Source organism: Heteronotia binoei, chromosome 5 (assembly GCF_032191835.1).
Source record: "Heteronotia binoei isolate CCM8104 ecotype False Entrance Well chromosome 5, APGP_CSIRO_Hbin_v1, whole genome shotgun sequence".
Classification (NCBI taxonomy): domain Eukaryota; kingdom Metazoa; phylum Chordata; class Lepidosauria; order Squamata; family Gekkonidae; genus Heteronotia; species Heteronotia binoei.
Window position 1 is genome coordinate 136,081,805 of NC_083227.1, and position 72,089 is coordinate 136,153,893.

The 72,089-nt window shown below is 41.8% G+C and overlaps 2 protein-coding genes across 2 annotated transcripts; both read left to right on the plus strand.

Moving 5' to 3' along the window:
* Window positions 1-9,600: 9,600 nt before the first annotated feature.
* On the plus strand, window positions 9,601-38,054 carry VDAC1 (voltage dependent anion channel 1). The gene is made up of 9 exons (XM_060240473.1): window positions 9,601-9,862; window positions 19,343-19,412; window positions 20,777-20,826; window positions 22,289-22,441; window positions 22,533-22,585; window positions 30,610-30,837; window positions 32,433-32,583; window positions 36,039-36,096; window positions 37,108-38,054. The coding sequence occupies exons 1-9, from the start codon at window positions 9,749-9,751 to the stop codon at window positions 37,197-37,199; spliced, it is 969 nt and encodes a 322-aa protein (XP_060096456.1). The 5' UTR covers window positions 9,601-9,748; the 3' UTR covers window positions 37,200-38,054.
* Window positions 38,055-41,253: 3,199 nt separating this feature from the next.
* On the plus strand, window positions 41,254-47,951 carry C5H5orf15 (chromosome 5 C5orf15 homolog). The gene is made up of 3 exons (XM_060240475.1): window positions 41,254-41,544; window positions 42,703-43,253; window positions 46,541-47,951. Exons 1-3 carry the CDS (start codon window positions 41,352-41,354, stop codon window positions 46,670-46,672), a joined length of 876 nt encoding a protein of 291 aa, XP_060096458.1. The 5' UTR covers window positions 41,254-41,351; the 3' UTR covers window positions 46,673-47,951.
* The last annotated feature ends 24,138 nt before the right edge of the window (window positions 47,952-72,089 follow it).

The following is a 72,089-nucleotide window of genomic DNA, read 5'->3' on the forward strand; positions in this document are numbered from 1 at the left end:
AGTGCATTGACATTTCACTAGGGGTGTTGTGCTGTGAGAAATCTTAAGACCTCTTGTTTTGACAAGCAACATTTTGAAATATATTGTACAACAATATTTACAACTTCTCACCGTAAAAATCAGTGACCTAGAGCCTTGACCTTTTAGGTCAAATACTTTTCTCTCACAAGTAGCAATAAATAAAATAAATGGAAAAAGCTATTTAAATCACAGACCATTTTGCCTCAGTTCCCATAGGAAACATCTTGCATTTATTTGTGGAGGTGGGGGCTGCTGTGGGGGGCGGGGCACCTGTCACTTTTTGATTTCTGTTTAATGAGGAAAGTGTGGTCTGGGGCAGCTGTCACTTTTTGATTTCTGTTTGATGATGCGATGTACGCACCTAATTCTTCTGCTGGCTTAGGTCCAATTCCACTGCTATAAATATTTGGAATTGGAGATTTTCTCTTGTCTTCTGTTTTCACCCCTCCACAGAAGCTAAACTTTTAACATTGAAAACAACAAATTTTTAAATAACGTATTACCATTAAATATATCATAGCATATTGATTGGTACCAAAATTGTTTACATTTAAACAAAAATGTGCCCCCCCCCCAATTTCACAATTTTTCCATTGAAAAAAGTAAGAAAATCCATAGACTGCACATTTGAAATGAATGAATTTTTTGAAGGTTTTTCATTGGGGTTTTTTTCCAGACCTCCCCCAAATTTGTCATCTTTTCCATCAGAAAAACTGAAGAAGGTCCTCAAAAACAGACAAAATAAGCTTTCCCAAAAATGTTTCTTTCCTCCCCAGCTTTCATATCACTAGCTGTGACCACCAAATAAAAATTATATAACTAAGTAGTAGTAGCATTAAAAATTCTGCTTGGATTTGTTTACTTTTGTGTATCATGCCTTTCTTCCCAATAGGGTCCCAAAGTAACCTATATGATTCTCCACTCCACTATTTTATCCTTACAACAATCCTGTGGTAGGTTAGGCTGAGAGTGTGTGATTGACTCTCCTATATCTTAGTCTGATACTCCAACTGATTTTGCACTCACCCTACGCTGCTCTGACATTCCTCTTTTCAGCGCTGCGTCCTTCTGGGGCCATTTTTGCGAGGCAAAGAGATACCACTAAAAACCAGTTTCTTTTTGCTGCACAAAAATGGCAACGCAAGCTGAAGCCTGGGGGCAGATAGTGGGAAATCGGAAGGACACCGCGTTGAAAAGGGGAATGTCAGGGTGGTGTAGGGTGAGTGCAAAATCGGTCTACTAAGCTATCCTGGATACTTCTGTGTATTGTCAAACCCAGCAAAATATACCCCTCTCTGAGTTCAGATCTGGAATCACACTGGACATATTTATTTCCTTCCCTGTTGTAATATTTACTGGTATCTGAAGATTTCTGGGCACCTGTAAAAATCTCCCACTCTGATTATATCGTGCCCATATTCTTCTCAGTAGTTATGTATGCTTACTGAGCTCCCTGCAAGGATACCAATAGTATCTTTTTCTCTTTCTATAGAAACAGCAGCTCTCCATATCCTGCTTCTAATGTCTCTAGCAGTAACTCAGGTCATGAACTTTGAAAGCCTGCCTCCAGTGCTGTAGGGATGTTCTACAATGAATATCCTAGTTGTATTCAAGCTATCTTTGAAGAATGAGCATGGGATTACAGAATCCACAGGAATCTTTGCTTCTCTAAGGTTTCATTCAAAGTAGACTAGTGGTCCAGCGTTTGTAAGAGATGAAATATTGCAACCTTTACAACTTAAGTTCAGGGTGAAAAATAAAATATAAAGGGACAGAAACTGACTTTGATTGCTGCCAAGCAGAAAGTCAGCACATAAATAAATGGATGGGAAGGGAATCGAATAATGCCAGTTGGGATTCTCTGTAATTTTTCTTAATCAAATGTACACATATATCACTTCTGTTACATAGCTTGTTTGCTTTTTTAAATTTTGACTTTCCTCCAGAAAAGTAGTTTAAAAGGTAGCAATGCTAATTTTTCCTTTAAACTTTGAGGAATCATATTTTATGTATGTAGACATGTATGCTCTACTTTCCTTCTCATTGGGGACCCATAAAAAGTAACAAGTGCATTTTCCTCTCCTCTATTTTATCCTCCCAAGAACAACCCTGTGAGATGTGGACTGCACTGAGACAGAGTAACTGACTCAAGGTTAGCAAGCAAGCTTCCTTGAAAGAGGAGAGATATGAACCCGGTCCTCCTATATTCAAAGAAGCTAAACCCTATCCCCCAAACCTTTCTTGTATTCTGTCATACTTCCTTCTCTTTGCCTCCTCCTACAATAAGGGGGCTGGTTCTGTGGCACCAATGAAGACAGGATGATGGTCAAATGATCCTGTGAAGTCACTCAAGCTGGTTCACACAGATCTTACAAACACACACACATGCACAGAGAGAGAGTGAGTGAGAGAGTGTGAGACAAACACACACACATGCACAGAGAGAGAGTGAGTGAGTGAGAGTGTGAGAGAATGCAGTTCCTCCCCTGGATCAGCAGAATCTGTGGGTGACAGGTCAGGGGGAACAATGCCCAGGCACACAGTTTCCACAGCACTGCACACAGTACATTTTGTTATGTAATGAAACTCCTTGCAGAGAAGAAGGACCCTACCTAATTGCATCCCTGTTATGTGCTGTTTTGCATGCAGATATCAATTTACCAGAACAATTCATGGCATATTTTAGATCCAGGTGGGTAGCCATGTTGGTCTGAAGCAATAGAACAAAATTAAAGGTGCCATTGGACTCTGTGCTAGGGCATATTTTGTTTATTTCAGCAGACAAAGTTATGCCGTTACAGCCCTCACCTGGATAGCCCAGGCTAGCCCAATCTTGCCCAGGCTAGCTCAATCTTACAAAGCAGGGTCGGCCCTGGTTAGTGTTTGGATGAGCAACCACCAAGGAAAACCAGGGTTGCGACACAGGGGCAGACAATGGCAAACCACCTCTGAACATCTCTTGCCTTGAAAACGCTACAGAATTGTCATAAGTCTGCTACACCTTTATAGGGGAAAAAAGCAATTAAAATACCAAGAGATTTGCTGCCACCACCTGGCAGATACCTATAATAACAAAATCAATTTCCAAACTGGTTTGTACTTATCGTTTTGCTCACACAAAACATCTTCAATAATACTGTACCAGGCATGTGGCACATATTTTGAGAGATGACCGGGAAATGCACATCTCCAATACTGTGATTTAGACAATTCTGTGTTTCAGTAGAAGAAAACCTGCTTTGAAAGTTAGCATTGGGGGTTTACAGTTGTGTAAACTTGTGGCAATTCTATGCAAGACTTCGTTTGTAGAAAAAGCCCAGCAGGAACTCATTTGCATATTACGCCACACTCCCGATGCCAAGCCAGCCAGAAATGTGTCCCTGTGCATTCCTGCTAAACACACACGTACACAAAAAAAACCCTGACCCTATGAATTAATGACATCTAAAATGCCATGTCATTAATAGCCTTCTCAGGTCTCACAAAGTGAAGGCCATGCTGAGCGTTCCTCTTTTCCTGCCATTATCTTTTCTGGTGTCTTCTTCTGATGTGACCAAAATACAGTAGCCTTGGTTTAGTCACATTGGCTTCTAGGCAGAATTCAGACTTGATTTGATCTAGAACTCACTTATTTGTCTTTTGGGTGGTCCATAGCAGGGGTCATTTTGTAGAAATATAGGTAGTGGCACTCATCCAGGGATTGTTATGCAGCTGCACCTACTATTCAATGGACAAGGTGGGGAGGAGGAGGGGGGCATCAGAATGGTTCAGGAGCTGTGTTCCTGTTGAATTCAAGGCCTGGTCCATAGAATTTGTAAAACTTTCTTCAACTTTCATCCTGTCAGCTTTCATCATTGTCCAACTTTTACACCCATACATAGTAATCTTTTCTAGCACTTTCATAGCCGCCCATCCCAGTCTCAATCTCCTGATTTCTTGGTTGTAGTCCCTTTTTGTTGGTGATCTTTGCTTTCCCAGGTCCATCACCTCTAGAAACTAAAACAACTAAACTGAGGCCACCATACTTTGATCACATCATGAGACGACCAGGCTCATGGGAAAAGACAATAATGCTACGAAATATTGGAGCAGCAGGAAAAGAAGAAGCCCCACCATGAGAGGGATTGACTCAATCAAGGAAGCCATGGCCCTCAGCCTTTAAGACCTGAGCAAGGCTGTTAATGATAGGATGTTTTGGAGAGCATTCATTCATAGGGTTGCTGTAGGTCAGAAGCAACTTGACGGCACTTAACATGCACAAGTCTTTTCACTTCTTTACTTAGTGTACTTTCGAGGATCCACTTGAAAAATAACTCCATACTCCTTTTCCCCTGCCCAACATAAAACAAAGGAAATCAATTAATAGTGAGCAAGTTTATGTTTCATTTTTCATGATTAATATTTGTAGGCTTATACCATTACTGAACAACTAAGCCATAATTCATGACCATTTTGCACATTATGCAGCGGCAAATCCAAATCTGCCATCAAACCATTCAAGATCCTCCTCCCAGTGTTCTCTTTTCCTCTTTCTCCCTCCTGGTCTTGCAAGCCTCCTGCAAAAGGGTCTTGATTTACTGTTTGAGAAGTGCTTTTCCGCATTCTTTCTCTCTCTCCTCTGATCTACAGGTTACTGCTGTACATTGTCTCTGCATGATCTCATGGCTTTCAGTACCACCTATACATCAGTGACATCCAGCTTTAACTTTCTATCCCCAAACATCTCCTTGTCTGCAAAATCCTACTTCTCCAAGTGCCTGACACCTTTTCCTTTAGCTATTGCATCCTTGTCTTAAAATCCATCAAATCCAGGCCTGAACTTCTCACAACCCTTCTTTCTCATGTGTTCTCTCTGCATCCACTGATATAATTGTCCACCCTCTTTATCTGCCTCTGACCCTCAAATTCAGTCCATCCATGGACAAGTAATGTCACTTTTCTCTGTACAATGCTGTGAAAGTATGATTCTTCACCCTTGCCCCCATGACAAAAAAACTCCTATTCACGTTCTGTTCATTTCCTGCACTGATTATCTCTAGGCATTTGTTGTTGCGTTTCAACCCACTCATCTCTATCCAGCACTCTGCTGCCAAAATAATCCCCTTGTGATTCACACTATGTGATGCCCTTCTTTGGCTTCCAGTCTGCTTCTATAATCCAACCCAAACTCCCCCATGTCTGCACAGTCCTCCATGGCCTGTCTCCCCTTGATCACTCTGTCCTCATATCCTGTTATATTATTGTCTGTGATTTTTGCTCCTGCTGATCCACCATCCCAGCCATCCAAAAGTCTTTTGCTCCTTTAAACAACTCTGCCCTTTCTTCTCTACCACCTTTTAAGGCTGTGGCTAGCATCCAAAAAAATCACAGGAGCCCTTGCCCCTTTCCCTTCAAATCTCTGCTCAAAACTCACCTCTTCTATGAAGGCTTTGGCATACTTCGCTACAAAGATTAATCCTAAGAGTATATAATTGAAAACCAAACTAGATGTTATGCAAAGTTGTCAGTTTTTTTAAAAAAACCTAAATATATCTACAAATGAGGAAATAGTGCACAAGCTCTGTAAACACTGTAAAGAACAACTGTCACTGCGGATTTTCCCACTGCCATAAATAGTATGCCAACTGCATTGATATAGTCACATCCCACACTCTATAAAACCACTCCTGCAATGTAGACAGCTTCTCTCCTCCAATCATAAAAACTTGTAGATGTAGTTCCACTCCGAAGAGTCTCAGAGCGGCTCACAATCTCCTTTACCTTCCTCCCCCACAACAGACACCCTGTGAGGTGGGTGGGGCTGGAGAGGGCTCTCATAGCAGCTGCCCTTTCAAGGACAACCTCTGCCAGAACTATGGCGGACCCAAGGCCATTCCAGCAGGCGCAAGTGGAGGAGTGGGGAATCAAACCCGGTTCTCCCAGATAAGAGTCCGCACACTTCACCACTACACCAAACTGACTCTCTCATGCTGAATTGCTGGTTCTGATGAGTATCTGCTGAATCTATTCTCAATAGTATGTAGTTTCCAAATGGACCAATATCAGGAAGTGAAAGGGTTAAGCTAGGGGTGTTGAACTCATTTGTTATGAGGGCCAGATCTCTGATATAAATGAGACCTTGTTGGGCCAGGCCATGCGTGTCATAAAATGCAACGCCAGGTAGCAGACATATAAACTTTATAAAGGACACAGACAAACACAATTTTTTTTTAAAAAAACCCTAAAATAAAGCATGCTTAAAGTATTAGCACTCTTGCAATATTGTGGTCAGTATCAAAGCAAGCTCTCCCTCTCCCTCCCTTTCCTCCCCAAGAGATGACCCTCAGCCAATGGAGAAAATAGAGACTGCATAGCTTCAGTGCAATTGAGAAATCCTGGCAAAACAAGCTGTGATGCAGAAGGAAGCAAGAGAGAAGCAGACTTGCAGGCCTGAGAGGAGCCCTCTGGGGGGCTGATCCAGCCCACAGGCTGCACGTTTGACACCCCTGGGTTAAGCAGTCCCTCCTCCTGCCTGTTTCCTGGTCTTAATTACAATCTCCAAGGCTACTTTTCAGTACACACTTCTTGGTGTTACATCTAGGTTGGTCTATAACTGAACACATCAATTTCCTCTGATGAAGGGAGGTTTGACCCATAAAAGTTTATATGTACTCATGTAATGATCAAGTCATGACATACTTATGGCAACCCTAACAAGGAGCTTTCAAGGCAAGTGAGAAGCAGAGGTGGTTTGCCATTTGCTTCTTCTGAAGAGTCTTCCTTAGTGGTTCCCCATTCAAGTACTAACCCTGCTTGGGGTCCCACACTGTCTTCCCTCCTGTGAAAGCTTATACCCTGGGAAATTTTCTTGGCCTTTAAGGTGCTACTGGAATCAAATTTTGTTCTACTACTATAGACTAGCATAGCTAACCATATGAAAAAAAAAAATTCTTGTTATTCTTACCATTTTCTTCCACCTCCTCTGTGAGTTTTTATATTTTGAATTCCTAGGATCTGGAATCAGCCATTATTTTTTCCTCTGCAAATACAGCATTCTCTAAAGAATGTATTGAACCCTAAATGGAAAGCTGCTGTGTACAAGGGCTTGGGTCTTTGGGTCAGGAGGACTTAAAGAGTACCATCCTCCACCAGGTAAGGAGTAGCAACAAGGAATATGCATCTGCACCTTCACACCCACCCACACACCCACCAGTTCTGCCAACTCCCCAGTTGCTAAATAGGGAAAGGCATTCATGTGTCAAACTGGTGCTATGATGGAGATGCTGACACAAAGGCAAAGTCCACTTTTGGCCAGCCAATGAACAGATCAGCAGCAATGTGCATTTGGTGAGCCAGGGCCAGCACTAGGGGTTCTGCTGTCCCAGACAAGATAGCGGTGAGTGGTGCATACGTGCTGCCCTGGCTGCTACTTTTCCCTGCCTCTTTTGGCTGCCCGGGTCTACATATGAACATATATATGAACATATGAAGCTGCCTTATACTGAATCAGACCTTTGGTCCATCAAAGTCAGTATTGTCTTCTCAGACTGGCAGCGGCTCTCCAGGGTCTCAAGCTGAGGTTTTTCACACCTATTTGCCTGGACCCTTTTTTGGAGATGCCAGGGATTGAACCTGGGATCTTCTGCTTCCCAAGCAGATGCTCTGCCACTGAGCCACCGTCCCTACAGATCTGGGAAGATGACAGGAGTGATGGGGTGCCTCTGCACTGCTTGGAAGTTGCCTTCCTTTGCAAGGGAAAGACGCCTCCAAATGGTGCAGAGAACCTGGAAGGGGCTGGGCAGGGGAGCATGGCATATTTTCTTGGCTCTGAGGCATTCTGAGCAGCTCTGAATGCCTCAGAGCTGAGAAAACAGATTGTGCTGTGCACCCCGCGCAGCCCTCTTCGGATCTGGAAGGGGTTGGGTGGGGGGAGTGGTGTTTGCTTGGCTCCAAGGCATTTGGAAGTGCTCTGAAAACCTCTGAAGTGAGTGGGATGGTGCAGCAGTCTACAACAAGCAAGCTCTACAACAGGGAATGGCATAGTGCAATATACAGACACAAGTACAGTATTTTCAAAGTCACTGTTTTAGGTCTCATGTGCCTAGACACAGTTGAGACACTGATACAACCACATAAGATAGGCTGCTCACACTGATTGGCTGCCTGACACAGTCATCTCTCTGCTGTAGTCCAGGGGCTCATTGCCACTACTTGCTCTACTCACCCCATCAAGATTTATGCTTAATTTATCCCTACTTCCCTGTACAAACGGCATGGAATCAGATGCCAGGCTCCCTAGCTATTTCAGTGACCTTCAGAAGCTGCATGTGCTGGGAGGCTGTGTGGGCTGTTGATGGGGCTGCAGAAGTCTGTTGCTGGGGGCGACTGCGATGCCTTTTGTGAGGCCGCAGTAGAACGGCAGGCCTTTCTGAGGCAAGTTGACAGAGAAAAGCATCAGAGATGCCTCTCTCTGAGATTAGACTGTTTTGGCAGTTTGTTCAATATTCCTGGGCCTGCAGTGGGCAGGGCAGGGGAGTCAGGCAATGGGAGGCCAGAGGTGACAGATGGGAGGTGACAGATGCTTCATTAGCTAATAGTTGATACCCTGCATCCAACCAATGAGGGAGTTGGTATTTGCCACCGTGAAAGGGTAATTATATATAATATATAAAAGATGCCTGGGTTCTTGGTGCTGACATCAAGGCTGTTAAAGGCTAAAAAAGCTAACTACTAGTCTGAGCATCCTGAGTGTTGCCCTTCAGTACTCCACAAGGAAAAGGGCTACAGACCTACTTTGAAAAATGAACAGGTACTGGTAGAACATTAAAATCAATAGTTATAATGCTGTAGTGATCTAGCAATTCTATAGATATCTCTCTATCGCTCTCTAATAATGATAAGATAACATTCGATGGATGCTTCTGGAAACTGTGCTGCTGAAAGAATACCAAGGAAGAGCAAATGTGGAAGCAGCCCTACATTTACACTGTTGTCCAGTTCCAGAGCTGTCATTCCAGACCACAGCATTAATTCCACACCCAGGGGCCTAGAGCTCATATGCAATACACAGGAATCTTATTCTTTTGATGTTTCCTCGATTCATTTGCGCTTTTGCAATACTTCAACGGCGCCCTATCATGTCAAATGGCTTTCGTGTTTCTCATTATTATACTCAATGGGCATTCTCGCCATTCGTTACAGTACAGCCCCCCTTTAAAGAGACGTTGTGCAACGGTGTAATAGGCCACAGATAACCAGAATCAATACACTTCGCACCGCAGGCGTTCTCTAGCACCTCAGCGCTAGGCCTATTTACTCGGAAGCCAAGAAAATCGATTTGCATTGGCCTGGCTTCCAAGTAAACTATGGATCCGTGCTGGATAGAAGGCAGCCACGACCCCTCTGTGACTGCAGCATCCCGGTATTAACCGTGCGATGCGTAACCGTGAATCATTCGGAGACTGCCGCCTGAAGCTCCAGGCGCGCTTAGCATCCTCTATTCCCCTCCCCGGTGCAAAGGCGACGCCAGAGACGACGCTTCGGGATTGGCGGAGCCGCTCCCTTTGCGCGGCGAAAAACCCGTCCTGGCCTGCGCCTCTCTCCCTGGTGCTCACTATGCGCAGCCGCTGGGTGGGGGGAGCGGGCGGGGAGGGAGGCAAGCGAGCGAGCGCTCGACGGCAGCTCAGTCACGTCCCTGTGACCGCCGGGGAGGATCCCGTCTGCCTGACTGCGCTTCCTTGCTCTCGCTATGCTGCCCTCCGCGCAGGCAAGATCCGCCCCGTTCCAGTCCTCCCCTGCCGCCTCGCCAGCTGTCACTCATCAGAAGCCTTGCTGCAGCCACGGCAAGAACCGGGAGAGCGAGGTAAGGCGCGGCGGGCAGCTGCTTCCAGGGACGAGCCTGCGGCCTTGTGAGGCGGCTGCTGCAGCCGCAGGCATCGGAAGGGAGCGGAGGCCCTTGCAAGGATGCCAGGCAGTAGGGGGCGGTCATGGAGCGCAGCTAGCGTCCCCTGCGTCATGAAACGGCTGCGGCAGCAAGGAGGGGATGCCGGCCAGAGGCCGGGGTGATCGCCCTGAGCCTGGATTGCGGTGAGGAGAAGCAGATTTGCCCTCCAGGGGCGACCTTTGGACCCGACCGGTTCTGTTTCAAGGCCGCGCCTGGTGCTTGAGCGGCCGACCAGGCCCACCGTCCTTCATCAGCGGGAGAATGAAAGGCGCTCCTTCGAACGTAGCCCCATCGGGCCGCTGCTTCCTGAAGCCTGGGTGGCATGCAACCTTCCCTCCGGGAGGGACTCCCTTCCTCGCGGGCCAGTAGGCACCTATTTTTAGCAGCGCCATCTGTTTGCCTGCCCATCCCCGCAGCGAATGGGGGAGGGCTCCTGCCGGTGGGCCTGTCACTTCCTCTCCCCGGAGCTAGTCTAGGTGACCTTTCCTGGGGGCAAAGCGCGCTTCTTACCACCCTCCTTGGGCGCCATGTGCTCCCTCACCGAGGAGGCTTCACGCCGAATATCTACTCCGCTTACGGATAGCAGGCAAGAGCAGGCGGCACAAGGTCGTGCAACCGTGTAGAAACTGGAAGTAGGCGGCAGAAAAAGCATGCCTGGCAGGCGAGATCTAGTGTCGGTGTGTTGCTTGCTTCGCTACTACAGTCACTGGTTACATGTTAGGCTGTAACAGTTTCCCTCAGCTTTTCCCTTCAGCTTCCTTTGCCCTCCAAATGCCCTTGTTTGTCATATGTCTTGGAAAGAGACTAGAGGTTGAAACCTTGGGAAACTTTCCCACCTGCTCTCTGTAGCTTTGTGCATGCTTCGCTTGATCTAGAGAATTCTGTGGCAGAGGGGCTTTAAAAGTGGTTTGGAAGCAACATATGTTTTTTTTTTTCTATTAAAAATCTAAGGGTATAATCCAGGAAATTGTCTCCTTAATTGAAATGGGAGAGTTAAAACACCTCCTTAAATTTCCCACTGAAACCATTGGAATGTAGAAGTGCTTGGTTTGCTTTGATTTATGCCCTGTTGGTGGTGGACAGGCCTGTCAAGTCACAGCTGATTTAGATGTACAGTGACCGCATAGGATTTTTAAGGCAAGAAATGAACAGAGGTGGTTTGCCATAGCATCTGGAACCCTGGACTTTGTTGGTGTTCTCCCATCCAGCTATCAGGGCTGACCATTAAGATAGATCCAGGTGGGCAGCTGAGTTGGTCTGAAGCAGTAGAACAGATTTTGAGTCCAGTGGCACCTTTAAGACCAACAAAAATTTATTCAGGGTATGAGCTTTTGTATGCAGGCATTCTTCCTCAGATACCATGCTTAGCTTCCAACATCTGACAAGACTGGGCTAGCCAGAGCCATCTAGCTCAGTCCCTTTCAGCTAGTTTTTTTTTTAAAAAAAATAGCAGTGGTTCTTCAGGATGCAAGCCAGACCTATGCTATGTTCACAGTGATTTTAAGCGTGCCCTTGCCTTTCTCATTGATTTCAGTGGGATGTAAAACTTTGGCTGGATCACACACCTAACATTCTCTGCTCATAAATAAATGTTGGGCTTACTGGGTGTGATGAGCGGTGCATTAAAATTGTGTGAACAAGAGAACTGTAGCTGGGACAGTTCAGATGGGGGTGAGGGAATCTTCCAACTTTCCCCAGAAATATGTCCAATTGATTTTCCAGGTTAATGGCAAACAAACCATAGTCTGTCATTGCATTCAAACTACAAAGGATAGGTTGCTGTCTGTCCTGCAAACCATGATTCCAATCCATGGCTTAATTATACAATAAGAGAATATAAAGCAGTAATGAATAAATATTTGCAAATGATTGTGTTGGTTCTCAATACAAATGTTGATTTCTAGATACTTCTCAGAACCCAAATAAACTCATGCAACTAATTATATATGGCATGAGTGGCCAAGCTGTGGCTCAGGAGCCACATGTGGCTCTTTCACATATATTGTGTGGCTCTTGAAGCCTCCACTGTGCCATTGGCTGGCTTGGAGAAGGCATTTGTCTCTTTATATGCATTCTCCAAGCCAGTTGATGGCTCAGAGAACACATTTAAAATTTGTTGCTTTCCTTCCACCCTTCTCCATCCCTCCATCTATTTGCCTTTCTTCCTGACATTTATTCTATGTGGCTCTTACCTTAAACAGGTTTAGCCACCCCTGATATATGGTTTTCAAGACATAGCTATTGATTTCAAGTGAAGTGGCTCTGAGGCATTTGCTTCTTTCAGTAGGTTTTGTGCTGCTGGTGGTGGCAATGTGCTTTCGGTGCAGTCCTTTTAGTAGAACCTGGTCTTTGTTAATGCAGATGGTCTTTAAAAAGGCAATCAAGGTCTAGAATCATAGCATTGGAAGACTTCTGATAGGTCATCTAGAGCAAGCCTCAAAAGGTGAGCCTAAAGGAAGCTATAGGGTTTATAAACTCTAGAAACAAATTAGGAATATTCTAATATAATCTGATTTTAAAAACTCTTTAAAAGCATGTATTTGGAAGAAGAGCCATTCCTTGTGTCCTTCTAATAGGGACCATTTGTAAAAGTAAATTCTAGGTGCTTTGTAGAATGTGATAGTGTCAAGATTCTTAACCAGTGGAAAAGGCAATTTAGGGGATGATAGGAATGGCCGTTCAAGAGGAATGCTGGGGACATGGAAAGAGGCTTGAAAGATATGCTCCAGGCTTAAAACACAATGCAGTTGAATGATGTCTCTGTATTTCATATGGCTGAACAAAACCCATATATTTGAGGAGACAATTTGAGCCACTGCATAAATTGCTGTCTTTGGACAGCTTTTGCATATTATCATGTTCACTTATATATGTGCTTTCAAAAAAGAGACAGGATCACTTTGGGTGGGGAGAAATCCAGCAAACTTTTAAAGTTTATCTTGTCATGCTGAGCATTAGAAAGTACCAGTCAGCATATGGATATAATTAGTCAGCATATATTAAGTCAACATATGGAAATCATATTCCTGATTGGGACTTATGTAATTTCGGAGTTGCAAAAATGATTTTAGCAGAAGTCCTTCTTCATGCACGTTATTCTGTGTGGGCATGTCTTACACTATGCAAAACATTGCTTTAGTCATTATGATTGACCTGACTGTGTGCATATCAATTCCAAAGCTCCAGTGGAGCAGAAAATCAGTTTTTAGTCTCTTGGATCCCATTTGTCTTCATAGATTTTAACTAATATTCATGTACAAAGCAGACTGTACTGTGATCATGTGCACTCTGTGGGATGAAGAGCTTAATCTGCATTTCTTTCTACACCTGTTCATTGTAAATACAACTGAATAAGGAACTATTTAAGCTGCATACACTTCCTATAAAAGGAGCTGATAATAAAAATTGCAATGTCCTGTACTTTTCAGTGGCTGATTTTTAACAGGCATGACCTCTCTTGTTATGGAAGATTTGCAATTAATTCTTTTGGTGGTGGAAAGTGCCCTCAAGTAACATCTGACTTACAACAACTACCCAGTGTTTTCAAGCCAGGAAACATTCAGAGGAGGATTGTCATTACCCTTGGAATTCCTTGGTGGTCTTCCATCCAAATACTAACCAGGTACTTCCATCCAAATACTAACCTCCTTAGCAGTCAAGATCTGATGAGATCAGCTAGCCTGAACCATCTAGGTCAGGTCCTTAATTCTTTTAGACTAGGGGCATCAAACTCATTTGTTATGAGGGCCAGATTTGACATAGATGAGATCGTGTTGGGCTGGGCCATGTGTGTCATAAAATGTAATACCAGGTAGCAGAGATACACACTTTATAAAGGACGCAGACAAACACTATTAAAGATTTTTTAAAAATTAAAACATGCTTAAACTTTAGCAGTTGTTGGTTTCTATACAAAGGATCCGTACAATCCAGGGAACTGGGCAAAGGAAGCTCTGACTCTTTCCTTCCTTCCCCAGGGGACCAGGAGGGAGGGAGCCTCAGCCAATAGAAGGAAGAGAGGCTTGGCTCAGTAGCATTGCTGTGCGATTGAGAAAGTCTGGCAAAGCATGTTCTCCCCCCTTTCTCCGCAAGGGAGGAGTCTTAGCCAACAGAGAAAATAGAGGTTTTGCTCTGTAGTTCCTGTGCAGTTGAGCAAGCCTGGCAAAGCAAGCTGTGATGTAGAAGGAAGCAAGAGAGAGGGAAAAGGAAGCAGACAAGAGCCATTTGCTCGGGGGCCTCAGAGGAGCCCCCCCAGGGGCCTGATTTGACTGCCAGGCCACATGCTTGATACCCCTGTTTTAGACAGTTGTATATGGGTGTTGATGACCATATGGGAAAAGATTGTGATTAGGCAGTTGGTAGGCATGAACTAGCTTCTTGCTAGCTTTGTGATAAAAGACTTCCAAGTCTCTAAAGACAAATACTAAATTCTGTGAAGAAAGTCTGGGAAAAGTAGTTGTATGAATTCCCTAACATCTCATAATCCTACCTGCTATATTTCATCTGTTGTAAAATAACATTGTTTATAGTAAGCAAGTTTGGCAGTGGCAAGTGTCAGTTAGCTGGAGAAAAAGGTATTTCCCTTTAATGAGGATTAGTGTGTGTAGATAGGCAGGTGAAACTGGTCATGGCATGGAAGGAAGGAAGTAACATTGCCTAGTCAATAACATCCTATGAAGCCTCTGTTAAAGGGACAGGACACTTTTCTTCTAGACTCCATGTGGTAAAGATGGTCAGAATGAGCTTTTATGTTCTTTGCCTGGTATACACATGGTATACACCCACCATAATTATTCCACATTTTTTCCACAATTTCCCCACATTTTTCTATTGCGTTACTTGTTTTAAAAAATTGCTTAAACATAAAACATTGTCAAATTTTGTAATATTTACATTTGTTGGTTACTTGTAATTATAATTTGCATTATCAGACTTATGAGTTCTGTGTACTTGTTGTTCTTAACTTCTGAATTTATATGATATAGGACAAAGGACCTTCAGTTGCATAATGTTCCATATCTTTATGTTAAAATGAGATATCTTTATGTTAACTACATTGAACTTCTAAAAACCACTTTGTATATTTTCCTTTACAGTGAGGGGGATGTACAAACTCATTTTTATACGTCTAAATTGCCTTTTTATTTAAAAGTTAAAATATTCTGGGTCCAAGATTCCAGCTTCAAGAATGCCTCTGTAGCTATGCAGGTTCATCTTTATTTTAAAGGAAAAGTTAATTTGTGACCAGATTAATAGGTCAGAATTCCTTCAGTTGAGATTACATTGTGTATTCTGTCACCCGCTTTGACAAGACTTATACTTAGATGGTCTGCGATAGGCTTAGACTTTGATTTAGATAACTGTGAAGCTACACATTTTCTGAAATAAATTTCAAGCTAAATCCCTCCTCTGACCTCCTCCTCTGGACTTGTGTGAAACAGTTCTTAAATTAAGCCTTTAGACATTGTCTGCATAGGGGTTTATATTTTTATTCTAACAGTTCCATCTTTACAAACAGTATTCATTGTAACCTAGAAAAAATGTAGCAGTTGCTGAAGTGGGTGGTGGTGAGAGATCCTTGTAAGTTAGTATTCTTTTTAGTGTCAACATTTATGTTCCAGGGTACAGTTACATTAAGTTTCACATGTTATCTATGGGGAAACCTAAGTTTCCCTGCAAGAGTATACTCAAGGCAGAGACATAGCCAATTCTGGCTCCTTACCCATAACACATGTCTTTGTATGGCGTTGATCTATGTACCTATTACATTTTACCTGTACACTTGAGTCTTCTTAAATTCATACCAAAGCTGATTATGTTGTGAAGGAGTCTTATGTATGTTTTTATTATTGGACTAAAGGTTTGTCCAAAGTGTTAGCGATAAGAAGCTGTCATACCGACGATTCTATGAACTAAAAACTGCAGCAATGATAATAGAGAAGTGTCTGGACCCAAATTTGGATGCTTCACCCCCATGAGTAATGCCATTTAAAATCCTTACATGGATTTCAGAATCATGAGAATATACAAGACTCAGTGAAGCTCTCCATCAAAATTTACTGTTGCTATGGCACGAGCTTTTAGCCCTCACGAACATTTTTGTCCTTCTATTTCATTCTCGGTCATTGTTGAACAGGGATTGAGTCACATGATAGCTTTATCATCTACAAGGTTCGGACAGTGCATTAACATTCAGTTTCACATCCTGAGTTCACAGAGTACTTGCTTAGACTCTTCACTTCTTCCCTAAGAACTATTACACATATTGGTCTTGCAGGTTGCAAAGGGCAGTAGATTTTAATTTGAGTCCTTTGGGGGCTAATAGGCGATTGATCAATTTATACAAATGGATTCACACATTTTCTGAATAATTGTATCAACTAAAGAAAATCACATTTTGCACTGTGTTTTTGATCTCAAGAATTTGGTCTTGGATGATGATAGGAGAGTTTCCTTTGAACTCTATTCCTGTTGGACAGTGGCGTGACTTTTTTCCTAGTAATTGACATTGCAGAAGATATGAGATTTAGACATCTGTAATTGTCCAGTACTGCTTATAGTTCAGACTCCTGCATTTAGGTGGCATGTCGTGGTTGGTTCATCATTCTTCTGCAGCTGAAGTTTCCATGCCATGACGGTTTGCTTACAAAGTGTCTGTATTGATACTGGGGATTTGGCTTGCTTCAGTTCTGTGTGATTTTAGACAGGTTTTGCAGTTGACTGAATATAACACAGAGTGACTGACTAGCCATAGCAACAGAGGGGCAGAGAAGCATTATTAACAGTGTAAAACATCTGAATAGGTGGCTGACATATAATGCTGGCTTTGAAAACCTATAGTCTGGTTTATATAATACTTTCTCCAGCTCACAGAAAGGGTCTTAAAGGATGTAAAATTGGCAGAGTGGCTGTTCTCTAGTCAGCATGTATGAACTAGAACTTCTGGTTTCAAAGCATGCTCAGTTTATGGAATCTGAACAGTAGTGTTCTGAGTATTCTTTTAACAAAGGGTTATTACAGTATACTTACAGGAAGCTTGCTCATGTGCTTAACTGTTCTGTTTCGCACTTTTAATATATAAAGTCAATTTTAGTTTTTCAGTTGGATATGTATTACTCCTGCAGTTGCAGACTGTAAGATTCTTGGAAAGTCAAAGATAATCCCCCTAGAATTGATGAATGGGTTTACCTGACTCTTGAGGCAACCCCTTGCCCAGTCTCTCCCTTTCCAAAGAACTGATTTTAACCTTACAAAAAGGAATGAAGCTGATCAGCCTGAACTCTGTGAAAGAGGTGCTCTTTGGAGATCTGTGTCTGTCATCTACTCTAGCCTCAGGAGCCTTAACTTTGACAGTGTCCTTATTATGCTTTCTTGTAATGTGGTTTATGTGCCTGCTAGAAGTAAACTTTTGGCCCAAGCCAGAACAGGCTCTTTACTTAACTCAAAAGCTTGTACCTTGTTTTGTGTCACTGGGTTGATCCTTATAAAAGGCATTATGTGTATTGTGTTATAATTTTCTGATCTTATCTAACAGTCACATCTAGTTTAGTATGCAGCTTCTTCAGATTGGAAGTAGATGTTACAGTACCTGTATGACATCCATGCGCTGCTGTCTTTAGCGTAAGAATAAATTGTGTTCCAGCCTGCAGCCAAAACAACCAGCAATTTAAGCACTGATGCTCTCTCCAAAGAGTTTCAGTGTTTCTAACCACTGAGATACTGCTATCTGGGATGCATTTGTTGTGTGAATTAGATTTACTTACTTTTCATTTATGCTGTTCTTTATAGTAAGTAATATCATGAATCCAAAAGCTTCTGGCATCCTCAGCATTTGTTGTGCAGATAGGAGAACTTTGGCACAAGAAGGCGTTGTATAAAATGTCTGGCTCACATGATTAGAGTTGGTGGACCAACTAATGGATTTCATGGTCCATTATATAAATTAGGGTAAAATGTTCAGTACTGATCAGTTATCTTGAATTCTGTATAATGAATGAGATACACTGATAAGGGTTATTTCATATTAATTTATCTAAGAAGGGGAGTCTGTACGGGAATCTGAGTTGGTCTTTCTCTGCTAAAGCATTTTAGAACTCATGCCTGAGGCAAGCCCACCTGAAACCTATATTTTAGACTTTTAGGAAAGGGGGAAAAGTGCTCTGGACCACTGCAGCCACTTGGTTTTCTATTTCAAGAGGCTGACAAGACTTTTAAGTGTGGTCATAGACTCAGTTGCTAGGGATAGAATTGAAAATCCTATTCCTATGGCATGATGGCTTTTCAAACGACTTTTATGTACTGATGGCTAGATCCAACCTCCAAATGGAATATTGATGAGTTTTCCTTTTATGGGTTTCCTTTTTTTCTTTGGGGCTTCTCTTTCAATATTGGGATAATAAGATTTAAATAAACAATATAGGAAGATTTGGAATATGTACTGAGGGACAAGTACTAATTCAGTTGATAATACCATATCAGGAGATGGAGAAATAAAACCTCAGACTTTTTTTGGGGGGGGGGGGGGCATATGTATGCAATACTAATTTTCTTATCAAACCTGATAAAATGAATCACTTATAAGTTAGCATAGATAATAGTACTGATTTACATGGTTATGGGTTTTAAATGTAGGATCCTGATGCTCATGCATCACCCTTACACTGGTGGAGATGGCATCATTCATGGGATTGCTTTGAACATACGTTCATTGAACATATCCTTTAAAACGTGTTGTGTCAATATGCATCATATATACTACAGTATATAGAGTACTTGTTATTAAGGTTGCATATTTTCTTACGTAAGAGAGCCACAGCTGTACAGTAGTTAGAGTGCCATACTACGATCTGAGAGACCTATGCTTTTGAACCCTTTCTGCTGTGGAAGTTTGCTGGGTGACATTGAGCCACTCGCTCACTCTCAGCCTAACCTGTCTCACAGCATTGTTGCAAGAATAAAGTGGAGGAGGGGAAAATGTTATAATCTACATTGGGGAACCTCAAAAGCTGTTCCTCCCCCACCATTCTGTTCTTTTTTTCCTGGGTCTTCCCATTTCTAACTGTGCCTATATTTTGTACATGACATCTTGATTCTTGTGGAAGAGCTGATAATATTAGGATATTGCCATAAATCAAAGCCACAGAACATTTTATCTCATTTTCGTTTCCCTCAGTATCTTCTAGTTATTGCTTTTGATCCAATGTTACAAATAATGCTTTTGGCCACAATCCAGCTTGAGGCCATTGATTTCAGGTGATTTAAGCAAGGTGAACTCTGTTACTGATACAAAGTGAAAATATTTTTGTATCCTACTCTGAAGTTAATTGATGGCTGGATTTATGATTTCTGGTGTTAGATTTATTGGCAAAAGAAATAATTCAAATGTCTTTCTTTTTACAGAAAATGGCTGTTCCCCCTGCTTATGCTGACCTAGGAAAATCTGCCCGAGACATCTTCACCAAAGGATATGGTAATTATTGCCAAAGGGAAAGGTATATCTTGCACCTGAGTCTTTGAGTTCTAGGATATAAATAGATGTCACTTTAGTTCTTTGTTTGCTACATGCTATCAGTATCCATAAATTCAAACTGTGCCCTCAGAAATAGGCCTTTCTCTTGTCTGTTGGGCAACATGCTGCTGCCAGCATCTTGCCGAATCTGTATTCAGGACTATAGTTAATATTCACAGTGGTAGTTGTCAGGTTCTGAAAACCAGAGCCCAAGTCTGCCTCCAGAAATATATCTAATGTCATGACATAATCATGTAGTAGTTTTAGGAAGCAATTAATCAGTGTATATATTATTACACCATATTAAGAGATCCCAATTAAATTATCAGTTTATTTCAAGCTGACAGCCTGAATAATCAAACCAGTAACTCACTCATCATCCTGTGACACAGAAGAGATGTAGGCTACAATCCAGCAAGCTGTAACTTGTGTACTATTGGCTGTGCTAAGAGTTTGGGATTTTCTTTTTGGATTATCACTTCAGCACTGTATTTCCTGCTTCCATCATGAAAATATTCTTTGATCTCTCTTTCTCTGTTGCATTTATTTAGAATGGGATTCAGTTCATGCCCATTCAGGGAAGGTGGACTTGGTCCTGCTAATGTGACAGATCTTATCCCAGTTCTACCATTCCACTAAGAAAAGTTTATTCATTCATTTATTAAAATACTAACCTTAGTTTTGGCTCAAGTTTGAAGTCTTCTTACAGTCTAAGGAGTCTTCCACTAACAGAAGTAGCCTTTCCATTGGAGGAAGAACCACTGAAGTTGGAGGAAGGCTACTTAAAGAATGGTTGGATCTACCCCAGTGACTGCAGACAATTCAATTCATGGGAAGCTTTGTACACAACTTCCTTGTTTTAGCCATACAAATCTTGCGTTTAAAAATAATAAAAGATTTCCACCCTTTCCTCTCCACTCCTAATTCATTAAGGATATAATCCTTAGGAGTACATGTTCTTGGGAGGAAATCCCACTGAATAAACTGGGGCTCCTGTTTAGGATTGCTCCCTTAGTTCCAGAAACTAGTTCTGGTGCCTCTTCTCTGTAAGCTTTCTGTACCGAGTCATAACTACCTGCCAGAATTTCACTGCTGTCTGTTCTTAAGCTTAAACTGTGCAGCAATGAAATTCTCAAACAAGCTGTCATCCTATGTGAACAAAGGGAGATGATATAGTAGAAATGGATGTTTTCCTAAGTACAGTCACTATTATTTCTTGAATATTCACAGACCACAGTTTTATAAAAAAGAAATCAGCAACAGTGTTTTGTGTCTCCCCCGCCCACTTTGATACTAACCATTCAGTCTTTGTTTTAATTTCTTAGGATTTGGTTTAGTAAAGTTGGATTTGAAAACAAAATCTGAAAATGGACTGGTAGGTAGACAACGAATGAGCATGGTTTTTCAGCAGTCGTTTTTATTATCTTTTCTAATAACATTTTGTCTTACTGTTTTGAATTGGAACTATACAAACTTGCTTTCCCCTCTGCTTTTAGTGTCCCCCCAACAGCATACATGGGATCTTTAGGCTTTGCGGAGTATCATCTCAGATACTCAGATGTGAAAACTGTTTGGCTGACAACTTTCCTTATCCCAAATGTGTCCCCTACTCTTCCATTTGTGCAGAGCTAGGTTTACACCTTCTAGAAACCAGAGCCTGGATTATGGCTTTTAAGTTCTGGTTAAAAATTCATTTCAGAATGGATTCAGGAAGTTTATTATAGTACCTGATGAAAGACAGGCATAGCATTACTTGGCTTTCTACATTTACCCACAAACTACAAAAACTTGGTATTGAGGTGGACACTCTTTTCTTATGTGACAAATTATATATTTTAAGAACAATCCAGCTAAGGCTTATGGATCACAAATACCAAAAAGTGTTCTCCTCACATTTCCTTGTTTGCTCTGTAGCCAATCTAGGTATATCCCAAAGACATGGGAAGATACCCCATTTTTTTTTTAAATTTTAGACTCCCCATTCTATTGTTAGACTTTTGCTTTGGCTCATTTAAATGCCTTCTCATCAACAGTTCTCTATGGTAGGTTTAGACAGATACCTCTCCAAAACAGATTATGCCCATGTGAATTAGGAGTCCTTGATTCTATATCCCATATTATTTTAGAATGTCCTCTCCTGGCCTCACAACGTAGACAATTTTTAGCTGAATATCTCCAACACAATGTATTTATTAAAAGGAAACTTCTATCCTACCTTTTAGAAGATGTTAATCCCCATATTACTCCATGTGTTGCGAACTTCTTAGTAGAAGCCTATAAAATTAAATCTAGGCATACTACTGTATTTTAATTGCTGGGTGTCTACTTTTGATTAGTATTATTGGCTGCTATTTTAATTGATTGTTTATGTATTGTTCTTACTATATTTCAGGCCTTTGTACCTACTTTTGATTGTGAATCATTATTGCTCTTATGCCAATAAAGGTCTGAACAATATTCAACTTTCCTTATCAGATAGAAGATTTATGAACTTTTCAAGACATTGTTTGCCACACCAGCGGAGTCCAAAAATATAGCATGACTGATATAGCCACCAAATCCTTTGTGCACATTATAATACAAGTACTGTCTTCTATAATTTAATGAAGACATTTGGATTTGCTATATTAAGCTTTTCTCCAGTGAAATCCTTATACAGTTAGTGCGTTTTCTTTACTAAATTAGAAAAAGTTGAAATATCTGTGTGCAGGTATGTTACATAGGTCTGCATGCTTCATTTCTAGGAGTTTCAAAATCAGCAAAAAATGTACACTTTTATGAGTGTGCAAACAGGATTTCGTATACATAATATGCAAAATCATATTATTTTCCTTTAGGAATTTACAAGCTCAGGTTCAGCAAACACAGAAACAAGCAAAGTTACTGGAAGTTTGGAAACCAAGTACAGATGGACAGAATATGGCTTGACTTTCACAGAGAAATGGAATACTGATAACACACTAGGCACAGAGATAACTTTAGAAGATCAGGTGAGTATTGGGTTAAAAAGACTGTAATTTATCAATTGTGATCAGTCTTCAAAATTGTAAATGCAACTGGTGAATTTCTTTTTCTGTTCAGCTTGCACGTGGACTGAAGCTGACGTTTGACTCCTCATTTTCTCCTAACACTGGGTAAGGAGTGAATCCTTTTATACAGCAGAAAAATGTCTCATTTTGATTAGTTTTCTAGAATGCTGCTTAATTATCGGTATGCCATTAAAGGTTACTGGAATAGGAACTTATCCTTTGTATCTAAGAGATGTTTACTGGCTATTCTTTGCGTGTGATCAAATGTCCCTTCTAAGGCCTTTGTAAAGTATATCCAGTAAAGGCTTTACAGGTTTAGAATAGTCAACATTTGTATTTGTTTTGTAGTTGCTTCTAATTTTGGCTTAAGCCGCATATACAGTTCTTTAAAGGCCAAAACAGAACACATGAACACACACATGAAGCTGTTTTATGCTTAATCAGACTATATATCTATGTGCACATTCAGTTTGCAATGTATAAAGTGTACTTGTCACTTAATATTGTGCCCTGGTAGCTAAGCTAAGCTGTTTTGAATTTTATTTACTTCAAACTAGATTTCTTTGTTAAATGCTTTCAGGTTAGGGTTTGGGAAACTGGGATTAAAATTGGGATTGATTGGATATTCCTCTGACTGTTTTCAATTTTTAACTGGCTCAGGAAAACTAATCAGCTAGGAGATCATATTTTTGTATGGGGCTTTCTTCCCATTTTTATCATCCTTTCTAATTGCCATTTATGTCAGGATGTTACACAGATTATTTCCTAAAGAGAGCACATCGTATTGCAAGAGAGTAAAATGTATATGTGCATGCTGGTGTCTGGCTTTCCCATCTTCATGTTTGATTTTGAAGCAGCATTATAAACTCTAGTTTAATTACCAACTTCTACTTGATGGAAATAAAAGAGGAAAACTACTACTACTACTACTACTAGCAGCTGCTTTTGGGTTCCCATTGAGGAGACAGGCGGGATACATAAGTACATAAATAAAGAACATTTGAACATACAGGAATTTGATCTTCTAATGTAAGAATGTTGTAGTTTCCTTTCAAAACAGTTTAGCTACTGATAAAGTACAAAGAGTAGGGTGTAGCTCCATGGGTTTTTCCTCCTTTGTCTAGGGAGGAGAATATTTGTGCCAGCAAGACTGCAGAGATAAATGCTTCCTCCAGAAGTTCTTTTTAATGTTTACTTTCAGTTCTTTTGTGGCATAGCAGAAGGTACAAGGGGAGTGGTGAACATTACTGCCTGTAGTCTTGCCATTTTCCTGGTATCTCCGTGATGGCATCCCCTAGTCAGAGTTTACAGAGGATTCCAATCCTGTCACACATGCATGAACCCTGAGTTAGGGGTGGGGTCAGTTCTAGCAGGACATGGAAGCCACCTGGAACTAATCAAAAGGCCTGGGCATAACAGCTGGTCACTAGATGTATTTGCACCTAATGAAATGACGACATCAGATATGTGAAGATCCTACTCCCTAATCCAGGGAGTATGTTAAAACTTCTAAACAGAATATGCCCTAATCCAGGGATCTACAGAGGACTCATAAATGGAGCCTCTATGCAACCCACCCCCATAATTTTTTCTACTGAAATCAGAAGTTTAATATTTACTAAAGAGAAATCTAAGTTAATACCAAGTATATGTTACAGTTTTGTACAGCTGGGTATGTGTGAAGAGCTCACCCTGTCTTGGAGTTACTTCTGTAATACTACCCATGCTTCATTTAGCTAAAACAAGATTGCTGACTAATTATGGCTCTTCTTCCCTTTGTGCAATTGCCAGCAGAGAGCTTAGAATGTTTTAACAAGATTAGGAAGACAGAACCTGAAAAGGAAAAAAAAATCATCCAAATACAGTGGCAGTTTATTTGCTTGCATGCTACTGTAGGTTTATGATATTAACTTATCTAGTTATATTGTTATAGTTTAGTCCAGTGGTTTCCAACCTTTTTGAGTGTGAGGACTCCCTCTTTAACAACAACAACAAAATTGTAGATCTCCCACATGATAGTGGTTCTGTTTGTATCCATTGATTGAGAAAATATATATTGTCAAAAAGATCAAAATGACAATATTTAGTGTACACATAAATTTGCAATAACTCTGTCCCCCCCGCTCTGGGGTCCCTGGCCCCCAAGCCAAGGTACAAGAGGAGTGATCAGTTAATATTAACTGTAGTCCGCCTGAACTACAGAATGTTTCCACTGCCATGATGGGTTGGGAAGGGATCCTCATTCAGTATTCAGAAGCAGTTTCCACCATTTGATTTTTCTGTTTAGAAGATTTAACATGCCCTCCTTTGACCGATATATATATATGTCACAAAGGAACTATGGTACTTCCAACACCATGCTTGTCTTATGATGCTTACACAGGGGCAGGGGAGAATTATCTAGTGAGAGGGGATGTGACACTAACACTTCTGATTTTCCCATTCAGATTCTCTTCCCTTAGCCTCCTAAAACACCTTTTCCCCTAGTGGTACGTTAAAATTGAAAAATCGCTCTAACTGGGGTGGGGGGGGAAGGGGTGGCACTGCAGAGGCAATTGTGGGGAAGAATGTGGGGACACAGGATAAATTAAACTCCCTTTCCCTCCCACCAGTTTTCTCCTGAAAGTCCTAAGCCCCATGACAAATGTTTAGTTCTTCCCAGAAATATCTGATATATATAAAAGCTCTGTTCTGTAGCCAGCACAGTTTAGTTTGGTCAGATAAACATGTCCTCTTGTTTAATCACAGGGAAATGGGAGGTAAGCCAACAACTCTTCAATTAATTATGAGGTTAAGTGACTTTTTCACTTACATGGAGTAGTGAGAGTGTTGCTAGATTAGGACTGATAGGGTGCACTGTGTGTTACTGATAGCACTAGTAGGTGATGACTTTTGAATTTGGATTGCTGATGACTGCTCTTAAAGTTTGTCTCTTTTCCAGACTTGAAGCTGCAACACCAGCTAGTGAGAGAAAGATGTTTCTCTGGTTTTTTTTAGCATAGGTTACTGTAATATTCACCTTTCTGGGTTGAATGTTGCATTTAAGTACCAGCTATAATACTTCTAGTTTAGGGTCTTCACTTTGTTCTGTCTGACTTCACAGTCACCTGTGGTCCAGATATCCTGATCTTAATTTTTTAAAAAAAAAATATGACTGAAAGAATGAATAGCATAAACAATGTGGTTAATTAGTTACAGATGAAGAATTTAGAACTTTTGACAGTATTGAATTTTTGCTGGTGGCGTGGAAACTGTTAATGTAATGCAATGGTTTTTTTGACTGTACATATTAGTAGAAGCCTGCATCCAAAGAATTAACTGTTTCCAATCAAGAAGTAAAATTGGCTACCTCACCATACTTCTGCCTTACAGTTATCAGGTTGCAATGCATGCAGTGATGTAGATGTGATAGATGGCATAATTCTCACTCCAGTGCACTGCTTGAAGGCGTAGGAGGTCTCTAAGTGTCCAGACCTGTCAATTCTAGGCTTCCATGATTGAGCACATTCCCAAAGGCCTTTTATGTAAAAAGATCCAAGTGGGCAGGTGTGTTGGTCTGAAGCAGTAGAACAAAGTAGGAGTCAAGTTTCACCTTTAAGACCAACGAAGTTTTATTCAGAACGTAAGTTTTCGTATGCAGGCATCCTTCTTCAGACGAGGGGATAAGGTACAGTGGGCTGAAATACATGTAGTTGGTGGATTGAGAGTGCAAACTGACACAAAGCTAGGATCACATGGCAAAACAGTGTAACAAAAGGACATGTATGTCTAGGTAAAAAAAAAAGGACATAAAAGGAAATACATGTCCTTTTGTTTTACCTAGATTTGCAGCGACACCAATTGGCAGGTTATTTTTATTACTTTTTATGGCTATCCAGACCAAATGATTTCAGGAGTGGGTAGCTGCTCTGCCTCCATTCACAGGGTAGCTCTGCCATCACTCTGCTTAAGCCAGCATGAAGACCTACCATTTTTCTCCCTCAGCACTCAGTGCTATCTGCATATCTTTAGCCCACTGGCTTTTGCAGTTCCCTAGCATCATGTCTTTTGCATCACTCTGAAGGGAATAATATAATCAACTGGATGGGCACTGTGGTCCTTGGCTCCTCTGTAAAGGTGCTCACTGTGGAGGTGGGTAAATGGTATGCCTTAAGGCCAGAAAGATGCAGCAGGCAGGATGTCTTCAGAACCTTCTTTAATGTGCACAATAGCAAGGCAGGGAACAACTTAGACTTAACAAAGGTTGGAGTCCTAACTTCCAGCAACCCACTTCTAACTAGTATATTCCAGAAGACATGCCCATTCATGTGAAGAGAGGGAGTTCCACTTAGGATCTAAGCCTATCTCTTAAAGGACAGGTTCCATGTACTACAACCACTAGATTTAAGAGAAGTATAAGTGTACATAGTGAAGGTGCAATGTTTGGTTAGGTCCTTAGTCTAATGTATCTTACTCAGTTGCTTACTTTCCGCCTCCAGTTTTAAACTGGGCAGTCCATTTTGTACTTCTTAAGATACCTTAGTCAGCTTTTCAGTTGTTGACATGCTGCAAACAGCTCCTTCTTCATTAGTGCCTCTTTGAGACTTTAAGGCCGAGGTCAGACGCACATAAACTGACGAGGTGGGCATGGATGAAAGCTAGTTGCATGTCGGATTTTATGCGGTTGTCCAAACATCAGCATCTGGCAATGGTCGTTGGCTTGTTCGTGTCCTGCACTGCCACGACTGGGACGCGGACTTTTTTAATAGTACATTAAATCCAGACCAAGAATGCTTCCGACGATTCCCAGGCGTACTTTCTGTGTTCGAACGCTCCATTGTAGCCAACTCGTCTCAAGCGCACATCCGCTTCACTGCGAGAGCCCAGTCCACATGATATCATTGCGCCAGCAATTGTTGACTCAGCCTTCCAACCTTCCGAGGTCGGTAAAATGAGTACCTAGCTTGCTGAGGGGAAAGTGTAATGACCGGGGAAGGCAATGGCAAACCACCTCGTAAAAGGTCTGCCGTGAAAACTTTGTGAAAGCAGCGTCACCCCAGAGTCAAAAACGACTGGTGCTTTCCTAAATGGGTGCGGTGGGGGGGAGGCAGATCGCCCACCTTTGCTGTCTCCCTGCCAGGCAGGGAGATGGCAAAGGCAGTTCCCGGGCTTCCCCCCACTTTAAACACCCAGGTGGGGTGTTTAAATGTGAGGAAAACGCAGATTGCCCACCTTGCAAAGAGAGCTTCCATTCTCCCCCCACCCTCATTTAAAAACCCTGACAGGGTGTTCATTTTTTGTGACAGTCTACGTTGTTTGATGCCCATTCCGGCCTGTTCCAGCCCATTCTGGCTTTTACCCTGTCCCATTTAAGTGTGTGTGTGTGTGGGGGGGAAGATGACCCACCTTTGCCGTCTCCCCGCCAGGCAGAGAGACAGCAAAGAGAGTTGCTGTGCTCCCCCCACATTTAAACACCATGACGGGGTGTTTAAATAGGGTGGGGAGGAAGATCACCCACTTTTGCTGTCTCCCCGCCAGGCGGAGAGACAGCAAAGAGAACTCCTGGGCTTCCCTTCCCTGGCCGGGTGTTTAAAATGGAGGGGGGGGCAGATCACCCACTTTTGCTGGCACCTTTTTTTTTTAAAGCCAAGCACAATATCCCACGGTACTGTGCTTCCGTGAGTGTGAAATGCCATCTCAGAAAATGAGGTCCGGTTGAGACCTCTGATCAACCAATGACGGGACCAATGCTGCTTAGAACTGAAGGATGGAGGGATGTCTGATCAGGAAATTTGTTGTAAAAAAGCTGCAGGGTATAATAGCGATGGGTTAGGGATGGATTTAATGGTGAGTGTGACCGCGGCCTAAGACTAGCAAAACCGATTACTACAGCTTCTTGCAGAATCTGGATTGCAAACATTTTGATGCTCACACCTTTGTTACCTACTATCACAGCAGCTCAGCCAAGTGAGAGGTCAATTATCACAAGCACAATGCTGCATAGGTGCAGTCAATATTGAATGGGATTCACATGGAAATGATTTCTAATAGTATTTCATTGGGAGCTATACCATATAGACTGGCCCCTAGTCTATGGCCCTTTTCACACTTACCAGTGGAAACCGGAAGGGAGTCGGTATTGTGCCGCTTGCAGTAATCCGAGACAGGGATGGGAGTTTTCAGACACATGTTTTTTTTCCCGGTAGGGTTCCGTGATTGAAGTGAGCCATTTCACACTGTTCCGCTCTTATCTCGCTTCCACCAGCGCCAGCCGTTTTTGCCTGCCGGCTCGCGATCTCCAGCTTTTTTTTTTTTTTGGAACGTCGGGCTAAGATCGCTATAGCGCTATAGCGACATATCACAACAGCAACACCATAGAGATGGCTAGGCTCTATTGAGATAAGTTACCAGGTTTCAGCAGTGGCGATATCTGGCATCTTAATAGAGCCCAGGCATCCCTATGGTGATGCTGTTGTGATACGTCACTATAGTGCTATAGTGCTATAGCGATCTTAGCCCGACGTTCCAAAAAAAAAAAAAAGCTGGAGATCGCTCGCGCCAGCGGGAGAAAAAGGGCGCGAAAACTGCTCCCGGGTTAGATACTGGACATTTCACACAGCACCCCATAGCGATTTCAACCCGGAAGGAGGGGTTGAAAAGTGGAAGAAGCTGCTCTTTGTTTGTAACGACTCAGGCACGCCTCACTACCGGGACAGCCGCGGGAGTGTGTGAAAAGGTGAGAGTATTCCGGTAGCAGCCAGTTACTGAATCGGGTCTGTCTGAAATGCCAGCAGAAACCCGTTACTGTTCAGTAACTGACCAGCTTCCATACCGGAATACATAGACTGTGTGAAAAAGCCCTATGAGTTGGATTTGGTGGAAGAGTTCACAGCAGGTGTTAAGAACTTCCATTTCCCCAAATGGCCTGTTGGTTTTCCTCCGAAACTCCTTCTAAGGACTGGCAAAGCACACAATAAACATGTGATAAATGATGGGTGGGGGTGCAATCTTGAAGGAGAATCAAAGCACTATTCATGGCTCTCCCATTCATGGCTTGCAACTGCAGAAGAGAGAACAGATTATTGAACCCCACCCATTTCTATGAGAGAAAAATGCAGTGACAGTGTCTTCGCTAATGTTCCTCATACCTTAACTGTGGATATATTTATTCCAGGTATCCATTCCATATGGCAATAGCACTTGCCACAGCAGTCGCTCTACCCATGGCCAAAGCAGAATTTAGAATATAAAGAATAAAGGCTTTTAAAATGTCAGAACTGCCATAGAAAGTGGTTTCCTGAGTTTCTCTCTCGGCTTGGCTTCGCGAACGAAGATTTAAGAAGGGTGCAATAGTCCACGTTTGCTGCAGGCTCGCTGGTGGCTGACAAGACCAATGTGGGACAGGCAGGTCCGGCCACAGCGGCTGCAGGGAAAAGTCTGATTTAGGGTTGGCCCTGTAGCAGTGCGATTCTTCCTCAATCTCTTTTTGTCCTCAAGACCAGCTATGCGTGCGTTCTCAAAGGAAGAGACAGCCTGGTGGATGGTGTGCCTCCATGCTTTGCGATCTGAGGCTAGGTCAGACCACTGGTGATAGTTAATGAAATAGAAAATGATGTCATAGGAATTAGTGTGTAGTTTTCTCAGTAGGCATAGGAAGTTGTCTGAGGAGGAAAAGTGGGGGGGGGGGGGGAGAGAGAATAGCAGCTACATAGAAATTCTGTTTGTGAATCAAGAATGGAGTATTGGAAAAGCTGCAGAGGAAATGCATTCTAGCTGTGGGACCACAGAGTTGCTAAGTTTGGGATGCCATGGACGTTACCACTGGATATTGCCTTTTGTGTACATTGGCATCTGGTAAGTGACAGAACACCATCAATTGTACCGGTAAAAAAGTTTTTTTTTTAAATTGCAGTTTAAAAACAAACAAACCCACAGAAGCACAGTGCCCTTAAGAGCTGAATGACAAGCCAATTCAACAGATTCAGTTCCCCTCAATCATGAGTATTATGCCTTGATGGAAACTGCACCTGTGGAATTTTTCAAATTGACCTGCGGCTAATACAGAGCACAAGCCTCTGGCAGGAAAAAAAGTGAAACAGGACAGGGAAAAGGACATTTCTGATTAATGTAAAGCCTTACTTTCTTTTTAGAAAGAAGAATGCTAAAGTTAAATCTGGATACAAGCGGGAACATATCAACGTGGGATGCGACATGGATTTTGATATTGCAGGTCCATCAATACGTGGTGCTTTTGTTGTTGGCTATGAGGGTTGGCTGGCTGGCTACCAAACGACTTTTGAAACAGCTAAATCCAGAATAACTCAGAGCAATTTTGCTGTAGGTTATAAAACGGATGAATTTCAGCTTCACACCAATGTGTAAGTATTTGTGCTAGAAAATACAAATAGAACAAAAGAAAAGGCTATTAAAGTAGTATAAAGTCAGGAAAACAAGTGAAATAGTGAATGGCTGGCTTAAATGTCAGTATGCGGTTTGCCTTTTGCCTTTGCCCAATATAACGAGACAACAGATGGGGTATGTGTGATATGCATCATGAAGAAGTAGGCTTGCATCACGGGAACTCTGCCTTGGTACCTTGGTTCCCATTGGTCAGATGTGTCTCCTAGCTTCATGTTGCTTAATATGCACCCTTTCATAGGGTGCAGAGATCTGGCCACCATGTTTCATGCCATGATAACCTAATACTCTGCTTGGTAACCTTATATACTCCTGCCTTTGAAAAGTGCTTGGGAAACAAGTTGTAGTTGTTAGACTCTTGATGGGTACTAGTTGAAGTGATCATATTGACCTGTTCCAATCCATTCTGAAAGCCGATTTGTGGCACTGCAGTGCTGATTTTGATTTTTCAACATTAACAATCTCAGTCCCATATCAAACATTTAGCACAGAAAGTGTGCTTCTCATCAGCTCTACAATCTTTGGAAGAGGCCTAGCTGTGTGCTTCCTTATTTATGGAAGTAGAAACAAGGACCATTAGATATTGGGCCTGTTTAAAGGTAGCACCATCCCACTGGAACTCAGTCTTCAGACAGTCACACCTGTGTAGCTCACATTCTTAGAAAAGTAGCTAAGATCTTATTGAAGTTGGAGTAAAACTGGTTATACTATTTTTGATGGTCTTTTGCAGTGGTTTATTTCACTGGGTTGATTACTATATTTTTTAGTTTGTTTTATTTTTGTGTGATTTTGCATGGCATTGGCCAGAATCTGTTGCACAGTGAATAAAATTAAAAAGTAATTAATAAGCAAGGAATAGATAAAAAAACAGATTAAATGTCATAACACTGTAGTACACTTTTCATTTGTGCCTTTTTTAAAATTATGAAACACAAAAGTTGCTTATTTTCAAAACACAAACATTAAAGACATAGAATCCTGAAAAGTCTTATTTTTCCATCCTATCTCTCTTTCTTCACCAGTTTATTTTCACTGGTATGTTGTTGTTCTTGTTAGGAAGATTATGGCTTAATGGCCTTTAAGAGTTGCTGTTTCTTGAGAGTTCTGTTTTGTCTCCCACCCTTTTGCAGAGGCCTGTTTTAAGTTACACTTTGTCACAACACAGTGCTTTTTAAGAGCTGTCAAATCACAAAAGCAAAGAGAGATCCTCTAGTGGGAATGCATGTGCCAGTTGGAATCAGGCCGTGTGTATGCCAGCATTTATCTGTGGAGTTCTACCACATAACAAAACTTGGTGAAACTGGGAGCCCGCAGCAGTTCTGGAGAAAAGTAGCACATGATAGAAACAAAAAGATAACAGTAGGCCATTGCTGTAGGCAAGGTGATGGTGTGACATTATTGGCCATTGGTAGTTTTTTAATGGTTCTTTAAAAGACTGAGAAGTCACCACTAGTGACTTCATACAAGCTCTTCAGTAGACACTAGCCATAATACAGCATCCAGAAGCATCTTCAGAAAGATTCTCATAAAATGTCACTGTTTGTTATCCTTGCAGGAATGATGGTACAGAATTTGGTGGCTCTATTTACCAGAAGGTCAATGACAAATTGGAAACAGCTGTCAATCTTGCTTGGACAGCTGGAAACAGCAACACTCGTTTTGGAATAGCAGCCAAATATCAAATTGACCCAGATGCATCTTTCTCTGTGAGTAATATATGGACACGTTATATTGAGTAATCCTGTAACTGAAAATGACTCCCTTAACTTTGCTCAGTATTTACTCAGCTTGCATTTCCAAATATTTAAGAACAGGGCTTTTCTTTTGTAGCAGGAACTCCTTTGCATATTAGGCCACACACCCCTGATGTAGCCAGTTCTCCTGGAGCTTATAGTAGGCCCTGTAAGTTCTTAAAGGATTGGCTACATAAGAGGGGTGTGGCCCAATATGCAAAGGAGTTCCTGTTATAAAAAAGTCCTGCTTAAGAGCATTTAGAAATGCTGATTATTTGGACATGAACTTGTAGCAATGTACATTCAGATAGTCACTAATCAGACAATGGAGATAAAAAGGCTGGTTTTGTTTAATATAAATAGGGTTGCCAATCCCCAGGTGGGGGCAGGGGATCCCCCAGTTTGGAGGCCCTCCCCCCGCTTCAGGATAATCAGAAAGCGGGGGGAGGGGAGGGGAATGTCTGCTGGGAACTCATGATTCCCTAAGGAGGCTTATTCCCATAGAAAATAATGGAGAATTGATCTGTGGGTATTTGGGGCTCTGGGGGCCCTGTTTTTTTTAGGTAGAGGCACCAGATTTTCAGTATGGCATCCAGTGGCTATCCCCAATATACTCCCTAAGTTTCAAAAAGATTGGACCAGGGGGCCCAATTCTATGAGCCCCCAAAGAAGGTGCCCCTATCCATTATTGCCTATGGAAGGAATGCATTTTAAAAGGTGTGCTGTCCCTTTAAATGTGATGGCCAGAACTCCCTTGGAGTTCAGTTATGCTTGTCACACCCTTGCTCCTGGCTCCAACCCAATGTCTCCTGGCTCCACCCCCAAAGTCCCCAGATATTTCATGAATTGGACTTGGCAACCCTAAATATAAAGTAAGGTAAAGGTAGTAGTCCCCTGTGCAAGCACCAGTCGTTTCCGACTCTGGGGTGACGTTGCTTTCACAATGTTTTCACGGCAGACTTTTTACGGGGTGGTTTGCCATTGCCTTCCCCAGTCATGTTTAATATAATCTCGGTTAAAAATTAACATTGTTAATAATAATTTGTCGTTATTCTTGTGGCTTGTTGTCTGGTTGAGAGATCAAAAAGGGCAGATAGAGAGAATTTTATTGTGCAGGATAGGGGGGGGGGCAGTATTGTCAATTTGGCCAATCCTAGACAGGTAAGGCAAGGAGTTATCACAGTCCAAAAAATAAAATTAAAAAATCCCCCGGTGCCTCAGATGATCTGTCTGACACATCCAAACATGTACATCCTGTGAAATGCAGCTTCAGCGTGCCTGGCAGAAAATCCATATTGTTGGTGTAGGGGTGGAGAGACCCTTGGCTTGAACTAGCCCTAGGGTTGCCAGCCTCCCCTCCCCAAAGCCACTGGTGGGAAATGGACAGTGGGGTTGCCAGATTTAGACTGAGAAACTCCTAGAGATTTGAGGGTGGAACCTGGGGAGGACAGGACCTCAGTGGGATAAAATGACATAGAGTGCATCCTCCAAAGCACCCTCCAGGGGAATAGATCTCTGTAGTATTGAGATGAGTTGTAATTCCAGGGGATCCCAGACCCCACCAGGAGGCTGGCATCCCTAAACTAGTTCCCAGCATGGGCCAGGCTGGCAGTCCAAGCCCAGCCCACATATTAAGAGGAGAAAGGAATAATGACCAAACCCCCTTTTCATTATTTTTGATCTTAAAGCTAATTTGCTTTTCATCTGTTCACTTTTTGAACAAAAAACGTGTGCTGGAACCTTTGACTTTTCTTTTTTTTAATTAATATTTTTATTAAGTGTGCATATATCAACATATTTATACATCTCATGTAAATACACTTTGGTTTTTTTGCTTGTTGTCTTCTACCAAACTGAATACTAAGAACAGATAAATAAACTCCTTCCTCTTTATCTTATTTTCTTTTTTTACCCGATCTCACCCTATCCCCGTACCGCTTATCCTAATTCTTATTTTAATCATAAATATATTCTTCCTTTTTGTTTCCAAAACTTCTTTACTTCTTTCATGGACTACCATCTCTACACACTTAATTTTTTAAAACTTTAACTATCTTCTCTCGTGCCTGCAAAAGAAAGTTGGACAGGGTTAACCTCTATAACTGGGTGCTGCAGAAAAATCTCTACAGTCAGAGGTCTTGGGAGGGCACACCCACCACCTCCTTGCTAATCCATTGGCTTTAACACTTCAGTTCCCATTTTCCATACCCATTTATCATATCTTTATCCTATCTTCTAACTGTATACATACTTTCCTATTAATTGCTCTCAACTTCTCTTCAAGAAAACATAATTTCCCAATTCAAACTCTTCCAGTCTTTTGTTTAATTACATTACCTGTTAATTCCTTGCCTGATGCCTCATTATATGCAGTAAAAGATTGATTTTCCATGTTGACCACTAGGTCTCCATTAGGGCATGCAATATCTCAGTCTGTTCGCTTTGGAGAGGGTAACTCCCTCCCACCGCCATTTCCTCTAACAGAGAAGTCTCCAAGTCAAAATCTTCAGCTTTTTCTAAGTCAATATTACCCCTTCTAGGAGTATAGGGAGGGTTTTTAGTACCTTTCTTTGCTCCAGTCCTTCCCATACTTGACTTTGATGTTCTTTCCAAAATTGGCTATGTTTTCTGGGAGTAGTCATTAATCTTCCACAGGAATAGCAGGAGTGCAGGAGGGATGCAACCGGCCTGAAGCTCAGTTACCACGCCCCCCCACACCTTTCTAACCATCCATTATGTTATTGATTTCATTCCCTTACACAGAGAATCATACCTATAAGATTTGTGATGGAATTCTCAGCAAGCCTCTCTCTGACTCCAGTTCTTCCCTTCCCCCCTCCCCGCTAGCAATTTTTTCCTATAAAGATGCTGCATATGAGTTTGCTTTTCATAGCATCTGAAGAAGTGAACTCTGACTCATGAAAAAGCTCATTCTGGAATAAATGTTGTTCATCTTTAAGGCGCTACTGAACTTTTGTTATTATTTTGCTACAAATAGATTAACACAGCTACCTCTCTGGAGCAAACTAACACCCTATGCTTACTTGTAATATTTGGACTGCAAGTACCATTACCATTGCTCTAGTTATCCTGGACTAAGCTTACAAGGTAGTGCTTAGCAGAATGAGGGAAGAAGTAAGAGCTTGGTGAGGGTTTCATCCCTGAACCCATGAAGTCTGTGTATTAGATGCTTTTATTGTTTTGAAAGCTTTCTATTCTGATAAAGGTGTTTAAATGTCCCTAAGACTGCAAGTGTTACTTGAACTAAGCCTCACTGAACTAAGTGGATTTTGTTTCCAAGTAAACGTGCATAGGATTGCTCTATGCTCTCTGTCTCCTCCCTAACCAGATTAACAGGCAATTCTTTTTTGAGCTAAGCAATAAGAATTTTGAAGCAGTAATTCTGAAACCGCTTAATTGTTTTGCAGGCTAAAGTGAACAACTCCAGCCTGATTGGTTTAGGATATACTCAGACTTTGAAGCCAGGTAAGTGCAGATATTAAGTGAATGGAACAAAATCGTCTTCTTTAAAAACCCAAACATCATTTGTCTCCCATGAATAAATAAGTTGCTTGTGTGTCATGTTGTATGGAAAGATAATTATTTTCAAGCCTAGTGACCAGCTCTTTCAGGATCTGCTATCACCTGAATCTATCTTCAGGTAATATATGTTAAAAACAAAACAAACAAACCTCAGCTGAGAGCTAGTATGGCATAGTGATCAGTGTCAGGCTAGGATAAAGGTTCAGATTCTAATTCGGCAATGACCTCACAGGGTTGCTATGATGATAGAATGGAAGACAGGAGAAGCATGTATGCTGCCCTGAAATCCTTGGAGAGCATGCAGATATGCCACAACACTTAGTATCTGGTGGTGTCACTTGGCACCACTTTTGGTACATGGAGGTTTTCCTCATATTTAGCAGTCCTAATTGCATGGGTTCCTGACAAATGGATATGCTTTGTGCATCTCCACCTTCTGGAGGCCAAAAGGGAAAGGGCCTTTCTGTAGTGGCACTTATCTGGAATTCCTTCTTTTCAGAAATTTCACCAGGTGCCTATAGTTTTGAGTACTCCCAGGCATTTGAGACAATTACAGTGCAGTCCTAAGAGCCAGCATGGTGGTGTGTTTAAAAGTGGTGGGTCTGATTCTCCGCTCTTCCATATGAAACCTGCTGGGTAAACTAGGGTCAGTCACAGTTCCCTCAGAACTCTCTCAGACCCACCTACCTCACAGGGTGTCTGTTGTGGGAAGAAGGGAAGGAGATTGTAAACTACATTGAGACTTCTTAAAGTAGAGAAAAGTGGGATATAAAAGCCTACTCTTCTTCGAATCTCACTCAGGTCTATTCACTGGGGCTTCTATTTTCCCCTACAAATAATTGCAAGCAAGCTAAATCAATCCAAGATCTCAAAGTGCTTTATGTCCAGCTTGCATCAATTATTTTTGCATTCCTATGAATACTTACCACTTTTCTCCTAATGTTACCTGTACAGGTATCAAATTGACATTGTCCGCTTTGTTGGATGGGAAGAACGTCAATGCAGGTGGCCACAAACTAGGTCTAGGACTGGAATTTGAAGCATAAAAGAAGGGATTGTACTGTTGCTAATTCTGAGATGCTTCACCGTATAGCTACTTTCTGAATTTAGTGTACTTTTTCAATGTTTTATGTCTGGGATAAAATTATTGCCATGTGTCAGTCATGTTGAACCTGGTTAAAGATGGCAAAGTTTCAAAATACATGTTTCCAGGGAGGGCTGTTTTCTGTGATTCCAGATCTCTTGGAAATGTTTATAGGATGTAACTGTTATATGAAGGTCTACTTCCGTCTTTAATCTTTTCTGAGGATAACAGCTTGGTGTAAAGGAAGACCGTCTAGAAGTTCATGCTTTGAAAATGTCAATCCACTACAGTGTCCAGTAAATGCACATTCCTGACACTCAGTAATCAGGTTTTTGTTCTGTGAGGGAGTGTGCAAACTGGTTTGAAAAGGGACTGCTTAGGCTGATGCATCATACACTTGTTTTTTAAGTCTTACTTAGTTCTCCCTCTTACACCTACAGCTCTTTCTACACCAATGGCTTGTCCTTGGAGTGCTTTAGAGTGTTCACTTTGTATAAATTTGGCGTGTAGAAAGTTTGATGTGATTCAGCCAATAAAATTCACATCCTGTGTTGTGGTTCCTTTCCCTTGTAACAATTATGGAACAGTTTGAACAACAGAGCCATGAGCAAGGAAGAGTCTTTGTAATTGTAATCACCTAGTAGCATTGCATTAAACAAAATGGACTTTGGTTTATTATTATTTTTTTAGCAGTAATGGGTACATTTTTAGTCTTCCATTTTTTGTGTGTGTGGAACTAGACTCCCCTCCCCACAAGCTGTACTGGACACCACTTAAAACTGAAAAAACCAAACTTGAATAAAACATTGAAACTTCACATCTAATTGTGTCTGTGTTAAGTAGCTTACCTGAGTAGGTTCTTACATTTCTTAGCTATGTATTGTTTGATATTTCCATTTACATATATTTAAAATTGAATAAGACCAGTTAAAATATGGGTAAGGTTTACAGGTGTGTTTACACATCAGCCATCAGTAATCTCCTGCCATTGCTATCTTGAGACCTTTTTAGGACTTCAGAGCCTCAGATATGAAGAGGCAAGTGGATTCTTGCCTATGGTATTTGTCTTGGCCTGTATCCTGCAATGTTCTCCACAGGAGAGCTGGTGCAGTAAGCCACACATGCCTATGGTCCCCCAGAAGGGAAGACAGAAAGAGGGAGGAAAGGGGGGCTGAACGACGTGAGAGGTTTGAGCCCCTTTGTGTTCAGATTTTTTTCTCTGTGATGATGTGTCTGCTTTAGAGATCTTTCCTGTGCTCCCAAGTCACAGTGGGCAAACTTCCCACCTATGACAAAACTCCTTTTATATCCTTATCAGCACATTTTCAAATTTTGAAGACATTTGTCATTGCTTAACATTACATACATATAATCTCTCCAGGTTATATTACTATGTTCTGCTTTTGCTGTTTTGCATTTGCCATTCTGATTGATATGACCAGTTTTTTGTATTTAATATACATTTGTGTGAAGAACAACAAAGAAGGCCAAAGACAGCACAGAAATAATGTGCAAGTAAATATGTTGCATCAGCTGCCTTTTTATAACTTAAATAAAAGGCTGTGTGCTGCAATGTGTGGTAGGTGCTGGCCACAATTCACCCAAGCTGCCACTGGGTGAAGCCTGGTGGGGCAAAGTCAGGTGCTGCCGTGTGCATACTCTTCCTCCCTCCCTGGTTGGACTACACCTCGGCTGGCACCAGGTCACTGACAACACTTGGGGCCGAAGCCAGGTGCCACTGTGTCTTCTCACCAGCCACACCATGTTCAATCTGGGACTGGGTGGAGCCAGATGCTGCCATGCCTGTGCACCTCCTTATCAGCCACACTGTGCTTGGCCTAGCAAAGGTGAAGCTAGGTGCTTCTGTGCTCCTGCTTGCCACCCACACACTGGTGGGCAGAAGCAGGGCAGTGCCATGCTCCCCTTTCCCAACAGTCCTGCGCCAAAGCTGCCACTGGGCACAGCTGGATACTAACATGCCTGCAGTCCTCCTTGCCTGGACTGTATGGGAACAAGATGGGTGGCTCAGTGGTAGAGCATCTGCTTGGGAAGCAGAAGGTCCCAGGTTCAATCCCTGGCATCTCCAAAAAAGGGGTCCAGGCAAATAGGTGTGAAAAACCTCAGCTTGAGACCCTGGAGAGCCGCTGCCAGTCTGAGAAGACAATACTGACTTTGATGGACCAAGTGTCTGATTCAGTATAAGGTAGCTTCATACGTTCATATATGTTCATTCTCCCCTTGCCTGGGTTTGCGGGACAAAGTCTAGCAGCGTTGCATATGTTTCTGGCTGCACTGCAACTGGAACAGCACACAAGTTGGGGAGGCATCGCTGTGTCCTCCTCAGTGGCCACACCCACACCACACCTAGATTGGCATAAGGTGAAGCCAGACACTACTGAAGTTCCTCGTTGCTACCAGGCAGCCTTCCAGGACAGCAGCAGCCACGGAAGTTTCACCCATTAAAATAAATGGACGATCCATACTTGGAGTCATCACATTAACCCTGAATCTCTTAAGTGCTCACCTGGAATCCATCAAGCAAGCCAAAACAAGGCAAGTTTCAGGGGATGTTCTGAAATGGACAGGATAATGGAAATAATAGGCAAGGTTTGAAAGCCCATTTGATATAATGGGAGCCAGGAACACCAGTTGACATACAAGGGCTCCACTGCAATACACAAAAGGCTGCAAATAAAAATATGGAACAGAAAGCCTCTGGGCCTAGTTAAGAGTAATGTTCCCTCTAAGCTGAGTTAACGTGAGCTAGCTCACAGATTTTTAGCTTCCAGCTCACACATTTTTTGTCTTAGGAAAAATGGCCCCAGAACACAGTTTATGCAATAGCTCACAACTTTAATGCCAGTAGCTCCCAAAGTAGAATTTTTGCTCACAAACCTCTACAGCTTAGAGGGAACATGGGTTAAGAGTACTCTGGGATTAGAATGACAGCCCCCAGAGTGGAATGATGTTCCTTGGGAACAGAATCTGTGTGCTGGGACTGCAATAACAGCGCCCAAAGCAGAATGATAGCCCCTGGGAGTAGCAGAAAGGTTCTGGGGTTGGAATGACAGCCCTCCCCCACAAGTGGAATAACAGTGCCAGGGAATCACAAGTGTTCTGGGCATGGAATGATATTTCCTAGGAATAGTAGAAGACTAGAATGAGGGCTCCCCACTCTGGGAGCTGTTATTCCATGGCCCAGCCCAGGGCAGTTATGCTACTTTCATGGACTGTCATTCTACCCTGGGGGCTGACATTCCAGCCCTATAACATTTCTGCTGCTCCCAGGGGCTGTCATTTCACTCTGAAGGCCATCATTCCAGTCTCTGAGCACTGATTCTATTAAGAATGGATGGTAATTTCATTCTGGGGGCTTTCATCATTCCAGTCCCAAAGTCGTAGGTGTCCTAATTCCAGTCTCAGAACACTACTGCTACTCCCAGGGGCTACCACTCCACTCTAGGGTCCATCATGCCAGTCCCAGAGCAGTGACTATATTCCTAGGGGCCATCATTCCAATTGCAGAACATCTGCCAATCCCAGGGGCCTCATTCCTATCTGGGGTTGTCATTCCAGCGGATTAGAACAACCTATCTGGGACCAGAGATTGGCTTCATTCAAAATTCATTCCGCATTTTCATTAAAGCTTTCCTGTACCGTAACATATTTGAATGTGCCAATACAAGCCAACTGGCATTCCTGGCTGCCGTTATAGCCAATAAGAATGCCGACAACTCCCATTGTTCCTAATGGGCAATCCCAATCTTGTAATTCGTTTTTGTAGGTCTACACTTTTCTGCCTTTGCGAAGTCTTCTCTATACGACAGAGCACACAAGCTCAGTCACGCACTTGTGCTTGCGCCGGTCCGCTGAAATTGTACCGTTCACGATAACAGGAAGTCGTCTGCTAATAATAAAAGAATATTTAGCGTTTACGGCACTAATCTGAAAGATTTCGAGGTTTACAGCGACGCCATGCGGTGCTTTCCCGGAATTACGGCCAACGGACATTTCCGGTTTTGGAGTCAGCCTCGACGCAGCGCCAAATCTCAAAGCGGAAGTTGACGGCGGGGTCTTGTTCTACGCAACGTCGTTGCCTGGAAGCGTCCGGAGAATGGTGGGCGGGTGGAGGCGAGGCCACGTCTTTAGCCGCTGTTGCTTGTCGGCGAACATGGCTGCCCCCGGGCGAAAAATCAAAGGAGCTGTGGCGGGACCGGCGTCGTCGTTATCGACCGGGCGGACTTCTCTCTTTCTATTTTTTGTGCTGTTGGACGTGGCCCTGCCGGCTTGGGGCCAGGAGGGGAACGGTGAGGAAGAGCGGTTGATAAAGGGCGAGAAGGCAGGCGGGCGGGCGGGCGAGCAAGCCCCTGGCGGGAGGGCGGGGCAGGTGGGGGGTCATGCGGAGCTTTGCCGGGTGGTGCGTGTTCTGCCTTCCACTCCCCACCGCTCTCTGTGCTGTCAGGTGGGCAGCTGCTTGTCTCCTACCTTTTTTAGGCGCCCTCCCGAGAATCGCTCCTGGGAATATCTTTTTACTCCTCTCTCGACTTTAAGACATATAATAACGCTGTTTCTCTAAATTCTGAAGCGCTCCGCCCCCACCCCGGGGTATGTGCATCTCTCTCTTCCTCCCCCCCCCTTAGTATGTGTTACTGGAAGTGATCATGCCAGCCACATTGGTCATTAAATTGTATACAGTTGGAACACCTATTCTCTTTGCTTCAGATACGCTCACGTTTTGAATCAAACAGGAAAATAGTCAAGCTGAATCCTGTATGTCTTTTGACAGAATTTATGATGCTATTTACAGCGCCATGGGGGCAAAATCCTACATGCATAATCAATTCTTTGTGACATGGCATCTCAATACTGAATTTGCTGAATCGTGGTATGTTGTTTTTGCCTATTCAGAGCAGGGAGGAGGAAGTGTTCTTCATGTTGAAGTTTTTGTGGACTGCCACATAGCACAGCAGTCCTGAGAATATGAAGACTAGTCTGTTATCGACTCGTTGCTTCGTTGCTTAGTTTGTAAAAGAAAAAACGTATTTTATATTCTCTGTACTTACACTGAACATGTTTCTGCTTTAAGGCACCAGAATAATTTCAGAAAACACAAGTAGCTCAGCAATTTTGTTTGAGCAATATAGTCGGTAGCTGAAGGATTTGGCCTGTGTGGTGCGTGTCCTGGTAGTTTTGCTTTGTCTCCAGAATGACTTTGAGCTATTAGTATTATTTGATGAATCCTTTTTTAAAAATAATAATTTTGGTGGTTCATGATTTCAAGGTAGATATACTATCTTTGCTCTGCTACTGGTTTTTGCATTGTTGTTAACCATTCCCTGTGCACTCTAAGAGGTGGTATACGTTTTTTAAATAGACAAATATTGCTTTCTTGATAAAATAAAATTTTATCATAGAATTAACATTTGTTTCATACTTTAGATGATGTGGTTTTCATTGTCTTCTAGACACCACCCTTGAGAGAGAGACATCTCAGGAGGGAACGGGGTTGCTACTCAGCACTATTTCACCACCCATAATTTCAGCAATCAGTCAGATCAGCGCAAAGGATTCCGCAAAAGGTGAAATGCTCTCACCAACCTTGGAAGTTGTTTCTTCTGTTGTTCCTGTTCTGACAGTATCAGAAGATCAATCAACCACATCCCCAACACCAATGTCTGTGTCTCTTGAATCTAATGCGGATATTGGTGATGATGATGATGACACAGATGACGATGACATTGTAGATGACTTACTGACAAGTTCACTATCCACAGCAAAAGCAATTATAGATCCTGGTGAGTCTCAAGAAGATGACAACCAGATTGAAGAAGCATTAGATTCCCAAGATGAAGAGGAGCAGTGGGCAAGCACACACAGCTATGGAAATAAGCCATTTGCTGATGAGATGAAGGACTCTATCTCAGGGTTAGAAGACGATAGCCATTTCTTTTTTCATCTGGTTGTTGTCGCCTTTTTGGTAGCTGTGGTTTACATCACGTATCATAACAAAAGAAAGGTAAGCTGAGTTTTCTTTGAAACATTTTAGAGCTCCATGCAGCACTAATACAGTTTCCCCTTTCATTGCATGCTGGCGCTTGAAGTGTGTTTTGTATCTAATCATATACAAAGGTATTAATCTATATAGCATAAGAAGTGTGTTTTAAAATTAATAATTAAATGGAAGACCAAGGGAGAGCTAAATTATGAAATGTAGACTTGCAGAGATTAGGAAATCTCAGATTAATATGGTTTGCAGAGATTAGGACAGGGGTGTCAAACTCATTTGTTATGAGGGCCAGATTTGACATAAATGAGACCTTGTTGGGCCGGATCATGTTAGGCTGGGCCATATATGTACCTATTTAAGATTAGGTAGCAGAGATATACATTTTATAAAGAACACAGACAAACACAAATATATATTTTTAAAAAACTTAAAAGGCGCTTAAAACGTTAGCACTCATTGGTCTTAAAGATGCTTTCTTTGTATTTCTCCCATGGGATCCAGGGAAGTAGGCAAAAGAAGCTCTGTCTGTTTCCTTCCTTCCCCAGAGGACTTGGGGGGGGGCCCTCAGCCAATAGAAGGAAGAGAGTCTTGGCTCAGTAGCTCTGCTGTGCAATTAAGAGAACCTGGCAAAGCAAGAAATTCCCCCCTTCCTCCCCAAGGGAGGAGCCTCAACCAATGAAGAAAATAGAGGTTTTGCTCTGTAGCTCCTGTGCAATTGAGCAAGCCTTGCAAAGCAAGCTGTTATGCAGAAGGAAGCAAGATCTCGGGAGAAGGAAGCAGATGAGAGCCAGTTGCTTGGGTGCCTGATAAGAGCCTGATTCGGCCCCGAACTGCATGTTTTTCACCCCTGGATTAGGAAATCTCTGTGGGCGCTAGACTATCACACACTCTTCAGACAGCCTCCTTCTTATGGTATACTCCCTTTAGGACTGTCTGCACAGCCACAGCAAGATCATGGGCGTGTTCCCATTTTAGAGTGGGGTAAAAAAAGGCACCTTCCCTTGCTTCATTTAGCAAGACAGTCCTCTTCCAGAGAGCATTTGGTGAAAGGTAAACTTTTTTAGCATATCTGGCAATGAGTTTGCTTTTCCTTTGTATTTCAACTCTTGGGTGTATTGTCTGAATGCTTTTAAAATGGTCAGTTGTGTATTTTGATCTGTTTAAATTTTGTTAATTTATACCTTTGCAACTTGGTTGCTACACTGTGGACTGCTTTGCCAGAAAAATAAAGTAAGACAGAAATGTTTTAAATAAATAATACAAATAATTGAATTAGTATCTGGACCATGTGAATCTGCCGCCGCCCCCCCCCCCCCCCCCGCAACCCTTTATCATTCATTAGGTTGAATCTTCCTCCCCACTGCTGCTAGTAAAAAGGCACTTCTGCTCATGCAAGAGGAGGATCAATTTCTGTCAGTTCCCTCTGCAATCTCCTACACCAGGGGTTCCCAAACTCCGGGTTGCAGACCAGTACCAGTCCAGGGGCTGTTTGGAACCGGGCCACCATTCCCTGCCCTCTGACTTCCCCCCCCCCCCGCTGCTGCCACCTCCCTGCCCTCGCAGCGCCGCAATGCGCTTCTCCGTCACTCCCCCAGCACGACGAGGCTCGGCTCACTGCCAATGCGTGTCCCCTCCCCTTCTTTCCCCAGTGCCGTGCTCTGCCGCTCTCCCCCAGCCGCGTGATCAGAGGAAGCTCAGAGGCCCTACCCGCTTCGACAGGGCCCAGCCTCATTCGATGTTGTTTGAAAAGCAGGCTGGAGGAGGAGGAGGAGTTTAGCCCCTCCCTCACTTTCTTCAGTGCGCCATTCAAATAACTTCCAAACAGGCTGGCCCTTGCTGAAGCGGCCCGAGCCTCCTCACAGTGTCCCTTTGATCCCGTGGAGGGGAGGGGCTGGCAATGGGGCCCGGCTCTACCCACTGGGGGGGGGGAGTTTGAGAAACCCTGTCCTACACCATTCACAGGGATCACTGATTCTTGGGAGAACTTTTGGGAAGTGAGTGCGGTGGGGCTGCAGCAGGAAGTTTGCAGGAAATATCTGTTTCATGAATGGAGCTCTGTGTGTTGTTTGTTAGATTTAACTTTTTGCCAATTAGTAATTGTGGCATGTATGCAAAGGGAAAGGAGATTTGACAATGTAAGTAAGTTGAAAAGAATGAAGTAAGACTGGATAAACTACTTTGGGAGTAGTTGTGCTAGTACACTATGATGTAGAGGGCAGTTAGACAAAAATGTCTTACCTTTTTTTTTTAAACTTAATGTTCTGAAAATGTAAATATAATTCCCCCGTCTCTTCTTTGCAGATGTGTCTTATTTTCTGTTAGATCACTATTTTTATTTGTTTTCAATAAATCTTCAATAAATGTGGCCAATTTATGTTCCTCTTTCCTGTGTCTCCTTTTCTCCCTTCATATTTGGGCAAATTGTGAAGCAGGTATCCTGCATTTTGTTCTGAAAACAGATTCCATGTCCAAATCCAATACTCCATCTCATGGATCAGATTTTTGTCTTTTTGGAACAAATGGCTACGGTCAGGGCTTTTTTTGTAGCAGGAGCTCCTTTGATATAGTCATTCCTCCTGGAGCTTACAGTAGGTCCTGTAAGAAGAGCCCTGTAAGATCTTGGAGGATTGGCTACATCAGGAGTGCGTGGCCTAATATGCAAAGGAGTTTCTGCTACAAAAAAAGCCCTGGTTACGGTTAATTGAGTCAGCACATATAGAGACTTCTCTACAAGACTGCTAGCTAGAGATCATGAAGGCATAGTGCATCTTTAAAATATTTGTTCATGATCTAAAATTTATTATTTTAAAGTATTAATGTCGGAAAACTGGAAATTATTCAGTTGCTACAGCTCTCTTGTATGAACTAATGGTAACATAGTGTTGACATTTAAAAAAGCTTGATCTGCTAACAATTTGAGCAAGTTTCCCTCAGCAGTGTGCTCTCTTTTAGGAGTGAAATGAATGTACAACACTTCACTTGTTGAGCAGCAGGGTCCTGCAGTGTCATGGATGGGGATAAGGTTTTTTAAAAAACAAAAAAACAAAAAAAGTAATCTCAACTGGCTGTGTTTCAGCTTCCTTTGATTCTCTCATTGACTTATCTGAGGGTAAAAGCAATCAGTCATATGTAAAATGTTATAAGTATGTAGTAGAGGCAAATGGGAAAATGTGGCAATGATTATATAGTTGTGGGTGGGTGGTAGGGAAGCCTGACAGAACAGGAAGATTATTACTACTTTTAGCCATGTTGGTGTTGCTTTTTACTTAAGCCGAATGTTTTCTTTTCCTTTTTAGATCATCCTGTTGGTTCAGGGTAGAAGATGGAGAGATGGACTTTGCTCCAGGACAGTTGGATATCATCGTTTAGATCAAAATGTTAATGAGGCAATGCCTTCATTAAAAATTACCAACGATTATGTTTTTTAAAAGCTGTGTGATCTGAATTTGCCAAACTAATTGTTTGCTTTGGTTTTATATAATGTGCAGATGTTGCCATATGCAATGAGGTGTGTGCACTCTTTTGCCTTTCAGTTTTAAGCCTCATATGAGGACATGAAAAGTTAGTAACGACTTCTGGTGACAGACTTCAGAATCAGTGTACAATAATTCCATCTTTATTCACTCCCCTCCCCAGTTGTATTTCCTTCTGCCTGGAGCAGTTAATTGTCCTTGTTCAGAATATAGCCATATGGTAGTCCCCACTTGCTAGTGAATCTGTAACAAGTGAGTTAGCACCAAAAGGGGATTATGGTGGTTGCCTGTTTGAATTATGTACTTGTTTTTCCCCTCAGTAATATAGTGTCCATCTTTGTAAGACTGGGCCACTTTTAGCAAAATCGCTTGTATTCTCCATAGCCTTTGTACAGACAAAGAATATTGTCAGTCTGTGTAGTTCACAAATATCAGTTTGAATTTTTGCTGATTCAGAACCCAGTTCTCAGCAACTGTGTTGTAGAAATTTTGCTTTCAAAAATCTGGAGTTGGGATACATGGCTAGAAATTGAAATCCAAACACATATATGTATTTGAAGTAGGTTTTTGCTGTGTTACAGACCTGGAAGGTATGTAGGCTTGAGAGAGAGATATACATCAGGTATTGGTCCAACTGGGGTAATTGGCTGCAGATATAGAAATGACATGGGCTGAAGTTGCTCATCTTCAGAAAATACTGCTCTCTCTTTCATTTTGGGAAAAAGACAAACCCCTTCCACATGGATTATACAGCTAATTCTTGATACGTTAAGTTTTTAAAATTTTGTGTAATTTTGCTATTTATGTTCATTTCTACAAAGTTGTACAGTTTCATAGAGTTACATTATGTACATCATGTTTATGGCTGATTCTCTTCAGGACTGGAAAATATGTAAATAATCAACTGAAACCATAATGAATGACTTTATATTCTAGTATAGTGTAATATTCTGAAAAACTCTCAGACCTCCTGCATGAAAAGAGTTGCACTGGGCATGGTCTTCAGTAGAGAAGCAGCTGGGTTTCTAGATCTCTGTTTAGTGTTTCTGAATGCAAGAAAAAAAGAGGAACACAAGCAAGACATGCCAGAACTGTTTCCTGCAGCAGTTTCTGTTGGATCACTTAATTAAAAATTTCAAATAAAACTCCAAGAATATAATTTTATGGTAATTGTAGCTTGATTTGTACAGTTGTATGTTTACAATAAAGAGAATTCTTTTTAAGACCACACAAAGTGTTTTAATAGTGTAGCAGTTTTTGAACATGACTTGCATTGGTGTGAGAGACACATAAGATGCAGAGTATCCATTCATACTATTTTAAATGGTGCTAGATGGTATGTAGCCAAATGATATTTTCATTAAGATCTTGAATATTTAAATCCTTACTTATGGTATACAGAAGAGGATTCACCTTGTTCTTGTTAACATCAATTTTGTACCATATTTGTACTGGGCTAATTGGGCTCTGACTCCATAGTAGATCAGCCAACTTATGAGCTGGTTCCCTTATAAATCTGTGTGATTTTACTTTATGTTCTTTGTTTACATCCAGGCAGTTGCACCATCCATTTTTATCTCTGACCTATGAAGTTTTCATCTGGCACCTCTCCTTTGTCATCTCATTGTTTCCATTTTCAATAACAAGCCCCCATTCTGCTGCTGGGGTGAAAAAATTTTGATGCTGACTTTTACATGGAAAATATTTCACCTCCCATATTTAAACATAATCTCTATTTATAGTTGTCAGAGGGTTGTTGTGGAATAAATCAGTCATGTTAGATAAACTAAATGTGGGGTATGAAGCATGGACAAACCCCAGTGCTTGTACATTGCCAATTTGCCTTCTTTTGTGAACACTATTTAAATTTTGCTAACCTTATTTGTTTGCATCAGATTTTCCTGAAAAACCCATCACTGGTAAGGGGGACAATCTTTTCCCAAAGTGTGTTTTTGCCTGCCCTGAGAACACCTGTGTTTTTGAACTGTTAGAGCTCTTGTTTGGGGCATGTTACATGGTTCTGTTCTTTTTCATTATACATGTAGATACTACTTGGACCCCAACATCAGTGATGGGCACTCCATTGTATCTCAGGAATGGTAGCTATTGGTCTTACCCACCAATTTCTCCCCTGTGTTCTTTCCTCTACCCTCCTTCCTTCCTTGATTCCTACATAATTTGAAATTTGGAATTGCATTCTCATCCAAATGCCTCTGTCTTGAAGATGTGTGTGATTTTCCTTTTAATATGCATTATTTCTGATTTTTATTCTGTTTGGGCTTTCTGTATATTCCTTTACGCCTTCCAAACTTGCAGCAGCAAATTTCATCTCCTTCATATGTGCCAATGGATTACTAGGGCTATTCTTGAAGGGCTCCCCAGGTGACAATGGCATCACTAGGGATTAGTGTCTCGTTTTATATAGGGAGGCTAGAAGACAGTCCAGCAGTTCAGCTACCTGGGGTGCATCATCTCCTCAGATGCCAAGATCGACAAGGAGATTGACAACAGGCTGGCAAAGGCAAACCGTGCATTTGGCCGACTGCACAAAAGAGTGTGGAGCAACAAGCATCTGAAAAAAGGCACAAAGATCAATGTTTACAAAGCGGTTGTGATGACAACCCTCATCTACGGCTCCGAATCGTGGGTTTTATACCGTCATCACCTGCGACTCCTTGAGCGCTTTCATCAGCGCTGCCTTCGCACCATCCTCAACATCCACTGGAGTGGCTTTGTGACCAACACTGAAGTCCTCAAGAGGGCGGAGGTTACAAGCATCGAGGCACTGCTGTTGAAGACGCAGCTGCGCTGGGCAGGGCATATTTCTAGGATAGAAAACCACCGCCTTCCCAAGATTGCTCTGTATGGCGAACTTTCCACCGGCCATCAAAATAGAGGGGCACCAAAGAAGAGGTACAAGGACTCCTTGAAGAAATCCCTTGGCACCTGTCACATCAACCATCACCAGTGGACTGACCTAGCCTCAGATCGCAAAGCATGGAGGCACACCATCCACCAGGCTGTCTCTTCCTTTGAGAACGCACGCATAGCTGGTCTTGAGGACAAAAGGAGATTGAGGAAGAATCGCACTGCTACAGCACCAACCCCAAATCAGACTTTTCCCTGCAGCCACTGTGGCCGGATCTGCCTGTCCCGCATTGGTCTTGTCAGCCACCAGCGAGCCTGCAGCAGACGTGGACTACTGCACCCTTCTTAAATCTTCGTTCGCGAAGTCAAGCCGAGAGAGTAGACAGAATTAGGTAGAGTGCAGAATTGTAAGCCATCAAGGCAAACATAGCTTATTAACTATGTATTGTATCCTGCCAGGCACTAAACAGTAGTGATGATTTTTTTTGCAGTCCACAGGAATGGATACAACAAGTTTACTGAGTCCCAGTAGGGGTAAGTAAATAACTGATGAACTGTGTTTGGGGTTTTTTTTGATGAATCAAAAGTTGTATAAATCTGTTTTAGATATTCTTCAGTGACAAAGCTAATGCCCAATTGTTATAGCCTCTGTTACAGAGCTGGAAATCTGCCCTTTAGTGTTTAGCAAAAGCTCCATAAGAAGTGTTTAGCAAAAGCTCCATAAGAAGTGCTTTGTGCTTAAATTGTTTGTTCTTTATCCTAGTCTCGGAATTGAAGATGATAGCACATCTCTGCCCATAACCCTTGCTTCCCCAACTACCACTCACTAGTTCAGAGGTCTCAAACTCATTTGCTACAAGGGCCAGATCTGACATAAATGAGACTTTGTGCAGCCTGCTAGACAAAAGCTCCACCTGGCCCCAACTGCTTTTGGAAAATGTGGCAGGTACCAGCAAAGGTGTCAGTGGCTGTCATGGCACTGACAGGGAGAACACTTGGGACACTTCTCATAAAAGCAGGCTCAATTGTCAAAATGTGGGTTGCCTGAGCACATTTAGTTCCTATCTCAGTGGTATTTTTGTGCTGTACCCCTTTATTTTCATATAAATGAATGATTGTCCATTACTCTAACTAGTTAAAGTGGGGGGGGGTCGGGTTGTGGCAACACCTATTGGTACTGAGTACCAGCAACTTTTCTGGGGGTTCTCCCAAGTACTGAGGGGGAACTTGTATACAAATGTCAACCGGTTTTTGGGGCAATGCCCCACCCGAGAGAACAATCACCAGGCGGTAGGCTTTGTTGTTCAGAGAAACAGCTTTATTTTCACTTCTGCAGAAGAGGAGAGGAAGACCATGGTACAAGGCTGTCTCCCTCTGGCTAACTCATGGTCAAACCTGAGCATATATAGATCCCCGACGTCATAAATCCCTGCCTCCCTCTGTGGCAAACAGCCAATCAGAGTTCACAGTCTAGCTTCCACGTCCGCTGGCTCAGGTTATGACCATATCAAATACAAACATCCTACAACCATATAAGGTAAACATCCTACAGCATCATTTTCCCTTTGTTTTATTTTATTAAATTCAAAGTTCTAAACCTAATATAACTCTACAACTAATACCTGCCCTAATGGCCTATTTGTTAAAATGATACTGATTTAGCTTACTAAGATTCTAAAAATGCCTTTTACTTAATACATTTTAAACTTAACTTATAGCAATTAGAACAAATCTTCAGCTCTCCTTTCTACGTTGCTATGAGACCAAGAGGAAACGGTTTAACCACAGACAAAGGCCGGAAATTGCTGCCAGCAGAGAGATAGGTACACAGTTTTAATAGGTCAGAGGAGCGATACTTTGCCGTCTCTGCTAGTTATTCATTTACCATGCTAAATATTGATTCTGCCTTGTTTCTTAGCAAGCCTTAAAGCGAATAAAAAGCATTTATATTTATCTAAGATTATATAGAGCTAAAATCTATAAAGAAGCAATAGGCAACATATGTTTAGTAAGCTATTAATAAACTTTTAAGAGGAAACGCTTAACCACAAGTCACAGGAAACTAGCATAAGCCAGATGCTCCTGTGTTTGTGGTTTGGTTTTATAGGCCAGGTGTTATGTTGGTTTTGCTTCATATTTAATTTTCAAATGTCAGGAACAAAAGGTGGGGGCTCTTTGGCTCCTAGTAACTGGAACAAAGCTTTCATAGAAAATGCTTGCAATGGGGGGGTTTCTTGTTGCCTCATTGAATGTATGCCTTATATAGAGAAACACAATTGAATAAATGAACATTATCATTATTAATTTCCTAACACAAATACCTGCGCTCTTAAAAAAATCACTGGGTAAAAGCAAATGCTGGCTTGGAGATACTGCTGCAGTGGTGCCAAAATCGCCCTCCAACTAATTGGTGGTCCTGCTGTCACTGAAGGTCAAGCAGAAAGACACATCACATCTCTTTGAGTTTTACAGGTTGTTATTTATTTATTTTATTTATACCCACCTTATCCCATGAGTGGGCTCAAGGTAGCTTACAACATAAAGCTCATCAAGCAATAAAAACAAAACAATGAATGACACAATAGATAGTAACAAAGACTCATGTTTATGTCAGGCATGTCCTCCACACCCATTCCCATCTGGTATAACGATGGGCATTTTGTTAGTGTGCCATTTGGAAGTTAATTTGAAAATTGAGAACTGACTTTCTAATGGTTAGTTGCTAACATGCATAAAATACTGTGTTAAATACTGCTCTGTAGGGATTTATTCCTGTTTTCTTATAGTAGGTAGACATTACTGTAGGAAGAACCTATATCTGCTAGGATGATTTTCTACACTGTGGGCTGATTTCAAAGAAAATCCCCTCTCCATTAACAACATATGATACAATGAAAAATGTAATATTTTTGCTTGTATTTATTCATATCAGAATAATGGTGTTTTTAAAAAACTGACTATTGACCCAAAGTGCAGCTGGACAAGACATATATAAGCAAAAGACAATACAGATTGCTGGAGTATGAAAGAAAGTAAAACATTAGTTTTCCTGTAGAGTAAAACTTCACTGTATCTAATAGTAATTGGGTGGCTCATCTAAACCATAAAAGAAGCAAAACCAGGCCACCTACAGACAGGGAAGGTGTGCCTTTGGACTCAGGGGATTTTCCATGTATGCAGCAGAATACGGCATTAAAGGAAACAGACCTCCTCCCCAACTAGTTCAATAGGGATGGTATGTGTTCTAGGAGACATGGAATGCTGAGAGCAGATGAGATTCAGTTACAAGCTCATGAAAACATAGAATTATGGAGAGAAAGTTGATTATGTATGCATTTCCAGCTCTCCTGCCCCCATGCAATACAGGCCACCAGTTTGTTTCTCCACAAGGAAGAGTAAACAAACTGGTGGCCTGTATTGCATAGGGGCAGGGGAGCTGGAAATGCATACTTACATTATCAACTTTCTCTCCATAATTCTATATGTTTTCATGAGCTTGTAACTGAATCTCACTTGCTCTCAGCATTCCGTTTCTCCTAGAACACATATCATCCCTATTGAACTAGTTTCCTAATTTTTCTATCAAGTGTAACATGACTTGATCATCATTTTAGGTAGTACTGTTCATTTAAGCCCAGCGGCAGTGCTCTAAGTACATTTGGTTAGCAAAGACTTTCACTACTTTCTCCCCTCTTAATTAGTCTAGCTAGCATTGAATTTGCATAAGACATTCTTTACATTAATTTTTAATTACAAGGTCTATTAGCTTGTTAAATTATAAACACTGAAATTTACTTAACTTACTGTATTGTCTCTTTTATTAAATGGAACATCTAAAATAATATTCTGGTTGATGAACCCTCATATTAGATTTATTAGATTTAGATTAAACCCTTCATGTGAGTGCTTAGTAGTAATAACACTGTTAAGAAACAGCGTTGAAATCAAGTTGGAATTTTTAAAAAATGATAAAGGCTAATTTTTTGTAACGTTGTTCAGAGAAAAATGTTTGCACTATGTGACGTAAACACATTTGACGGGAGAAACAGAGGAAATGAACAAGAAAACATGAGATGAGAAAATCCAGGGGTGGAAATACCATATTCTGACAACAGTTGGTGCAGAAAGGAAATTTCCTCAGAAGATGTCCATGTAATAATTCTAGACAGTCCACCAGGCCCAGCCCTGCCACCAGGCAAACTAGGTAATTGCCTACGGCTCTGGCCTTCTGGGGGTGCCGAGTTGGGGGCCTTCAATGTGACTCAGTGACATTATCAGTGCAGGAGGGTTGCCAGAAGTTAGCCTTGCCTAGGGTGTCAGGCAGTCTAGGGCCGGCTCTGCAGTCCACTGATGGTAGTCCCCCCCCCCCACAAAGAAATCTTAATAATTTGAAATTTATTCACTTTATTGAAAGCAACCATTCACCCCGCTTCAGGTGCTGTTTTCCCAGTTTGAAGGACTTCATTTGGACAAGCTGCAGCTGTTCTTGCACACTGACTGAGCTAACTATAACCAGTGATTGACTGAACAAGTTTCACTATGCCACTGGAAACCATTCTTTTTGCTGCCTGAAGTGATTTGGCAAAACTCCCACTATCTGTTCAATGATGAGCTGCAGCATAGGAATGGGTTATTAGACAGTAAATGCCATATATAAAGATGCACATTGGCCTGTCTGTGTGATGAAGGGCATGACATAATAGCCCCTAGACTTGGGCTAGTGGAATGGGAAGGGAGAGAGGAGTCAGTCAGGAAAGGAAGGAAGTTCAGGAAAAGGGAAAGAAAATTTAAACAAAGCTTTGAGAAAACATCACAGTGAATGTTATAGAGGGATAGAAATGAGGCTAGGGCATCAAAGATGTCAGGAAATGACCGACTTCCGGTTTCGGTGACCCGATCTGAGGAGCGACTTGGAGCAGCGCGTCCAGAGTCGCTTCTCAATCAAGCAGTGGAGGGTCTTTCATTTTGGGAGTCCCGATTCTGGGATGGGTCCCGGAAGGCAAACAGCTTGAGTTGTGGATCGGGGTTGACAGCAGCAGCTGTTTCCAGATCCTGGCTCACTGTGAGCCTCGCTGCCCCTATTTTTAAATGGCCCTGGGGTTGACGGCCAGACTTCTTTTCTTCTTTTCTCCATCTAACATCTCTGTATGAACTGGACAAGCTGCATCACTGTTATGAAGATTGTAAGTCTTATTTCTTTTTATTATTGAGTTCTGAGGCACTGCTTCGTCAAACAGGGGAAGCAGAGTGATGGGACAGGAGCGGAACATAGAGACAAAGATTGAGAAAGGGCGGGGAGGAACTCTCTCTTTCTCTTTCAAGGCTTCCAAAAGATCCTGCCTAATCTGGTGATTTCTGTAACTCTGGCATGACAAATATGAACCACACCAGTTTCTAATAATAGTAAAGACTTGATGGCTGAATTGAATTGATTTGGTTTAATCCTTTTTCTGGAGAAAGATTTGGCTTTTGGAAAGTTGTTTGCAAGTTGTTTGCAAGTATATATGAATGAGAACAACAACTGGTGCAAGAAGCAATTTGAAGTTTGTGTGAGCCCTAAATAGACATTTAAACTTTTGTGGGTTTTGTATACTGGATTATAAAACACATCTATACTGTTGGCTGATGGAAGAATATCTATGGAAATTTCCAAAGTGGATTACAAATCCCTGATGGTGGATATTATGGATATAACCCTCTAATTTTGGTCTTGTTTTTTATATGGTTTGATTATTCTTGACTTTTTATTTTTTTATATCCATTTTTCTTTTTTATTTTCTCTCCATATCATATCTGGACTTTTTCATTTTCTTATTTTTAATCTGGGAACATTTGGATCACTGTGTTTTGGTTAATTTTATCCCCCCCCCCCTTTTGGGATATTTTTGGGATATTTGATTTTTGATTCTACCTGTGGATTACAAATGGGGCCCTGGATTACAATTTATAACCTGGAGCTGTTGGATGAGTTTGTTAAGACTTGGACCTTATTGAACTAACAATGTTAGAAAAGACGTCACAGCGAACTGTTTCTGTTTCAGTGAGTTGAATTGTTTTGGCTAGGTGGCACTAAAGATGTTCTAATTTTTTTTTGTTTAATATAAATTTTATCATTGTTTTGGGTTTGCTAAATTGTGGATAGCAGTTAAGAGGTTGTTGTTCTAAGATTATTGTATAACATTGGTATTGTTTGAAAGATACTAGCTTATCTAATATAATTAATATTAAACAAGAGCTCCTAGAGAACAGAAAACAGACAGCAGAGACTAATAAAGCTTTAAAATTACTGGATGCACAGGTGCTGGACAATACACAAAAGGTGGAACAACTGGGAAAAGAACAGAATGTTCATGACACTAGACTGCTACAGCTGGAAATAGATAGAGCAGCCTATATGCTGAGGTTCCAAAATGTGCCAGAAGAAAAAAACCTGAAGATCTACAAAAAATACTAAGTGAGGCACTGGCAAAAATTCTACAGGTGACTCCTGAAAGGGTGCAGGAAGAGTTTGATCAAGTTAAACATGTACCATCAAGCTTAATGAGACGGAATAAATTGCCTAGCGAAATTCACTTGAAACTTACAAGAAAGAGGACTAGAGGTGACATTTTGAAGCAAGCAAGAGATAAACCAGTGACGATAGCAGGAAATTTGGTGAAAATCTTGAGAGAGGTACCATGACCAGTGAGACAAAAGAGGAGAGAATATCAAACTTTGACAAGCTTTTTAAGAGAAAGAGAAGTACCCTATACATGGCTACTGCCGGAAGGTTTAATCTTTACCTATGAAGAGAACAGATATAGGATAAATTTCATCTTTAAAGCTCAGTATTTTTTGGATAGAGTGAAAGAAAAAGAGGGGAAAGAAAAGAAGGAAGAGGAAGAAGGCTCTGATGAAGAGGACCCAAATAAACCACAGAAATATCAGATAAAACTACAGACTAAAAAAGATAGTGATAAGAAAAACTCATAATGGCATCAATAATCTCTATTAATGTGAATGGACTTAATTCTCTTGTAAAAAGGAGAAAGACCTTTAGATATTTGGCAAAATTGGAAATGGATATAATTTGTTTGCAAGAAACCCATATTATAGCTAAAGACTAACACCTTCTGGAAAACAAGAAACTTGGCAGTTTGTTTGTAGTAACAGTCAGGAATAAAAAGAAAAGGGGTGTGGCAATTTATGTTAAGGACAAATATAATCCACAATTACAGTATGCTTCTGAAGATGGAAGAATCCTTTTAGTGGAAGTCATGGTAGACAATAAAAAAATCCTAATTGCAAATATTTATGCCCCGAATGATCACCAGGAGAAATTTTTCCAAGACTTACATCTCAAAATGTCAAATCTGGAATATGCAGAATACTGCATAGTAGGAGACTTTAATGCAGTTTCTGACAGACAACTGGACAAAAAAACAGATAAGCACACTAAAATTAAAAGTCCTCAACTACCAACAAGTTTTTGGAAGTTAGTAGAAGAACTGGGCCTGGTTGATGTATGGAGAACAAGATATCCAAATTTGAAAAATTTTATTTTTTCAAAGACTGGAAGGACATTCTTATTTTAAGAATCATTGGTTTCGGAAATTGTTGTACCACACATGGTCATGGCTAAAACCAAGAATTTACCAGAAAATTCCAATATGGGTATCTCCAGTGGAAGCATTCACTCCTCCAAATCTTTTAAAACCCAATCAGAGTTATAGATATGATGATCTGCTGGAAAAAGACAATCAACTGGAAACCAGAGAAGAGTTAGAAAAAAATGGACATTCAAATGAGTTGGTGGTTGAGAATGCAAGTTGAATCTAGGTATGCTAAAGACAAGACAATAGATTTTAATACAAAACAGTATTCATTTGATAAAATCCTTCTAGGTCCTCAAGAAAAGCTGATTTCTAAGCTTTATGCATACCTATTACAGATGAAGATGCAAGATGAGGTAGTAAAAGATTGCATGGTCCAATGGGTGAAAAACTTGAATCATAACATTGCATTAGAAGAATGGGAGAGGTTGTGGAAATTCAACATTAAACTAACCAAATCTATAACCTTTAAAGAAAATCTGTATAAGATGTTTTATAGATGGTACATGACTCCACAGAAATTGCATAAAATGTATACTAACATGTCTAACAAATGTTGGAAATGTACTAAACATGTGGGTTCTTTTTATCATATATGGTGGACATGTGAGATGGTGAGACTATTGAAAAATGGTCCATGAACTATTACAGAAGATTCTGAAGACACAGATTCAATTCAAACCAGAATTGTTTTTACTGAATATATATCCTGAGGATTACTCTAAAGAGACTAAACATTTGTTGGCACATATTAACACTGCAGCCAGGATTCTTTTGGCACAAAGATGGAAGATTCAGGAGATTCGCATGAGAACGGACTAGGTGGGGAAAATTCTGGAAATGGCTGAGCTGGACTACTTATCCCAGTTGTTGGCTGGGAAATCTAAGGAAGAAGCAAGAAAACACTGGTTGAAACTCTATATTTGGCTAGATACTCAAGACTTCTAAGATTCTTTGGTGTGAACTTATATCTCCTTTCTCCTGTATTTTTCATTATAAGATTGCCTTTGTCGGAAATGTCAACTTGAATAGGTACTTTAACAGAAGACTTAAAACATAAATGTATCAAAATGCTGATGACCTAAAATTAAGAGATGATATGTGACAATTTATGTATTTTAAGAAAATATACTAGTTGCAGACTTGTATTCTATGAAAGTATATTGCATGCAGATCAAATCAGATTTATAACTATAATTTCTTATTCCACTTTATCCCTTACCCTCAATTTCTGAAAACTAATAAAACTTTTAAAATACAAAGATGTCAGGGAACAGCTCAGATGATAGTTCAAATGAGGGTTGGTGCTTTAAATATTTTCTTGCATCTTACCATGTCCTATGAACAGACTGGGAAATTGATTGTCTCCAGCTTCCCTTTCTAATCTTAGGTGAGAACTAAAGTTCAATTGAGATGTCCCCAGGGTGCTATAGCTTGGTACCACTACTGTTTTTACACCATTATTTATTTATCTAAAACATTTCTATGCCAACTTTCCATCCAAATAGGTTCCCCAAGAAGGCAAACATAACATTTCGACATTTCAATAACATTTAAAATAAAGTATAAAATAATTCAATTATAAACATACACCACACAATTATGCAGGGCCTGTAAAATGGAGCTGTTCAGTCAGGCCTTTGGTTGATATCTGGCTTCCCCTGTTCTAACTAGCCCCCCGCCCGGCATCTAGCCATGTGAATTATGATACCAACTTGTACTTTTGGTTGGGGGTTGGGCCCAATTATAATCTTAATGGCCCTGTCTGGAGTCACACACAGTTATAACCTTTATGTTTATATGCTACCATTTCACCATCATATAGTTTAACTGGGGGTTTTAGATTTTAACTTAAATGATATGAAATTGTTTTTACATGTTTTGTTGTTGTATTTTGCCCTGTCCTGAGCCTGCTTGCAGGGGACAGTGGGATAAACATTGTCTAAATAAACACCAAAACCAGGGAGGAGGGCCAATAACAGTTAGTGGGGGTATGCCAAACCAAGCAAAAAAATTCTTCATCCTCCGATACAAGACGACAATAGAGGAAGATAAATGAATCTGCCAACCAAATTCTCACAGCTAAGACTGCAGTGATGACACCTTTAATTTGGAAACTACAAGTGTAGGATATACACACTGGTAATATTGGTCCACTGTACTCTGAAGCATGCATATGACGAAAAAATCCCTGTTTTCCAATGGTCATAGGGAGATGGATATTTCTCTAGCAAAATTACCTTAATTAGTCTTTTCACCTCATAGGATTGTCTTTGGCAATTAAACACAGAGAATTGGTACTACTGCCGCCGAAACTGTGGACAAAGGCCACATGCAACAAAATCGAGGAAGACCGCTAATGGCAACAAGGGATGGTTGGTTTGCTACAGCTCACCAGCTCCTGACTAATGAATCTATCCCATTCTGTACCCACTTGTAATTCCCCAGAAGTGTATCTGGGCTGCCTGGGTTCTTTTCTCAGTCATCAGAGACCCCAACTTCTAGGATCTAACTGAAAAATGTCAACTGTACATAGAAACCACTTCCTAAATGTTATTTATTGATGTGTGTACTTTTTGTTCATCTCAGAGTTGTAGTAGTGTCTAGTATAGTAGCGTAGTATTCTCCATCACCATTTGTGCTATCATCCACTTAATTCCTTACTCAGCCATCACTGATTGGAAACTATTTAATTAAAACAAAAGCTACAAGTACTTTAGAAAGATCTGAGCATTGTGACAAGGGAATGTGGAATGCCCTGAAATAATACACACAAGCCCATTTTGCAGCCTCAGTAACCTCAGATTGTACGGAACTGGACAGGAAAGAAAACATCTCCATTTAAAGTGATGGACTGAGAAATTGTTTGCCATACTGCCAAGAAGAAATAAGATGCATTACTTTTGATATCCTGACTGGAATTGCCCCAAAAGTTGGGGGAGCTCCGCAAATCTTGAGATAAATGGGAAATGTGGGATCTCAGCCCCCATTTCAGGACAGATCAAACAGAACCCCTCCTAGCCAGGGAGAAAAAGGTTAAAAGATTTCTCTTACTGCAAGCTGTAGTTGCTAAGGGGACAGGAAATGACTCGAAAGCTGAGTGAAGTCTCCAATGACCATGCTGTATTTTTATAAGTTTCATTTGTCCTGTTTCCATGTTTCAGGAAGAATTACCAAGGTAAAATCAGTAATCAGAGAAATCTAGTTAGTGCTTGGGTTTCCCCCCCACCCCCACTCTAGGTTTAGCAGCCTTGTTCTGCTATGTATTTTATTGCCGTTGTATTCTTAGATGCATGTAGGAGCATTTTCTAGTTAAAAGAGGTTTTTTTTCCTTTTAAAGATCTCAAACTGGGCCTAAACTATTCACCTATGGGACAAGCATTCATTTCCACAGAGATCAAAGATCTGTCTGAGCTAGAGAGTTAGCAGGCAGGGAAGGATGGGGATAATTATTCAATAATACTTAAAAGGATAATTATTCAGTATTCAATATGCACATTCCTATTCTGAACAAGAAATTATGAAGAATTTCCTATTCTGAAGAAGAGAAAAAAGGAAATAAAAGTGTGTATGTGTTCTAAAGTCTGCAAGCACTCTTCTCCTTTGCAATATTTTCTGGAATATCATTTCCCAAGCAACACTGGATATGCAGCAGGGGGCACTGTGACTACATGGTACAGAGAGATTTCAAAAATCTGAAAAATAAGGAACAAAGTTCATTTCAAAACAAATGCTGAAAGCCCTTCAGACAAAAGCTGACATTGTAAGGCAGGCTATGTGATAAAGTAAAGCATATCCTTTTGTTCTAGGTTGTTTGCTTAGTCAACAAGGTGCAATTCTGGCAAATAGGGTAGAAAGTTTCAAAAGCCTTTTATAACCAGCATTGATCACTTTTGCAGTTACACATTTGCCCTAGTTTGTTGAATGGATGATTTGTGTCTGTCAATACCTAGATCAATCAATGCCAGTTAGTAAGATATAAAATGGCATGTTCAAAGCTTTAAACAATGAGGATCATTTTGTAATTGCCTTTGGGGAGTTGTTCAAGCTTCTGTGCTAGTCTGAGAGACAAGATATTAGGCAAGGGTGATTTTTTTTTAACTAAGGGAAAAGTAAAGCCCTATATTAGTCCTAGAACTAGTGATTTATAAATCTGATGAAGACTGACCAATGGGTTTAAGAAATGATATTTTTCAGTGGCAAAGTATCTTCATGTGTTCTATTAGGGTTCACAAGTTAAAGCCCATTTATTCAATAAATATTTTGTCTGATCTAGGTCTTCCCTCCCTATGATGTGTTGTGAGGGCCCTTCTCCAGCCATACAGAATGCCTACCACCCCCACAACTTGTCTCTCAAGTTGCTAGTAGGTCAGTCCATCATATGTGGCTACCCTTCTCTCTTTTAAAATCTCTAGAGAGCCATGACAATTTCACTCCTCAGGTCATCTGTCTCGCTCACAGAGACATCCACAGACAGAGTAGCCCATTGTCCTTTAATTACAAACCCTCACTCAAAGATTTCACTGAGTTATTGAGGTTGGGAGCTCATACACTGTTCTATTCACACACTGTCACCATTTATTCATATCCTAAAATAGAGGTGTCAGACTCATTTGTTATAAGGGCTGACATAAGTATCACTTTGATAGAATGGGCCATGCATGCCATAAAATGTAACATGAGGTGCTGGAGATATAAACTTTATACAGGTGATTTCTGATGTCGAATGGCAATAGCAGATGAGTGACAATAGCAGGCATGACTGTATTAGGTGAAATGCAGAAGGGTAGTAAGAGTGGAGATGCCAGCGTTGGTAATGAGAGGAAACCTAGGTCTCAGTTCCATCCAGGAAGATTCAGTCCAGGAGGAAGTAAAGCACAAACGGACATAAGCCTGGCATTAGAAACCTCCGAAAGCCCAAAGAGCACACAACCAAATGATGCTACAAAAACTTATAGAAAAAACATATAGATTAATGAATGCATTTAATCATACGTGCTGTCTCGTTCAAAAACACTTGAAGCAGTTCATAGAGAGCAGCTGCTCCATTTCACAACAACCCTTAAGGACACAATTTTTTGAAAAAGTTCTAATGGTTCCGTAGAGCTTCCAATACGATCCACAGTCCAGAAGAGCCCAAAGTCCCTTATGTGGAGGTCTTGTGTGACAGGACACCTGTAAGACCCCGTTTCCCAGAATCGCTTCCTCAGGTGCATGTGTGCTCCAAGGGACACTGCTACTTACACAACACTCTCATTGAGTCCAGCACGGACCGCTGACATCTCCAAACGCTCAGGCCTGGACTCAACGAGAGTGTTGTGTAAGCAGCAGTGTCCCTTGAATATGTAGTTTGGAGCACGCATGTGCCTGAGGAAGCAATTCTGGGAAATGGGGCCTTACTGGTGTCCTGTTGCACAAGACCTCCACGTAAGGGACTTTGGACTCTTCTGGACTGTGGATCAAGTATTGGAAGCTCTACAGAGCCATTAGAACTTTTTCAAAAATTCACTTGTGTCCTTAAGGGTCATTGTGAAATGGAGCAGCTGCTCTCTATGAACTGCTTTTAAGTATTTTTGAACGAGACAGCACATATGATTAAATGCATTCATGAATCTATGTAAGTTTTTTCTATAGGTTTTTGCAGCATCATTTGGTTGTGTGCCCTTTGGGCTTTCGGTGTGTCTTTTCTGAAACACAGCCTTCTCATTTTTCTGGATTGACATTAGAAACCAACATTCAGTTGCTGAACTAAGAGTAGCAGTGCTCTTGCAAGGGAATTTCAGAAGCAGCTTAAAAAGAGAGACTGCTGAATTGCAATTGATAATGAAGCTCAAGACAGCGCAGGACTGAACTGAGACCTAGTTTTCCTGTCTATTACCAACGTGTGCTATTATCATTTGGCATCTGAAATTACTCTACTCTCTAAGAAGAACCAGTCCAAGTGTTCCAATTTCTAATCACAATTGTTTTTAAAGAAAACAAATCTAGATAGGAACAGAGAAACCTTTTTTATTTTTATTTTTAAAAAACAACTTTTCAGAATAAGCCAAAACAATTTCCTCAATGCACATTGTGCTTTTAAGTGTAAGACTTACAAGTAACACTCAGGTAGACTTCTCTTTAAGACAGATGAAGCTTTATTATGATTTGTTACAGGCATTCTAGCTCCCATCAGGATGTAGCCAGGAAAAACCTATGTTAGGCAAAGCACTCCAAAATACCCTCAATATTCCTTCCCTCTCCTACTATCCAAATCTTAGTCAAAGCAATAAAAGAAAACAGTACTTTTGCTTTTAAAGAAAACACTACATATTTCAAAGGGGACAACGTGCTATCAAAGGGTGTGGCCAGATGGTAGATAAGGAGGGGTTAAAACATGAGTGTTTCCTGGCTGCAGACAATTTGCACAGGAATGCGTTCATGTTGTAACTGACTCTCCTCAAGGACATAAGATATCTTTTAGCAGCCAGGCATGGAAAGACAGGAGAACTGACAGTTGAAAAGGGAGGGGAGAAGAAGGAAGGCAAGGGAAGCTACAAAAACCAAAAGCAGCATCTTTATCTGGTAACATATTCAGCCGTAGTATAAAACTACATAACAAAAAGCAACAGGCTACTAAGAATGGCAGAAACCTGGGAAGGGTTCTGACAATAAGAATTTGTCCATCCACCCACCCAAGAAGAAATGTGTTTGCACACAAAAGCTTATACCTGGAATAAAATGTTGGTTTTTAAGTTGCCATCATGGAACTCTCTTTCCTCCTCCTCCTCCCCTCCTCCCTTAAAGAGGAGAAGCAGCCCTGGAGAAGGAAGCAGAAGTGGTTTTTTTGTGTATGTGAGAGAGTGAGAGAGAAAGGTTTGTTTTTGTCTCTCTCCCACACAAAGCAGGAAATGGCCACGGAGCTCTTTTTGTGTGTGTGTGTACGAGTGTGTGAGAGAAAGAGAGAGAGAGAAGGGGGGGAGGCAAGAGGCAAAACGCAAAAAGCCACTGAGAGAGCTGGGAAAAAGCAAGTGATGGTACGGCTTCAGCAACAGTCCTGGAAAGGAAGCAGGAGGATGAAGTTGCTCAGGGGCCAGATTGAGTCCTGCGTGGGCCGGATGTGTCCCATGGGCTGCATGTTTGACACTCCTGTCTTAAAACATATACAGACTGGGATCTTTACTGGTGTGTGTGTGTATGTATCTCTGTCCCTGAGATTAAACAAACAAGGAGTTAACTATGATTTGTAGTTTGAACATAACACTGAAGAAAGTCAGGTAGAAGTGCTGCTGCTGTTTCCTTATTCCAGCATTTAGGATCTTCCGTTACAAATTGGCTTTTCTTTCCGTTTTGCATTAAGTGGTCCTTTGCCTTGGCTTCAGACAGTCAGACATACTTTCAACTATCTTTCTGCTAACGTTCCATCAGCTACCACTGGCTGTTCTTAGAGAGAGGTGGCACCTATCCTGTCTGCCACACATTATATTGAACGCAAAGTGTAGGACTGAACCTAAAGAAGCGTTGCTTTTATAATACTTTTTTCGCATGTTGTACAGTCACTTCTTTTGGGCTATTTCAGGGGGGTTGGGTGTGTGTTTGTCTGTAAGCAGGAAAAGATGATAGTTCCTCCTCACCCCTCAGCCAATGCTTCCTGTCCCCTCTCTTCACTGGCTTCACAATGTCATCATATATGTGACTGGCTACATGGAAATGTCACAAAGACAGTTTACAGTGAGGGAAGAAAACATTACAAATGGCTCACAAACTTACTTGGATAAATGATTAGGGACTGTGGTCTGTACTGCTGTAGATAGTTGGATCCTATTATGTAACTTTTTTTTTTTTTGTCTGCTTGGTGTGTCATGTTAATACTTCTGCTATACTTCAGTTGCTTCTGGTTGGTTCCAGATTTCTACAATCCTAACACATTGTTTTATTGAATGTCCCATTTGGTTTATTATATTGACTTACTATGTGTAACCCACTCTGAGTTCCTGTGAGAAAGGCAGACTGTAAACAATGTAAATAAATTCTGAATTGGGTTTGCAACATCATTATCATATTCATAAAATGATACCCAGTTGACTAGATAACTGTCCTAGAGGGAGCAATGGGGGGAAAAAAGACTTCTGAGCAGCAACCAAGGTAGACTGCAAATACAAGTCAACAGATGAGGGGAAAAGTGAACTTTGGTGACAGGGTTTTGGAGAAACATTTCAGCTTCCTTAAAAGTTTCTATTTTGAACTCAACAGGTTTGCTGAAGATAATTTGGTCCAGCTGTAATAAATTGGTTGAAATGGCTTATTATTTGAATTAAGAAATTTAAGATATATTATGCTTTACAGCACAGCCACATATTTAAGACTTTTAGACACAAACTCTTTAAAATTAATTTTCAGCTGACTGATCATAATGGTTCTGTTGTTTATCTTAACTCTTACAAAAGCTTCACTGTTATGCAGATTTTTGTTATTTACTGGGCTTGCCAAAGGAGAGAGTATAGTACTCTCTACAGTGTCAAGTCTGAGTTGAATTAGGTAATTCAACATTATTTAGACAATTTGCCAGTTTTAAATTAATTCCTTCCATTTCCTGCCTTTTCTAGTTCAGTTGCTATACTTTTACAGAGGGCTGAATGTTCTCCAAACTACTCCATACTTGCTTTAGGAAGAAACATGATTTCAGTCAACACCTGAAGTTCTCTTGCACCAGCCTTTATTATCTCACAGTACAGAAATCAGTGAATGATTGAATATTGCTCATAATGGCATTAAAGTATGATGAATGTTGCCCAATGACAGCCAACATTTTCTAAAGTAATGTGCAAATAATTGCCGGATCCTGTAGCAAATATGGATTTAGGAAGACTTTGCTAAAATTACTGTAGTTCGTTAATTTGCTCTGCTGCTGTCGAATCCATTATTTCCTGCAGTTTTATTGACCGACTGCCTGAAAATGGGTTATTTTTTATTTGTAAATCGTTCACCTGGCTAATTACTTGGCTAGCAACAGATCTTTTCAATTAAGTCGCAATATTCAGTTACTGTAAATTTCTACTGACGGACAGACAGGTAAAAAGAAATCTAGGCCATACAGACTCACAGTGGTAAGCAGAGAAAAAATAGAGCACTGCCTCAGTGTCATCAACTACTAACAATCAACATAAGTGAGATACTGTAATTGCATTGATTGACATTCAATGTTTGCCTTCAGATCCAGTTTTAAAAAACAAAACATGTGTGCTCATGCCATTATAAATTTAGCAATTGGGGAAAGTCCATTTTATTATTTTGTTTATTGTAGGATATTCAGGAGTCTTGAAGTGGGGACTTCAGCAGCGGGATCTTTTTCTCTGAATTGCCATGCCAGCTTGCCAGAAGAAGGGGCTCAGATGCTTCTATAGCATGGTGCATGAACAGAGACCATGGTGCTTGCTTCTGACAGTGGTTGTCAGGACACATATGGGTCAATAGGCACACTAGGCCTCAGGCTTTTATATTTATAATGAACTACATCTCATTAACTAAATTAATGGCAAATATTAGGCATGTGCTATTACAGAATGCTTTCATGGGAGCAATTTTAAATGAAGCCACCCCCTCCAGGGAACCTTATATTTGTGCACTCCAAAAGATCCTCTGACTCAATTGCCAGAGTTCTGGATAAATAATCCAGTTTGATGTCAAAAAAAAGGGTCCCCTGAACTAGCAAGAATTTTCCCTGGACATTCTCACATGGAAGTAGTCGGAAAACTCTAAAGAGCACTGTCACAGAACAACTCTACTGGCCTGCAAGTGTAGCTAAGATGGCAGTGCGTGAGGAGCGGCAGTAATGAAGCTCCTGTGATTCCTATCACTCTACATTTATTATTAACTTTTTTGACTTTTGACTTGACTTCCTGCTGCCTTAATTGGAGTGCCAGTATAGTCCTTTATCAACTGCACGGGATAATTCATATTATCATAAGTGTTCTGGGCCCATATGAAAATTGACAAAAAATGCTGCTGTGTCAGCCTGGTTGTGCTGTGGAGGACCGGTGCACTGCGTGGAAACTCACCCAAACTGTGAGTAGCTGGAGAACACTGAGGACTGTGGCGCTGCATCGAAACTCACCCGAACTGTGAGTAGCTGGAGAACACCGGTGCCAGCACTGGTTGATGCTGTTAGGTGCCGAAGAGGATTCGGAGGTGGAGTGTGAGGTGCTTGGGGCATCACAGCAGCACAGGGTGTTTTGCCTCAAAGACGAGATCTGCCGGACAAGCCCAGCACCAGCCACAGATGCTGTTTATGTTATTATCATGCTACAATTCGATCTACTACTGTTGTTACATCCTGACAGCGGCGTCACTAGGGCGGGGCCAAGGGGGCCATCGGCCCTCCCCCAGAGCATTCTCATTGGCCCCAGGCACTGACCCATGACCCCCCCCAACAGGAAGGGGCTGGCCCTGGGACTAGAACGCTGCTGCTGTGTGTGGGCTGGCCGGGATTCTGAAACCGGGGCCGCGCTGCCGCCGGCTCAGCTAAAAGCGTGTGGGTGAGTGGGGGAAACTTAAATGCTGCAAAACTGGTATCTTGGATTATGGGGGCTGGTCATGTGACCAGAGGGTGGATGAGGGAGGGGCCATGTGAAGTGGGCGGGGTTGTGTGCGGAGGGGGTGACGCAGGCCTCCAAAAGGGGTGATGCCCAATGGGGGGGGGGGTGACTTGAATCAGTTACACCCCAGGGTGCAACCCACCCTAGTGACGCCTCTGCATCCTGACGTCACAACCGAGAGACGTTTGGGGGATTGTTGCCCCCAAACTTGTCTGGCCTGGCCTGGGAAATAACTGATGGCTGTTGGAGATGAGAGCCATGCCGGGTGATTGCAGAGACTCAGCTGGCTGCTTTGGAAAAGCCCAAGATAGAAGAGAACTGCTGCTATAAAATGGATTAATATAGAACTCATCCTGCACTGTGACTGTACTTTAATTTGATCATCCTTAGCACCTGGCACTCTTCATCTTGCACATTTAATGGAAGTCTATTTACCTGGTTTGATTTTACTGAGCCATTGGTTTTATTGCTAATTGATTATGATTCTATTTTGTAAGGTTTGTTTAAATTTTATATAGAATTGATAGAGGAATATAATTAATTAGTGGAATTAGATCTATTTAAATTGAAACCATACAATTGCTACTGAATTTGATTGATTGATTTAGCTAATTAATTGGGTTGATTTAATCTGGGGAGGGTAGATTTACCTGGGAATAAATTAGGGGAGGGTATCTGGTTAAGAATCTGGAATTTATTGGCTATGTTAGGGGTTATAATTAGTAGTTGGGATCAATTTAATTGCAGGAATTTAGATTAGATAATTAGTTGGCTTGGAAATTAAACTGTTGAGAACGTGGAATAGTGTGGTGGGCACATGTTAGCTGGACCATCTCAGCCCGATAGCATTGTAGGAGGAGGGCTATGATTGGGTCAGCAATTCCAGTCATATGGGGGTGGGGGAGGTATGGGGGTGGGACTAGATCTCAGAGTTCTTGCAGAAGTCAGAGATATAGGAATGCTTGGACATCTTCCAACCTACATCCCATCCCAAGGCATGTTGGTTGCGGGGCTAGAATTACTTACCTGGCTCCAGCATTGGTGTTGATGAATGCCAGATCTATCAACAATAAGACTTATACTCTGTGAAATTATTTTGTAGAGCAGCAGATAGATCTGGCATGTGTGACTGAGACTTGGGTGTGGGAGGGCGAGACTGTTGCCCTAAATCAACTTCCCCCATTTGAGTTCTCAGTCTTGCACCAATCTCGGACAACCGGGCAGGGATTTTTTTTGCAGTGCTCATTTGTGAATCTTTTTCTTTCATGGCGTTCCCTGCCCCAAACATAACTGGCCTTAAATGTGTCAGCCTGATATGAGAGGCCAAGGAGAGTTTGGCTATCTGGGTGGTGTACCGGCCACCTAATGCACCCCCAGAGAGCCTGCCTGCCCTGCTGGACATGGTATTGGCCAGGGCATTGGACTTCCCCAGGCTGTTGGTCCTGGGGGATTTCAATGTTTATGTTGATGATGTGGCGTTCTTGCAGGCTCAGGACCTGGTGTCCTTCATGGAGACACTAGGACTCAGCCAGATTATATTGGCCCACACTCACAAGGCCAGTCACACACTGGACTTGGTTTTTGGGGCTGGAATAACACCTGATCTGATAGCTATTGATACAGTTCCATGGTCAGATCATTGTGCCCTGAAAGTCCGACTTGATCTGCAGCCCTCCTCCTGTTTAGGTGGCAAGCAGATTTATGCTCGCCCGCGGAGCCAACTGGACCCAGAGTGGCTTCAGGAGGCTCTGTGGGATCTGATGCCCCCTGGTGGGTTGTTAGATGAGCTAGTAGATGACTGGTATTCCCGGTTCTCTGCTGCTGTCGATGACATCATCCCCTGACCCCCTCTTCGTTGCCATGCCAAAGCAGCTCCATGATATACCCTGGAGCTGCAGAGGATGAAATGGCAACTTAGATGACTAGAGTGAGTGTGGTGGAGATCCTATGATGAGGAGTCTAGAACTTTTTATAGAACATTTATGAAGGCCTATTAGAAGGCAATGAAGTCTGCTAAGAAGGAATTCTATGCGGCCTCCATTGCGTCTGCAAAATGGCACCCAGCCCAATTTTTTAGAACAATTTAATCATTGACTTCAGTGCTGACAGGCAATTTAAAAGTTAGGGAATTGGATACTGGTTGTGAGGCTTTTGCGACCTATTTTGCAGATAAGGTCTTGACTCTCCACCAAAATCTTCCAGCCACAGTTGATACAGTACAGGAACTGGAAGCCTGTTGTTCGTCTTCTGGTCCCACATTGAACTTTGCTGTCGATGATATCATCCCCTGACACATTTCAGCCGCCTTTCTTGGGAAGATGTGGACAGAATCTTGGCTGCAATGAAGCCGACCACCTGTTCACTGGACACATGCCTATCTTGGCTTCTTAAAGAAGGTAGTGAAGGTGTCCAGGGTTTCTTAGCTGATATTGTTAACCTATCCCTGGCAATGGGGACTTCCCCAGCTAAGCTTAAAAAGGTAGTGGTTCGTCAGCTTTTTAAAAAGCCATCTTTGGACCCAATGGTCCTGGCCAATTACCGCCCAGGATACCTCTACCCTTGACCCCTTCCAATTCGGCTTTCATCCTGGCCATGGGACAGAGACTGCTTTGGTTGCCCTCAGAGGTGCCCTTAGAAGGCATCTGGATTAAGGTGGGTCAGCGCTGCTGTTGTTGTTAGATCTTTCGGCAGCATTTGACATGGTTGATTGTGACCTAATGACCCACCGCCTTGCTGACATTGGAGTTCAGGGGGTAGCCTTACAGTGGTTCTCCTCCTTTCTCTGTGGTCAGGGACAAAGAGTGGCGTTTGGTGAGCAGACTTCCCTATGGTATCCACTTGAATATGGTGTACTGCAGGGAGCTATTCTCCCACCTATGATGTTTAACATCTATATGTGCCCCGTTGCCCAGATTGCCTGAGGTTTTAAGCTGGGTTGTCACCAGTATGCAGATGACATCCAGCTCTATCTGTTGATTGACAGACATTCAGATACCACCCCAGACCATCTGACCAGGGCATTAGAAGCCATGGCTGGATGGTTGCAACTAAGCTGGCTGAAGCTTAACCCAGCCAAGATGGAGGTCCTGTACCTGAGGGGGGGGGTTAAGACTCCCCACCTTGGATGGTGCTCCCCTTGTGCCAGCTCAGAAGGTGAAGAGTCTGAGAGTGATACTGGACGCCTCCCATTCCATGGAGACCCAGGTCACAGCAGTTGTGTGATCTGCCTTTTACTATCTTTGGCAGGTCAAACAGCTAACGCCCTATCTGACTCTCCAGGACTGGATTACTGTAACTCGCTCTACACAGACTTGCCCTTGGAGCTGATCCGGAAAATCCAACTGGTGCAAAATGTGGCAGCACGGCTGCTAACTGGATTGCCTTTATGGGCAAGCAGTCAGCCGATGCTGTGCAAATTGCACTGGTTACCAATCAACTACCGGATCCGCTTCAAGGTTCTAGTACTGACATTCAAAGCCTTACATGGCCTGGGACTAACATATCTGTGGGACCGCTTCCCCCATATGAGCCCTGAAAACTTGCAAACTGCTAACCAACACCTTTTGGCCATCCCTGGCCCAAAGGATTTCTGACTTGCCTCAACCAGGGCCAGGGCTTTTTTGGCCCTGGTGGAATCAGCTTCCATGGAGATCCGAGTCCTACCAGATTTACTACCATTGCATAGGGTCTGCAAGATGGAGCTATTCTGCCAGGCTTTTGGTTGAGGCAGGCACACATCCTTCTTCTACTGTCTATACCATCTATTGCCCTCCCCTACAATGACTCACCATCTACATTCAGGCTGATGTTTATGTTTTAATCTGCAAAATGTGCCCGCACCTGTGTTATACTTTATCAAGCTGTGTTGTTTTAATTGTGTACTATTAATTTATTGTTAGATTTTAACTGTTTTTATATGTCTGTAATCCGTCCTGAGCCCGTATAGGAAAGGGCGGGATATAAGTCCACTAAATAAATAAATAAGTCCCATTCCATTTTACCCCTCTGAAGTATCTACAGTGCAATCCTAAGAACACTTTCCTGGGAATAAGTCCCATTGAGCAGACTTTAGTAGAATTCTGAATAGACCTGCTTAGGATTGCACTGCTAGTCACCCAGTGGTTGCCCTAAGTTTTTGCCTGATGATGTGTTGTTCTCTTGAGTCCACCTGACTCTTGGGTTTTCTGTGCTTCTCTCTGGCATTTCCAATGCCACCAGCTGCTTGGTTGGAGTATTACTTGCTAAGTGGGCTAGCACTTCTAGCACTCCATCCATAATGTCCATTTAATGGCTTTATCTAGTGCCTACCTCTTTCACTACACATCTACTGGTTATTAA

Bases quoted from the DNA above. Each gene is read 5' to 3' on its own strand.
- C5H5orf15 (XM_060240475.1), top strand. From the start codon at position 41,352: ATGGTGGGCGGGTGGAGGCGAGGCCACGTCTTTAGCCGCTGTTGCTTG. The intron at 41,545-42,702 runs GTGAGGAAGAGC...ATTGTCTTCTAG, and splicing joins TTGGGGCCAGGAGGGGAACG to ACACCACCCTTGAGAGAGAG. The intron at 43,254-46,540 runs GTAAGCTGAGTT...TTTCCTTTTTAG, and splicing joins CGTATCATAACAAAAGAAAG to ATCATCCTGTTGGTTCAGGG.
- VDAC1 (XM_060240473.1), top strand. From the start codon at position 9,749: ATGCTGCCCTCCGCGCAGGCAAGATCCGCCCCGTTCCAGTCCTCCCCT. The intron at 9,863-19,342 runs GTAAGGCGCGGC...TTCTTTTTACAG, and splicing joins GCAAGAACCGGGAGAGCGAG to AAAATGGCTGTTCCCCCTGC. The intron at 19,413-20,776 runs GTAATTATTGCC...TTAATTTCTTAG, and splicing joins CATCTTCACCAAAGGATATG to GATTTGGTTTAGTAAAGTTG.